General features: G+C 42.7%; 1 protein-coding gene across 7 annotated transcripts; it reads left to right on the top strand.

Moving 5' to 3' along the window:
* The first annotated feature begins 29294 nt into the window (after positions 1 to 29294).
* Positions 29295 to 68640, top strand: ADNP2 (ADNP homeobox 2). Of its 7 annotated transcripts, XR_010836677.1 has the most exons (7): positions 37408 to 37528; positions 51532 to 51621; positions 55261 to 58415; positions 58881 to 59059; positions 62957 to 63050; positions 65315 to 65522; positions 68521 to 68640. XR_010836677.1 is itself a non-coding variant. In XM_067014284.1 (5 exons), the coding sequence occupies exons 1-4, from the start codon at positions 37421 to 37423 to the stop codon at positions 58960 to 58962; spliced, it is 3435 nt and encodes a 1144-aa protein (XP_066870385.1). In that variant the 5' UTR covers positions 37408 to 37420; the 3' UTR covers positions 58963 to 58982; positions 68521 to 68640. The 7 variants fall into 7 exon arrangements, 3 of the variants coding, with proteins under 3 accessions (XP_058896436.1, XP_066870385.1, XP_066870386.1); XR_010836679.1 differs by lacking the exon at positions 65315 to 65522 and having other exon boundaries at positions 58881 to 58982; XR_010836678.1 differs by lacking the exon at positions 62957 to 63050.
* The last annotated feature ends 3449 nt before the right edge of the window (positions 68641 to 72089 follow it).

Here is a 72089-nt window from a genome sequence, read left to right as displayed (position 1 = left end):
CTCTCTTGCCTCAGCCTGAGGACGGTCCTGGGGAGGGTGTCCCTTATCCAGCGTCAGAGCCGAGCCTCGTTATTGCTTTCTCCTCGGGTAGCAGGAACTCTGGAGAAGGTGCTCATTTTAGGTGTGGTCACAAGGTGGTAAGGGAAAAATTAGACTGTTCTGTGATGCTGGAAGACTCCTCGTAAATCTAGGGAGTCGACACCACGATGATGGTGTGTGTATGTGTGTGCACGTGTGTGATCACGGGCAGGCACCACGACTCATCCATGGTTGTACATGCTGATCCTCTACATACAAGGCCTTTACCTTCCTGCTCTGTTGGTGTAAAACTCCATTTGTCTTTCAAGATTCAAGTCAGGCCTCACCTTCTCTAGGAAAAGTTTCCCTACACATCCCTTCTCCATCCTTCTTGCAGAAGATACAGTAGATCTGTATCTGTATCTCTTGCGTACCCTTCCCACTGACTGCCTTCTACAAATAACTCAGTTTCCTTTCTTTTTATGGCTGAGTAATATTCCATTGTATATATGTGCCACATCTTCTTTATCCATTTGTCTGTCGATGGACACTTAGGTTGCTTCCATGTCCTGGCTATTGTAAATAGAGTTGCAATGAACATTGTGGTACATGACTCTTTTTGGTTTTTTTATAATTTTTTTAAAACTTATTTGTTTGTTTGTTTATTTATTTGGCTGCATTGGGTCTTTGTTGCTACACGTGGGCTTTCTCTAATTGTGGTGAGTGTGGGCTACTCTTCGTTGTGGTGCGCAGGCTTCTCATTGCGGTGGCTTCTCTTGTTGCGGATCATGGGCTCTAGGTGCGTGGGCTTCAGTAGTTGTGGCACACAGGCTCAGGAGTTGTGGCTTGTGGGCTCTAGAGCACAGGCTCAGTAGTTGTGGCACACGGGCTTAGTTGCTCCACGGCATGTGGGATCTTCCCAGACAAGGGCTTGAACCTGTGTCCCCTGCATTGGCAGGCAGATTCTTAACCACTGTGCCACCAGGGAAGTCCCCATGACTCTTTTTGAGTTATGCTTTTCTCCAGGTATATGCCCAGTAGTGGGATTGCTGGGTTGTATGGTAGTTCTATTTTTAGTTTTCTAAGGAACCTCCATACTGTTCTCCATAGTGGCTGTATCAATTTACATTCCCACCAACAGCGCATGAGGGTTCCCTTTTCTCCACACCCTCTTCAGCATTTGTTGTTTGTTGATTTTTTGATGATGGCCATTCTGACCAGTGTGAGGTGATAACTCATTGTAGGGTTTTTTTTGTTTTTGTTTTTGTTTTTTTTTGCAGTACGCAGGCCTCTCACTGTTGTGGCCTCTCCCGTTGTGGGGCACAGGCTCCAGACACGCAGGCTCAGCAACCATGGCTCACGGGCACAGCTGCTCTGCAGCATGTGGGATCTTCCCAGACCGGGGCATGAACTCGTGTCCCCTGCATCGGCAGGCGGGCTCTCAACCACTGTGCCACGAGGGAAGCCCCTCATTGTAGTTTTGATTTGCATTTCTTTAATGATTAGTGATGTTGAGCATCCTTTCATGTGTTTGTTGGCAATCTGTATATCTTCTTTGGAGAAATGTCTATTTAGGTCTTCTGCCCGTTTTTGGATTGGGTTGTTTATTTTTTTGATATTGATGTGCATGAGCTGCTTGTGTATTTTGGAGATTAATCCTTTGTCAGTTGTTTCATTTGCAAATATTTTCTCCCATTCTGAGTGTTGTCTTTTCATCTTGTTTAAGTTTTCTTTTGCTGTGCAAAAGTTTTAAGTTTCATTAGGTCCCATTTGTTTATTTTTGTTTTTATTTCCCTTTCTCTAGGAAGTGGGTCAAAAAGGATCTTGCTGTGATTTATGTCATAGAGTGTTCTGCCTATGGTTTCCTCTAAGATTTTTATAGGGTCTGGCCTTACATTTAGGTCTTTAATCCATTTTGAGTTTATTTTTGTGTATTGTGTTAGGGAATATTCTAATTTCATTCTTTTACATGTAGCTGTCCAGTCTTTCCAGCACCACTTATTGAAGAGGCTGTCTTTTCTCCATTGTATATTCTTACCTCCTTTATCAAAGATAGGGTGACTGTATGTGTGTGGATTTATCTCTGTGCTTTCTATCCTATTCTGTTGATCTGTATTTCTGTTTTTGTGCCAGTACCATACTGTCTTGATTACTGTAGCTTTGTAATATAGTCTGAAGTCAGGGAGCCTGATTCCTCCAGCCCCATTTTTCTTTCTCAAGATTGATTTTGCTGTTTGGGTCTTTTGTGTTTCCATACAAATTGTGAAATTTTTTCTTCTAGTTCTGTGAAAAATGCCATTGGTAGTTTGATGGGGATTGCATTGAATCTGTAGATTGCTTTGGGTAGTATAGTCATTTTCACAATATTGATTCTTCCAATCCAAGAACATGATATATCTCTCCATCTGTTTGTATCATCTTTAATTTCTTTCATCAGTGTCTTATAGTTTTCTTCATACTGGTTTTTTGTCTCCTTAGGTAGGTTTATTGCTAGGTATTTTATTCTTTTCGTTGCAATGGTAAATGGGAGTGTTTCCTTAATTTCTCTTTCAGATTTTTCCTCATTAGTGTATAGGATTGCAAGAGATTGCTGTACATTAATTTTGTATCCTGCTACTTTACCCAATTCATTGATTAGCTCTAGTAGTTTTCTGGTAGCATCTTTAAGATTCTCTGCGTATACTATCATGTCATCTGCAAACAGTGACAGTTTTACTTCTTCTTTTCTGATTTGGATTCCCTTTATTTCTTTTGCTTCTCTGATTGCTGTGGCTAAAACTTTCATAACTATGTTGAATAATAGAGGTAAGAGTGGGCAACCTTGTCTTCTTCCTGATCTTAGTGGAAATGGTTTCAGTTTTTCACCATTGAGAACAATGTTGACTGTGGGTTTGTCATATATGGCCTTAATTATGTTGAGGTAAGTTCCCTCTATGCCTACGTTATGGAGGGGATTTTTCATAAATGGGTGTTGAATTTTGTCAGAAGCTTTTCCTGCATCTATTGAGATGATCATATGGTTTTTCTCCTTCAGTTTGTTAATATGGTTTATCACATTGATTGATTTGCATATATTGAAGAATCCTTGCTTTCCTGGGATAAACCCCACCAATCATGGTATATGATCCTTTTAATGTTCTTTTGGATTCTGTTTGCTAGTATTTTGCTGAGGATTTTTGCATCTATGTTCATGAGTGATATTGGCCTGTAGTTTTCTTTTTTTGTGATATCTTTGTCTGGTTTTGGTATCTGGGTGATGGTGGCCTTGAAGAATGAGTTTGGGAGTGTTCCTCCCCCTGCTATATTTTGGAAGAGTTTGAGAAGGATAGGTGTTAGCTCTTCTCTAAATGTTTGATAGAATTCACCTGTGAAGCCATCTGGTCCTGGGCTTTTGTTTGTTGGAAGATTTTTAATCACAGTTTCAATTTCAGTGCTTGTGATTGGTTTGTTTATATTTTCTATTTCTTCCTGGTTCAGTTTGGGAAGGCTGTGCTTTTCTAAGAATTTGTCCGTTTCTTCCAGGTTGTCTATTTTATTGGCATATTGTTGCTTGTAGTAATCTCTCATTATCCTTTGTATTTCTGCAGTGTCAGTTGTTACTTCTCCTTTTCTCATTTCTAATTCTATTGATTTGAGTCTTTTCCCTTTTTTCTTGATGAGTCTGGCTAATGGTTGATCAATATTGTTTATCTTCTCAAAGAGCCAGCTTTTAGTTTTATTCATCTTTGCTGTTGTTTCCTTAATTTCTTTTTCATTTATTTCTGATTTGATCTTTATGATTTCTTTCCTTCTGCTAACTTTGGTGGGTTTTTTGTTCTTCTTTCTCTACTTGCTTTCTTTCTCTAATTGGTTAGGGTTTTTTTTGTTTGTTTTTTGTTTTTTGTTTTTTTGCGGTTCACGGGCCTCTCACTGTTGTGGCCTCTCCCGTTTTGGAGCACAGGCTCCAGACGCGCAGGCTCAGCGGCCATGGCTTGCGGGCCCAGCCGCTTTGCGGCATGTGGATCTTCCCAGACCGGGGCATGAACCTGCGTCCCCTGCATCGGCAGGCGGACTCTCAACCACTGCGTCACCAGGGAAGCCCAGGTTAGGTTGTTTATTTGAGATTTTTCTTGTTTCTTGAGGTAGGATTGTATTGCTATAAACTTTCCTCTTAGAACTGCTTTTGCTGCATCCCATAGGTTTGGGTCATCGTGTTTTTATTGTCATTTCTTTCTAGGTATTTTTTGATTTCCTCTTTGATTTATTTAATGATCTCTTGGTTATTTAGTAGTGTATTGTTTAGCCTCCATGTGTTTGTATTTTTTATAGTTTTTTTCCTGTAATTGATATCTAGTCTTATAGCGTTGTGGTTGGAAAAGATACTTGGTATGATTTCAATTTTCTTAAATTTACCAAGGCTTGATTTGTGACCCAAAATATGATCTATCCTGGAGAATGTTCCATGAGTGCTTGAGAAGAAAGTATATTCTGTTGTTTTTGGATGTAATGTCCTATATATATCAATGAAGTCCATCTTGTTTAATGTGTCACTTAAAGCTTGTGTTTCTTTATTTCATTTTGGATGATCTGTCCATTGGTGAAAGTGGGGTGTTAAAGTCCCCTACTATGATTGTGTTACTGTCGATTTCCTCTTTTATGGCTGTTAGCATTTGCCTTATGTATTGAGGTGCTCCTCTGTTGGGTGCATAAATATTTACAATTGTTATATCTTCTTCTTGGATTGATCCCTTGATCATTATGTAGTGTCCTTCTTTGTCTCTTGTAATAGTCTTTATTTTAAAGTCCATTTTGTCTGATATGAGAATTGCTGCTCCAGCTTTCTTTTGATTTCCATTTGCACGGAATATCTTTTTCCATCCCCTCACTTTCAGTCTGTATGTGTCCCTAGGTCTGAAATGGGTGTCTTGTAGACAGCATATATATGGGTCTTGTTTTTGTATCCATTCAGCCAGTCTGTGTCTTTTGGTTGGAGCATTTAATCCATTTACATTTAAGGTAATTATCTATGTGTATGTTCCTATTACCATTTTAAAATTGTTTCGGGTTTGTTATTGTAGGTCTTTTCCTTCTCTTGTCTTTCCTGCCTAGAGAAGTTCCTTTATCGTTTGTTGTAAAGCTGGTTTGGTGGTGCTGAATTCTCTTAGCTTTTGCTTGTCTGTAAAGGTTTTAATTTCTCTGTCAAATCTGAATGAGATCCTTGATGGGTAGAGTAATCTTGGTTGTAGGTTTTTCCCTTTCATCACTTTAAATATGTCCTGCCACACCCTTCTGGCTTGCAGAGTTTCTGCTGAAAGATCAGCTGTTAACCTTATGGGGATTCCCTTGTATGTTATTTGTTGCTTTTCCCTTGCTGCTTTTAATATTTTTTCTTTGTATTTAATTTTTGATAGTTTGATTAGTATGTATCTTGGCATGTTTCTCCTTGGATTTATCCTGTATGGGACCCTCTGTACTTCCTGGACTTGATTGACTATTTCCTTTCCCATAGTAGGGAAGTTTTCAACTATAATCTCTTCAAATATTTTCTCAGTCCCTTTTTTTTCTCTTCTTCTTCTGGGACCCCTAAAATTCGAATGTTAGTGTGTTTAATGTTTTCCCAGAGGTCTCTGAGACTGTCCTCAATTCTTTTCATTCTTTTTTCTTTATTCTGCTCTGTGGTAGTTATTTCCACTATTTTGTCTTCCAGATCACTTATCTGTTCTTCTGCCTCAGTTATTCTGGTATTGATTCTTTCTAAAGAATTTGTAATTTCATTTATTGTGTTGTTTATCATTGTTTGTTTGCTCTTTAGTTCTTCTACGTCCCTGTTAAGTGTTTCTTGTTTTTTCTCCATTCTCTTTCCAAGATTTTGGATCATCTTTACTGTTATTACTCTGAATTCTTTTTCAGGTAGACTGCCTATTTCCTCTTCATTTGTTTGGTCTGGTGGGTTTTTACCTTGCTCCTTCATCTGCTGTGTGTTTCTCTGTCTTCTCATTTTGCTTAACTTACTGTGTTTGGGGTCTCCTTTTTGCTGGCTGCAGGTTCGTAGTTCCCATTGTTTTTGGTGTCTGCCCCCAGTGGGCAAGGTTGGTTCAGTGGGTTGTGTAGGCTTCCTGGTGGAGGGGACTGGTGCCTGTGTTCTGGTGGATGAGGCTGGATCTTGTCTTTCTGGTGAGCAGGACTGCGTCTCTTGATGTGTTTGGGGGTGTCTGTGAACTTATTATGATTTTTGGCACCCTCTGTGCTAATGAGTGGGGTTGTGTTCCTGTCTTGCTAGTTTTGGGCATGGGGTGTCCAACACTGTAGCTTGCTGGTCGTTGAGTGGAGCTGGGTCTTAGTGTTGAGATGGAGAGCTCTTGCTGATTGATATTATGAGCGAACAGGAGGTCTCTGGTGGATCAATGTCCTGAACTCGGCTCTCCCACCTCAGAGTCTCAGGCCTGACAACCGGCTGGAGCACCAAGACCCTGTAGGCCACATGGCTCTCGGCCCTGGTTCTTGCGCTTCCCATCACTCCTCCAGCTCCTGCCTCCGTGCTTCCCTCCCTTTTGGTTTGATCTTTACTTCCCACGCCAGGTTGGGGGCAGAAGGCAATGCAGAGAATGCCAGCAGGCAACTGCCCCACTGCGTCCTCTTCTGCACCACATGCCGGGCTTGCCGGGTCCCTCCCAGTCATGGGGCAGTGTCCGCAAAGACAGCCTAACCACCGACAGACCCAGTGGGGAGGGAGTGGGTGGAGCAGGCACAGCCTACATGTCACCCACCTGCAGCGGTGCCAACCTATTTCATTCTTTTTAATGGCTGAATACTATTCCGTTTTATATCTATATATATACCATATCTTCTATATCCATTCATCTGTCGATGGACATTTAGGTTGCTTCCATGTCTTGGCTATCATAAATATTACTCTTATATCTTCTTGATGAGTTGACTGGTTTATCAATATGTAATGCCCTTTCTCTCTTGTAATAATTTTTTTTTTTTTTTTTTTTTTTTGCGGTACGTGGGCCTTTCCCTGTTGTGGCCTCTCCGGTTGTGGAGCACAGGCTCCAGACACGCAGGCTCAGCAGCCATGGCTCACGGGCCTAGCTGCTCCATGGCATGTGGGATCTTCCCGCACCGAGGCATGAACGCATGTCCCCTGCATCGCCAGGCAGACTCTCAACCACTGCACCACCAGGGAAGCCCTCTTGTAATAATTTTTGACTTAAATCTACTGTCTCATATTAGTATAACCAGCCACCCTGCCTCTTTTGGTAACTATTTGCATGGAATATCTTCTCCCATCATTTCACTTTCAGCCTATTTTTGTCTTTGCATCTGAAATGAGTCTCCTGTAAGCAGCACATAGTTGGATCATGTTTTAAAATCCATTCTGCCAATATCTGCCTTTTAATTGATGAGTTTAATCTATTTACATTTAAAGTAATTACTTACAATGATGGATTTACTTCTGCCAATTTGCTATTTGTTTTCTATATCTATTATTATTTTTGTTCTTTAATTCCTCTGATACAGCCACCTTTTTTTTGGATTGATTTTGGTTCTCTTTTTTTTTCTGTATAATTTTTAGTTCTTTTCAGTGGTTACTATGGGGATTAGAGTGAAATTCTAAATTTACGTGACTCTAGACTGAATAAACACAGACTTATCTTCAACAGCATATGTTGACTCTGCTCCGATCCGGCATCATCTCCCCTTTGTGTTGCTGTCATCACTGATTGCATCTATATATGTTGTGTACCCATTAACGTAGATGTAGAATAATTGTTTTATGCATGTGTCTCCTAAATCATATAGGAAACAAGAAGAGGAGTTATAACCCAACAACACAATAATACTAACTTTTATATTTATGTATATATTTACCTTTCCCAGATATCTTTATTTCTTTGTGTGACTTTGTGTGACCATATAGGTTCCTTTCATTTCACCCTGAATTTCCTTTAGAATTTCTTGTAGGGCATGTCTACTCGTGATGAATTCTGTTTGCTTTTGTTTTTCTGAAAATTTCTTAATTTCTCCTCTTGAAGGATAATTTTGCTGGATGTAAAATTCTTAGTTGACAGTTTTTTTCCCCCAATAATTTAAATATATTATCCCATTACCTACTGGCTTCAATGATGGTTTCTGAAGAGAAATTGACTGTTAGTCTTATTGAAGAGCGCTTGTACAAGTTGCTTCTCTCTTGCTGCTTTCAGGATTTTCTCTTTGTCTTTTGATAGTTTGATTGTAACATGTTTCAGTGATATCTCTTAGAGTTTATCCTGCTTGGAGTTCATTGAACTTGAGTGTGTAGATTCAAATTTGGGAAATTTCTGGCCATTACTTCTTCCAATATTTTCTGCTTCCTTTCTATCCTACTTCTTCTTCTGGGACGCCATAATGTGGATATTGATACACTTGATGTCTTGTAGGTCTTTTTTTCTTTCTGCTCCTCAGACTGGGTAATTTCAGTTGCCCTATATTCAAGTTTGCTAATCCTTTCTTCTGCCTTCTCAAATCTGCTGCTAGATCTCTCTAGTGGATTTTTTTTTTTGATGTAGAACATTTTAAAAGTCTTTATTGAATTTGTTACAATATTGTTCCTATTTTATGATTTTTTTTTGGCCACGAGGCATGTGGGATCCCCAACCAGGGATCAAACCCACACCCCTGTGCATTGGAAGGCAAAGTCTTAACCACCGGACCACCAGGGAAGTCCCTCTAGTGAATTTTAAATTTCAGCTATTGTACTTTTCAGCTCCAGAATTTTCATTTGGTTCCTTTTTTATAATTTCTGTGTCTTTATTGTTATTTCCTACTGTTTATGCATTGTTCCCCTGATTGCCCTTAGTTCCTTGTGCATGGTTTCTTTCTGTTTCCTGAGCACATTTAAGACATCTAAAGTCTTTGTCTAGTAAATCCAGGGTCTTGGTTTCTTCAGAGATGTTTATGGTCAGTTGCTTTTTTCCCCCTGTGAATACACCATACTTTTCTGTTGCTTTGTATGCCATGTAAATTTTTTGTTGAGAACTGGATATTTTGAACATTGCTATGTGGTAATTCTGAAAGTCAGCTTCTTCCCCTTCCACAGGGATTGGTGATGTTGCTTGTTGAGGGGTTCAGTCATCTGTACAGTGACTTTTCCAAGGATAGATCATATGTAAGGCATATAAGAATTCTCAATAAATTTTAAAAGATTGAAATCATACAAAGTATCTCTTCTGACTACAGTAGAATGAAGCTAGATATCAATAACGCAGGAACACTGGAAAATTCACAAATATGTGGAAATTAAACAATATACTCCTAAATAACCAATGGACCAAAGAAGAAATAGCTAAGCAAATTAGAAAATAATGTGAGGTGAGTGAAAACAAAACCACAACATACCAAAACTCACGGCCTGCAGTGAAAATAGTGCTCACAGAGATATTTATGGCTACAAATGCCTACATTATTAAATAAAGAAAGATATCAACAGTTTAACTTATACACCTTAGGAATGAGGAAAAGGAGAGCAAGCCAAACCCAAAGCCAGCAGAAGGAAGAAAATAATGAAGATTAGAGCAGAGATAAATGAAATAGAGAATATAAACATGATAAAGTCAATGAAACCAAACGTTGGTTCTTTGAAAAAATCAACAAAACTGACAAACGTTTGCTAGATCAACAAAGGAAAAAACAGAGAAGATGCATATAACTAAAAGTACAAATGAATGGAGGTCATTATTACCTAACTTATAGAAATAAAAAGGATTAGAAGAGAATACTGTGAACAACTGAATGCCAACACATTAGATAATCTGGGGGAATCTGACAAATTCTTGGAAACAGACAAATTACCAATACTTACTCAAGAAGAAATAGAATATTTCAACAGACCTATAACAAGTAAAGATTGAATCAATAATCAAAAATCTCCCCCCAAAAGAAAAGCCCAGGGCTTCCCTGGTGGCACAGTGGTTATGAATTCGCCTGCCAACGCAGGGGACATGGGTTCAAGCCCTCGTCTGGGAAGATCCCACATGCCACAGAGCAACCAAGCCCATGCACTACAACTACTGATCCTGTGCTGTAGAGCCCATGAGCCACAACTACTGAGCCCACATGCAACAACTACTGAAGCCCGCATGCCTAGAGCCTGTGCTCCACAACAAGAGAAGCCACCGCAATGAGAAGCCCGCACACCGCAACGAAGAGTGGCCCCCGCTTACCACAACTAGAGAACACCCACGTGCAGCAATGAAGACCCAACACAGCCAAAACTAAATAAATAAATAAAGTAGTTACTTAGTTAAAAAAAAAAAAAGTCCAGAACCATATGGCTTCACTGATGAATTGTACCAAACATTTAAATAAGACTTAAACACCAATCATACTTAAACTTTTCCAAAAAACAGAAGAGGGAACACTTCTTAACACATTTCCTGAGACTACTATTACCTTGATTCCAAAGCCAGATGAATATATCACAAGAAATGAAAACTATAGACCAATATCTCTTATGAATATAGTGTATTTGTTTCCTAGGGCTTCCATAACAAAGTACCACAAACTAAGTAGCTTAATACAACACAAATCATTGTCTCAAAGTTTGGGAAACTAGAAATCCAAAGTCAGTGTCAGCAGGGCCATGCTCCCTCCAAAACCTGTAGAGGAATCCTTCCTTGCTCTTCCTAGCCTCTTATGGTTTGTCAGCAATCTTTGGTGTTCTTTGCTTTGTACTGCATAACTTCAGTCTCGGTCTTCATCTTTACATAGCGTTCTCCCTCTGTGTCTCTGTCTTCACATGGCTGTCTTCTTATAAGGACGTCAGGAACATTGAATTAGAGGTTCATTCAACTCTAGTATGACCTCATTTTAACTAATTTCATCTGCAGTGAGCTCATTTCCAAATAAGGTCACATTCATAGGTATCTGGGATTAGGACTTCAACATATCTTTTTTTGAGGGGAACAGAATTCAATTCATAACATAAAAATTGAGCACATTGAGTCCAAAAGCACATTAAAGAATTAAACTGGGCTTCCCTGGTGGCACAGTGGTTGAGAATCCGCCTGCCGATGCAGGGGACACGGGTTCGTGCCCCGGTCCGGGAAGATCCCACATGCCGCAGAGCGGCTGGGCCCGTGAGCCATGGCCGCTGAGCCTGCGCGTCCGGAGCCTGCGCTCCGCAATGGGAGAGGCCACAACAGTGAGAGGCCCGCGTACCACAAAAAAAAAAAAAAAAAAAAAAAGAATTAAACTGCAAGACCAAGTGGGATTTATTCTAGGCATGTGAGGGTGGCTCAACATAAGAAAATCAGTCAATGTAACCCACCATATTAATAGAATGAAGGAACCCCCCCCATATGATCACCTCAATAGATGCAGAGAAAACACTTGACAAAATTCAACACTCTTTCACGATAAAAACGCTCAGCAAACTAGAAATAGAAACCTCCTTAACATGATAGAGGACATTTATGAAAAATCCACAGCTACTAAAAACCAACATCCTACTCAATGGTAAAAGACTTTCCCCCAAAGATAAGAAACAAAACAAGGATACTCCCTTTCACTACTGCTATTCAACATTGTACTGTATGTCCTAGCCAGAGCAATTATGCAAGAAAAATAAATAAAAGGCATCCAAATTGGAAAGAAAGAAGTAAAGCTATCTCAAATTGCAGATGATTCTACATATAGAAAATCCCAAAGAACAATAAAAAAACAGTAGAGCTAATAAATAAATTTAGCAAAGTTGCTTGTAGATCAACATACAAAGAGCAGTTGTGTTTCTCTGCATCAAAAATGAACAGTCTAAAAGAAAATTAAGAAACAATTCTATTTACAATAGCATCCCTCCAAAATACCTAGGATCTGATTTACCCAAGGAGGTAAAAGACTTGTTTATTGAAAACTACAAAACATTAATGAAAGAAAGTAAAGAAGACCTAAATAAGTGGGAAAATATGCCATATTCTTGAACTGGAAGACAATATTGTTAAGATGACAATACTCCAGAAGCAAACTACATATTCAATGCAACGCCTATAAAGATTCCACTGGCCTTTTTTTTTGCAGAAATGGAAAAGCCACTACTCAAATTCATTAGAATTCAAAAGAATTTCAAGAGTTCCCAAGTAACCAACAACAAATAGAAAAAGAAAAACAAATTTGGAAGACTCATACTTCTGGTTTTAAACCTGATCACAAAGCTTCAGTAATCAAAACAGTATTGGTACTAGCATAAGGATAGACACATGTACTAATGGAATAGAAGAGTCCAGTAATAAACCTATATATTTATGGCCAATTGACAAGGGTGCTGAGACCCTTCAGTATGAGAAAGAAGAGTCTCTTCAACAAATAGTGCTGCAACAACTGGATATACACACAGGAAATAATAGAGTTGGATTCTTACCTCACTCCATATACAAAAATCAACTCAAAATCAACAGCCAAAGTATGAAAGCTAAAACTACAACTCTTTGTAAAAAATATAGTGGTAAATCTCTTTGTCCTTGGATTTGGCAAGGCATTATTAGGTTTGACACCAAAACATGAGCGACATAAGAAATAATAACTGGACTTCATCAAAATTAAAAACTCTTGTATATCAAAGGACATCATCAAACAAATTAAAATAAAAGAACAGAGTAGAGAAGATATTTGCAAATCATGTGTTGATAAGTTTAGTATACATAACGTATAAAGAATTCTAACAACTCAACAACAAAAGGCAAATGACCCAGTTTAAAAATGGGTAAAGACAGGCTTCCCTGGTGGTGCAGTGGTTAAGTATCCGCCTGCCAATGCAGGGGGCACGGGTTCGAGCCCTGGTCTGGGAAGATCCCACATGCCATGGGGCAACGAAGCCCATGCACCACAACTACTGAGCCTGCGCTCTAGAGCCCGTGAGCCACAACTACTGAGCCTGAGTGCTACAACTACTGAAGCCCGTGTGCCTAGAGCCCATGCTCCACAACGAGAGAAGCCACTGCAAGGGAAAGCCTGCACACCATGATGAAGAGTAGCCCCCGCCTTCCACAACTAGAGAAAGCTTGTGCACAGCAACGGAGTCCCAACACAGCCAAAAATAAATAAATAAAATTTTAAAAAATGGGTCAAGAATCTTAGTAGACGTTTCTCCAAAGAAGTATATAAATGGCCAACATGTACATGAAAAGATGTTCAGTATCACTGGTCATTAATGAAATGCAAATCAAAACCATAATGAGCTACAACTTCACATCAATGAGGATGGTGAGAAGAACAAAAACAACAACAGCAACAATAACAGCAATGAAAAATAGCAGACACTGGCAGCATGTGGATAAATTGGAGCTTTCCTAAATTGTTGTAAAATGGTGAAACCACTACAGAAAAAGGGTTTGGCAGTTCCTCAAAAAGTTAAACACAGAATTACCACATGATCCAGCAATTTCACTCCTGTGTATATAACCAAAAGATATAAAAACATATATCCTCACAGAAACGTGCACATGAATATTTATAACAGCATTATTCCTAATAGCCAAACACGGAAATACCTCTAATGTTCATCAGTGGATGAATGGATTAAAAAGTGTGCATATGGACAGTGGAATATTATTCAGCCATTAAAGGGAATGAATTATGATAGATGCTATAATTCAGATGAACCGCAAGAACATTATTCTAAATGTAAGTAGCCAGTTACAAAAGATCACATATTGTATGATTCCTTTTATATGAAGTGTCCAGAACAGCCAAATCCATAGACAGAAAAGACGAGTGGTCGTCAGGGGCTGGGGGTGGGGGAGGAGGAGTGATTACTTAATGGGTACGAATGTGATTCTGGGGGGATGAAAATGTTTTTAAATAAGGAAGAGGTAGTGGCTGCATGGCACTCTGAATGCACGAAATGCCCCTATTGCACACTTTAAAATGATTCGGCGTACATTATATAAATTTCACCACGGTAAAAGAAAACATTCGTGATCCATGGATCATCCTCTGCCTTCATCTAATCATTTTCACTCAAAAATTACAATTTCTCTTAGATTTTTGACCCTATGTAAACAGTGCCATGACATAGAGCTATGTGTTGAAGCCCGCAACCCCCCCCCATTCTCCCTTCTCCATCTACATAATCTTGTAAAATCAGGTAATAAAGTAAATTATTGGGGCTCTTTTGCCATCTTCCAATCAGTAATGGAGAATTACAGCTTATCTGTGATGCTACCATTCTCCAGAAATGCGGCTGACAGCACTCAGCTGACACAGGCTCACGTCTGCGGGCAGAGACAGGTCACCCGAGTGCGGGCTGGTCTCAGGCGCCGCGCCAGATACCTAGACACGACGTCTCACTCCGCCTTCACACAGAATCCTGAGATAAATCCGATCCTCAACTCATCAATGTGGCGGGGGCGGGGGCGTCCCGCCGCGGGCACCGCCCAGAGGGGCGTCCAAAGCGGAGGACTGGACGCCCAGGGCGAGGCTGCCCGGCCCCGGGCTGTCAGTGCGCGGCCGCAGCGGGGCCTGCACGGCCCTCGGGGGGCAGGAGGAACGGACGCTTTCTCGGGTGAGCAGCTCCCGAGAGCCACCAGTCCACCACGATGACTTCACTGCCTGCGTCTCAAGGACTCCCTGGGGTGGAGGCACCGACGCCGCAGGGGAGGCCAGGTTCCCCTGACGCACGCCCTCCTGTCTGCGCACAGGTCAGGTGCGCGCAAAGACCCCGAGCTTCAGCCTGGCTCCAGGCCCTGAGAGAGGAGGTGGGACGTGGTCGGCGATGCAGCCGCCTGGTCTCTCACCCTGCTTCCAGCTTAGAGAAGGCCAGGCCTGAGACACGGGGCGCCCTGCTTCAAGGAGCCGCCTGCAGCACCCCGGTCCCGGAGCCTCCTTGCAACGCACGGAGGCTTCCCTTTGACCCGCTCCGAGGCTCTCCCACGCCCCGCCAGCCTGTGACGGGGGCGGCTGACCCCTGGCCACAGCAGCTCTGATACCCAGCCTGTGATCGCCCTCATTTCCAGTCTGTCCTGCCTCTCACCGCAGACCCCTGCCTCCGAGCAAGCTGTGGTCCCCACAGAAACCCTTGCGGGAGGTCAGCAAGGGGGCCTGGGCTCCACTCTCTTGGAGTTCCTCAGCATTTACTCTGCTCGGTGCCCAGGTCTTGTTATTGGTTCCCATCTGTGTGGCATCCTTGCTGGAATCAGACCATTCCTTTCCAACCCTTTTTGCTGTCTTTGCGTTGCTGTTTTGCATTGTGCTGACTAAAAGTAGTTTGGTCATAATAACTGTAATCACAGAGTAGAACCTGGCGTAGGTCCCAGGAGCCTATGGCTGGAGCTGGCCTCCAGACCAGCGGTTTGTGGTTGCCGTGGACCAGCGTCCTCTCGGGCAAACTCGGCTTGGGGTCGGCAGCGACACTGGATGAGATTGCTCTTTCATCTCCAGCTTGTGTCCTGAGAGGCTGGCTTTGGTCCAGAGACAGCGGTTCTCTCTGGTTTCCACCTGCTGGGGCCAACGGTCAGAGGGGAGCTCAAGGCACCATGTTCAAGAGCTTCACGTTCCTTCTGACCACCAGCGGCTCTTGTGGCTCATCCAAATCTACACCCCCCGCCCCACCCCGCTTCCAGGAAAACCCCTGCTTCTTATATGTTCTCTCATTATAACCCCAGTTCTTACGCCTGTCATTCTCAATGACGTCACTTCACCAAGGACAACTTGGGCCTTCAGTGGCCCCTCTGGGGAACATCTGGCTTGAAAAAACAGGTCCATTTGAGGGGTATGTAGAAAAGAAAGGGAACAAGATATCTCAGGCTCAAATGGCACTGAGAAATCTCAGCACTCTTTGGTTAGTAGAGCCCTCCCAATTAAATTCTGAATAAAAATTATTGCGCTGGAAGCTTATTTGGCCAAAGCTAACGAACTTGACAGACTTCAGCACCCACCAATTACCTCCCTAGGAACCCCCGTCCCGAGGTGCCTCCTGCACCCAGGTCTCCCTCCCCAACTCCTATCACTTCCCTCCGCACCTCCATCCACTCTCCCTGCCTCTTCCCCCGTCCAGACCCCCTACCTTTCCCCAAAACTCTCCTAAAAGCCCAAATTGGCAGTTACCTTTCATAAGCCAAATATGCCGGCAGCTGTAGAATGTAAGCCATGGACTCAGGCCGAATTAAAAACTATAGTTAAGGGTTTCCCTGAGCCCAGATAAAACCAGCAACTATTCATAGGATTTACATTCTTTCAGATTCAGGGACTTCCCTGGTGGTCCGGTGGGCCTGCCCCCGGTGCAGGGGGTCCGGCGTCACCCCTGGTCAGGGCACTAGGTCCCACATGCTGCAGCTAAATAAATAAAGAAGTAAATATTTTAAAAATAAATAAATTCTTTTGGATTCATATGATCCAGGGTTGCCTGACCTATATCAACAGAACCTCAGATTCTAAATCCTGGATGGCAAAAGCTGATTGGACTGACTTGGAGAGGGATCTACAGAATAAACCGGAGGGTCCAAAGAAGGCCAGATAAGTGGGTCAGAGTTTCCTAAAAGCCATACGTGAAACATTTGCTGTAAAAATCTACTGGACGAAATTCATCATGCAAACAAAGAAAGACGAAACTATAGGAGATTTTGAGGACACTCCGGAGTTAAAGAAGGTGCGGATGTAACAGCAGCTCTTTTGTCTCACCCGGTCTATGGAGTTAAACCTGAGATTGGAGGCCGAATTCAAGAACAGAAATTAGAACGGGAAATAGCCCTTCACCTGAACGACAGCACCTGGCTTTAGAACAAAAATGAGGCAGGACCCAGAATAAACCTGGGACCCTGCAGATCAAAGAGCCAGCTGGCCCGTTCCCCCAGCCAACCATCTCCTGACAGAACATGCGTAGATACCGTACGCAGAGGCACACTAGAACAAAGATCATCCCTTCTTGCAAAAGAAAGACCAAGACCAAGACAAAGTCTCGACTCGGATCACCGAGGGTGCTCCAAGGAGGGAACAGTGCCCTTAAACGCTCAAGGTGAATTCACTCAGTTAACGTCACTGAGGTTATGGTCAACTTCACCAGTGCCTGGTCCGTACGGGCGCTACGCTTCCTACATTCAACTCTGCTACCTTTTAGTAAACACATCACGACAGGTGGGAGGTATTTCTGATGACCCCCAGATTCTCCAGATCTCTCAGCCCTTAATTGTAATGTTTGAGCCATTGGCTGAGAAGCATTCCTTGCTGCTCCGTGGTACCACTCCAGCAAATGCAGTAGGGAACGACTTCTGCTAATGGAATTGTGAGGTGAAATGCACACCGCAGGGACTATTTCTTGAGTCGCAGAAGACTCCTGTATTCGTCATCAAGTTGTGTCCGCCCTGGATATACCTTTGCCTCCCCCGTGATATTTATGCAGACGCTAGATAAAGGTCTTGATGCAGTACCTGACAGGATAAACATAATTGGACCAGGCCTGCAATAGCTCAGCTAGACCCTACCAAACCATCCTAAGCTTCCCCCATATTCCTGGAAGCAAGAAGCAAAGGGAGAGATCAAGCCTCCGCGGAAGGCCTTACATCCACAGGCTTCTCGTATCCTGCGCTAGCCCTCGCGACACTCCGGCCTGCAAGCAAAGGAGCCACACGAGTGAGGCTACTGCTTTTTTCAAGGCCTCAGGGCCATCCGCAAAATTGTGGTTTCTCATTTCCCAGTGCTGCCCAGATACCATCCTACATCCAATTCCTCTGGAAGCCACTTGGCCACTGTGGTGAACCTCTGCCCCTTTCAGGGTGCCCCCCGGATCCTGAACCAAGACTTAAAGGATCTAAAGTTCTCTCATGATTTAGGTCTGGCACAACGTGTACATGATTTCCTACTTTTCTCGGAGAACAAAGCCTGTGAAAAGGACTCCATTCACTTTCTCTCAGCTTTGGAAGAGAAGGGACTTAAGGTTTCGAAAGATAAGTTATCAAATTTAGCAAAACACAGTCCATTATTTAAGGTACGACCTATCTCAAGAGGAAGACTCCCTCCTGGTAGACTAAAGATGAGCCGCGCTTATCCCAGACCCCTCACCAGACGACACACACGGGGGGGAGGATTTCTAGGCTTAACTGGATATTGCAGACAACGGGGGCCAAATTTTTCTAAGATTGTATCATGTCTTTACGAAGGGTCCTTTTCCTCTCGGAGCCAAACACCATCGGGCATTCAGAACCTGAAGAAAGCTCCTCACCAGCCCCCTTCCCGGCACATCCTGGCTACAAACCCCGCATTGTCTGTTTGCGGAGAAGCAGTCTGGACAAGCCCTTGGGATTTTAACTCGGCACCCTTGGGAACCAGCAAGCCCATCACTCGCTGGAGACTTGGGCAGAAGTGCTCCAAGGTCATCAGCTCACTCTGAACGTCTTGTCTGAATGGGCTGCTTCTAAGGAATCCCTGAATTTTGAGGTCCTTTTTTTTTTAAATTTATTTTATCTATTTATTTTTGGCTGCGTTGGGTCTTCATTGCAGCGTGAGGGCTTAGTTGCTCCGCGGCATGTGGGATCTTCACAGACCAGGGCTCAAACCCATGTCCCCTGCATTGGCAGGCGGATTCTTAACCACTGAGCCACCAGGGAAGCCCTGAGGTCCCTTTTGAAATAGTCTTCCAGCTAGATGGAATTCTGGACTGCTTCTTTAGTTGTGAATCGTGAACCAAGTTGTGAAATGTGACTCTGGAGTTTAACTGCTGGGTTTTGTTGTTCACAGTAGCTGGTACGGGGCCTTTCGGTGAAGTTTAGGAGCACTTTGCTCAGATGTCTCTTCCAATAGACAAGACCCCTGAGCTGAAGATCATGAAGAGACTGTTTAGGATGATGTTGCAGGGAGGTGGCCTCAGTCGCTGATGATAGGACTGGATGCAGTAGATGAGTCCTCTGCAATGTTTCGCCATGATCTGTGTGCAGGAAGGCAGAGTCTAGTGTTGGAGGTGAAACCCCGAAATGCATCGGCCTTCCCTGTTATCAGATCATAGGGTAACTGATGTGCCCCTGGAGGAGTGTGCTGTGTGCCTGCAGGGCTATTGGGGCGCTCTTCGTCCAAGGGGCTCAGGGTTTCTGAAAACCGCTAGTTTTGATTTAAGAATGCCATTGGTTCTTTCAACCTTTCCAGAATATCTGGGGGGCCAAAGTAGTGTAGTTGCTGAGTGAGGAGTAACACCTTACAGAGTTCTCTCATAATGGTTCCTGTGGACAAAGAATGCTGCCCAGGATCCAGCCGCTGCAGCGGCCCCCATCGGAGGCCCTGAGGGGAGTTCAGGAGGGAGGGAAACAGGATGCTGACCCTAGATAGTTAAGATGCATATCAGTGGAATAATTTCAATGAGCCCAGCCGTTTGCATCCTCCCAGACATAGGAAAACACTAAAATCATGAACTTGAGATACGTTTTTTTGTGATTAGCAGTAATCTTTTGACGTTTCATTACATGTTTTTGTCCCTTTGTTTCAGCAAAACCTGGCCATGTGTCCTGGTTCCTCCGTTTCCTCTTTGGAGCAGCTCCTCAGAGCTCCTGAGAGGCTGTCTCCTGGGCTGTAGTCCTCAGTAAGGTCCCTGAATAAAACACAACTCACAACTTTTAGGTTGTGCTTTTTTTTTTTTTTTTTTTTTCCAGTCACCATCCCTATAAAATGTGTGCCTTGATTACTTGATGTGAAAGTTGGGGTACCCCATGTTGGAAACACAAAATCAAACAAGTTTTAGCAACTGTAAGGACTCAAGCTTTTGGGGAAGGAAATGCTTCAACCCATTCTGAAAATATGCATACAATAACTGAAACATATTTGAAACCCGTGGAAGCCATAGAAAATCCATCGGAAGGTATTCAGAGGGCTCTTGAGGCTTTGGTTCTTGGCTGTGTTCCACTGGGATGGTTGATTTTATGTGTGAACCTGACTGGCTACAGGGTGTCCAGATTAAGCATGATTTCTGGGTGTGTCTGTGAGCGTATTAGCATTTGAATGGTAGCCGCGATTTCCCTCTCCGGTGTGGGTGGGCAGGATCTAATCCAGGAGGGCCTGAATAGAACAAAAGGGGAAGGAAGGAGGAACTTGCCCCCTTTTCTGCCTGCTGAACGGGGACACCCCTGTTCTCCTGCCCCCGGGATTTGTACCAACGGGGCTCAGACAGAATTACACCACCGGCTTCCCTGGGTCTGTAGCTTGCAGACAGCAGATTGTGGAACTTCTCAGCCTCCACAATTTTGTGAACCAATTCCTCATAATAAATCTTCTTGTGACTTTTCCTATGTCCCCTTCTCCCAGATAAAGAACCAATTATGACAATCTATTGATCAGATTCTAGGTAATTATAAACTTGAATTTAACAACCTTCATAGAGCAATGGGCCGAACACTTGCCACCTGAAAGAGACCAAAGCATATAACCAGCTGAGGTAAGGCCTTGCGTCCCGGGCAAATTCTCTCTTACTGGATCTCCATGTGCCCCTACTGGGTACTAGTTTTGGGGGACCAGGACATTTGGTGCTGCTTGCCTCAGACCAACTCCTCGTGAACTTTAGGAAGAGTATTCTCAGACTTGCCTATGCACAGAGGCCCTAAATCTAGAAGTCACCAAGGCTGGAAATTCTAACTGAGACGTGAGCTCTGAAATGAGGCCACCCTGATTACTCAGGCACTTTTCCTGGAGGAATCAGACTCATCGTGATGCCGGCAACGAGAGCAGTGTTCCCAAATGTGGGACCATACAAAGCGAGAGTTCCCATTAACTCCGGGGAAGCTATGACCATCCCCCACCCCCACCCCGCCTCCCAGCCCCCCGGGAGCTGCAGACCGGCAGGGCAGAGAGAGGTGGCCGCGGTGCTCTAGATTTCGGGTTGGCCAGTCGTGTACCACTGCTGACACTTGCTGTGCTTGGATCAATGAAACAGGCCAAGCAGAACACACGATATGTCACCTTAAAGAAAAAGCTGTTTGTCTCTTTAGGGTTAATCCTCATGGTCTGCGGGACTTTTTTCTCTCGGCCTACCTTGGGCAGGTGGTGTTCCTAGTTCAAAGCAACCTACAGGGACTACTGGCGACTCTTGTTTCTGTTGTGGTCATGACATTCTCTCCAGCCTCACAGGCTTCTGTGCAGCTGCTCCCCCATCAGGTCAGACGATTGCCATGACGGTACAACAACTGAAAGAACAAATACATCTCACGATGCGATTGATGCTGGAGACAGCTAGAGACTCCCCAAGCTCTGAAGGTCTGGGTCCCTAACCTTCCCCCCCGAACTGATCAGCTTCCCACAGGCGAGGGAGAGACCCAAGTGGGAGGGGGACCGAGAGATGAGTCTCTCGGCGTATTTAGATACACAGATGGACAAGGCTCAGACCATTTATGACCGTCTCTGACTCACAGCCTCTGCCGCAGTCAGCCCGGACCGATCAGGACTCGGTTAGTGACTGCCGGCTTCCGCATTCTTATTTTTTGCTTCCACTTCCAAGTTAGGACCAGCCAGAGAAAGCCAGATGTGCTCCGTAGCCCCCGGTCTGCTCCACGGACATAAGGGGCCCCAATTCTAGTTAGCCACCTGCAGCACCCCAGGGCAGCTGCCCGAAGCCTTCCCTTCCCACTCCAAAGGTTTCTCACCCATCTTGCCTGCCTCTGAGTCTCTACCAAACACAGGTGAGGGTGGCTGACACGCTTGCTACAGCAAGACCCAGATAAACAGCCTCTGTTTGTTCTCATTTGGGGGGATCTTCATTTCTTTCCACGTGACACACTGGACTTATGTAGATTGTGAAACTGTCTGAAAAAGAAGGATGCTATCAATTGAAACTGCAGTGACCTTTCCAAAGCCTGCACTTATTTAGATCGCCGCCCGCGCCCTGCTTTAGGGCCTGTATTGGCTCCCCTGCCCCTGCTCTTTTTAACTATCTTGATTGGCTTCCAGCCTCTCTCCCTTACACTGGTAACCAGATGGACCTTTTATTTTCTGGAATGTGCCTTGCTATCTTTTCCTTCCTGGCTTTGGGACAGGCGGTTTCTTCTACCTGGATTTCTCCCCTATTTCTCTCTTCAACTGGAGACATCCTCACTACCCCTCAGGTCTCTGCACGGACATCGCTTTCTCTGGCCAGCTCTCCTCCATGCCTGCCTGTGTTAATTGCTCCTCCTATTGTTACCATAATACACCATTTTCCCACTGATTGTTTGGTTGTGTTCACCATTAAACTGTAAGCTAAATTATAGTGGTCATCTACCAGTCCAAGCCTACTCCCGTCAACCCTCACGGTAGTTTTGCAATTCCGTATCTAGATAATCTGAACGAACATATCTAAAACTATTCCTCTGAAGAAATTATTTCTAGAATTATTTTCTATCAGTATGGGATCTAATACTTTGCTGATTACATAGTACCACCGACTGACTGTACAGTTTAACTTTGTCATTATCTTATTTGTCATAACTAATCTAGGAAGGCAGTTGTCTACAAAGTGTTTTGTATTTTAACTTTATTATTATATTAAAATCATAGAGTCTCAGGGTAGAAGTGACTTCAAGAACAAGTTCCATCTAGTACATTCCTTCGTGTTGGTTCACTCTTTACTCTCTCTCACCCATGCTCATGGCTTTGTAACTGAGCAGGACCCTATGGGGTCTTCCCGGGACAGACTCCTCCCCCATATCCTCTGCTGCAGCTCCTCTCTGAAGTACCTGGATAATAGTATCTGATGCACGCTTCCTGAGTTGTTTTACAGATGCTAAAACCACCACCAAGTGGAAGAAATTAACTACCCGAGGACCATGAGCATATAGCCCCCAGACCTCCTGGAGCCTAAGGATTGAGCCTAAGGTGAACCCCTGTGACACCACCTTGGTACCTCACCATCAACCAGTCAGAGAATTGTGCACGAGCTGATCACGTACCCTGCGACCCCCACTCCTTCTCTCACCCGGCCTTTAAAAGTGCTTTGCTGGAACCCTTCAGGGAGTGTGGGTGTTTTGAGCACTAGCTGCCCTGGACTCCTTGTTTGGTGCCTGCAATACATGCTGTACTTTCCTTCACCACAACCCAGTGTCTGGAGATTGGCTTTGCTGTGCGTAGGCCAGCTGACCCACGTTTGGTTCAGTAACAGCTTCAATTATTATCTGTATTATGGTGACTTTATATTTCTAACCCAGACCTGCATCCTTAGATCCAGACCTGTATTTCCAGCTATTTGATTTTAGCATCTAGAGGTCTCAACAGCCATCTTCAACATTGTCAAGACCAACCTTGTGATCCCTTCATTCTCTTTCCAGTGTTTCCACTGTCTGTCCTCGCTGCCCTCATTCTTGACACTTCACTCACAGCCCTGTCCAAACTGTCACGTCTGGTTCACGTCACTTCCTAAATGCCTCTTGGAGCTATCTGCTCTTCTGCATCTCCAGGACTACCCACCAAACCCCGCTTCCAAATGGCCATCCTCTCCCCCTGCAGATCCCCTGCACTCTCCTCTGATTCCCATACCCGCTCTCCTCTACACTAGAGCCGGCTGTGCTCTCCAAAAGCAAATTTGATCCTGTCACCCCACGCACTGAAAACACTTCATTGGCTTCTTCTCATTGGTCTTAAAAAAGACCAAAATGGTTTACTGATCTGGCTCCTAGCTTCCCCTCATAATGTTTTTTCTTGCTGTGACCTGACCTGTAATTCAGTCATTCTGGTTTCCTTGGTCAGCCTGTGCCACACCCGCGCCAGGCACTGGGCTTTGCAGGGCTGTTCCCACGGCCTGGAGTCATGTCCCCTCACCACCTCTCTCTGCCTTGATCCACTCAAGCCTCCTTGTCCTTCTGATCTCAGGTTGCCACTGCATCAAGATTGCTCAGCTGGATCAGGTCTCTGGGCTGTAGATACCTGGAGAGCCTACCTTCTTCAGGAGCATTTACTCAGTTGGTAATTAAACTTTCACCGTGTACTGATTTCACTAATGACAATCTCCCTCACTGTTCTTTAAGCCCTGTGAAAGCAGGGATTGAGCTGCTTTTGTTTTCTGCTCATCACTGTCTCCTTGGCGTCTAGTAGACACACAAATAAATGTAGAACCAAGGTGAGAAAGGCGAGATCACATGTCAGGGGTTCACAAAGAATATCATCTCTCCTTTCTATAGACATTTCAGTGGTTTTGGATTAACCATAGCAATTAATTTTATGGTAGGTGAGCACGTGGACAGTTGTCTCTGTGTGTTGCCAGATGCGGTTGCAGAGGGTGGACAGTTGTCTCTGTGTGTTGCCAGATGCAGTTGCAGAGGGTGCCTATGCGGCCTGGAAATCCAGCCCACTCTGCTAGCCGAGCTCTGCCCAGAGGAAGGGACACTCTTTTCTCTTTCTTTCTTTCTTTGTCTGGAAGCTGGGTGGGGCCCTCAGGGCAGCACACGCCTAAGGGCTCCCTCTGTGGGCCAACGTGTCAGGCTCTGGGGCCAGTTTAAGATTTTTCTCTGTTCTGTGGTCACCCAGATTGCTCTTTTTATGGTGGGCAATTATTTTTGCAAAAGCTGATGCTGATTATAGAAGGAACCAGATGAGAGAGTAGGAAGAGTCCAGCACATCTTTAGACCCAACTGAAGCTAAAATCAAAGCATCTGTACTTGTACTGACACCTCGTAGGTGGGGAAGAAGCAGAACGGGCTTGTCTGTGCTATCACGTGCCCGGCATATGGGTCCTCAGGTCTAACTTCTGATTTTGAATGATTTGATGACTGAGTCCCTCTGGGTTATATTGCGCATTCTCTGTCATGGGGAGGGACAGTCCTTTCAACATCAAAGCCGTTGATCGTAGTTTTAAATGTCATTTGTTACATATCCGTGCGTGCTGAAGTGTTTAGCGACATTAGCGACACAGCAGACCAATGTCTGCAGTTTCCTTTGAATGCATCCAAAAAACAAACGAAAAAGATGGAACGAGAGATGAATAGTTGATTCACATTAGCCAAAACATGGAAACAACCTAAATGTCCATCAACAGATGAATGGATAAAGAAGATGTGGTATATATACATATATACAGTGGAATATTACTCAGCTATTAAAAAGGGTGAAACAATGCCATTTGCAGCAACATGGATGGACCTAGAGATTATCATACTAAGTGAAGTAAGTCAGAAAGAGAACGACAAATACCATATGATATCACTTATATGTGGAATCTGAAAAATACCACAAATGAACCTATCTACGAAACAGAAACAGACTCACAGATGTAGAGAACAGACTTGGGGTTGCCAAGGGGGAGGGAGGTGAGGGAGGGAAGGACTGGGTGTTTGGGATTAGCAGATGCAAACTGTTTTATATAGGATGGATAAACCACAAGGTCCTCCTGTAGAGCACAGGAAACTATATTCAATACCCTGTGATAAACCATCATGGAAAAGTATATTAAAAAAGAGTCTGTATGTGTAGACTGAGTCACTTTGCTGTACAGCAGAGATTGGCACAGCATTGTGAATCAACTATACTTCAATAAAAAAATAAAATTGAAAGAGATGAATAGTTAGATAGCTGGGTGATAAAGCAAATAGAGTAAAATTGTTAATTGTAAGATCCAGGTGATGATGGGCTTCCCTGGTGGCGCAGCGGTTAAGAATCCGCCTGCCAATGCAGGGGACACGGGTTCGAGCCCTGGTCCGGGAAGATCCCACATGCCACGGGGCAACTCAGCCTGTGCACCACAGCTACTGAGCCCAAGCTCTGGAGCCCATTGAGCCACAACTAATGAGCCTGTGTGCCACAACTACTGGAGCCCGCGCACCTAGAACCCGTGCTCCTCAACAAGAGAAGCCACCGCAGTGAGAAGCCCACGCACTGCAACGAAGAGTAACCCCTGCTCGCCGCAGCTAGAGAAAGCCCGCGCGCAGCAACGAAGACCCAACGCAGCCAAAAAATAAATTAATTAATTTTAAAAAAGAAAAGAATACTGGATACTCTTTAAAAAATTGTAAAAGAAAGGGATCTAGGTGATGGTGTTCACTGTGCATTTATTTCAACTTTTCAGTAAGTTCAAAATTTTGCATAAGGTGTTGGGAGAAAATTCATTCAACATTTATTAAAACCTTATGATATTTATTAAAATATTTATTAACATAAATTTTATTAAAGTAACCTAGGCATCAGGGATACAGTGGTGATCAGAAGATGTGGCCCCTGTGGGTACAGCACTCCCTGAGAGAGACAGACACATTAGCAGACGATGATCAAACAGCATGGTGAGTGAAGTGATAGATACACACAGACTGCTCTGGGTGTGTCAAGAAGAACCCACCACATTTTGCCATGTGTATGTGTGCGGGGGTGGTGGTCAGGGAGATCTTCCTGGAAGAGAAGCCACCAGAACTCAGCCTCGAATGACAATGGGATAGAGAGCAGGTCAGGTAGTAAGGAAGGAAGGAATTCCATGAACAAACCCTGCATAGTGTTTGCGGCAGCGGGAGATGGGCTGAACTGGTCAGCTCCGGGGAGCCTGTGTTCCAAGCTAGCCAGCTGGGCTTGCTCCTTGGTGGTGGGGGGAGGTGGAATGGCTGAAGGTGAGCAGGGCAACGGCAGGGTCAGATTTGCTTTTTGCTGCGTCTCTACCTAGCTGACTGCAGAGCACCCCTGAGACGCCAAAGCTGGAGGTCAGGTCGGTGCCTGACTGTGCAGGTGTTCCTGTCAGGAGATACGCACGTGGTAAGAGGGCTGTAGGTGGGGGAGCAGATTTGAGGCGCATTCGGATGTAAAATTAGAAAACTGGAGATGGGAAAGATGAAGGGTGGTAAGCATGCTGCTTACGGTTACAGGGGCTGTTGAGGAGGGATGATGGGCTCCGCCTTGAACAGCTGGGGCACCCAAGTGGAGCTGCCAAGTTGGCAGCCAGAAAACAGAGCTGAAACTTAGGGAAGAGGTGGATACACGTCATTACTGGAATCGAAATAATGAAGTTTGAATCTGCAGTTGAGGCTGACAAGGGAGAGTATGGAGGGTGATAAATGAAAGGGATGGGGTTGCCAATACCTGGAACAGTGCCTGGCACGTAGGACGTGGTGATGAATATGAACAAAAATGGGAAGAATTCTGGGACAAACATTCAAGGATGGGCTGAGAAAGGGAAGCTGGTAAAGGTGTGAGGACCGATCAGAGAGGGTGGAGAAGGTTAAAGGTCATGCCTGGGAAGGAAGGGTTTCAGGACAGGGAGGAGGTTACAAGTAAAAGGTGAGGACTAAAGTCTGTTCTTGGGTGTAACAGTTGGGAGGTCACTGGTAGCCAAGGGATATCTGCAGAGTGCAGAGGCTGGGGACAAGAGAGCACAGGGTGAGAAGTGGAAGCAGCTGAGGCATCGGGAGAAATGTGACACAGTTGCTCCATCCTGGAGCGCCGTAGTCTAGATCAAGGGTGACTGGAAGGCTTTAACGTTTCATCACACCCACAATTACTTGAAGAAAGATATCTAGGGGTGTCATAATACCCATTTACTGCTGTGATTTATTATCAAATTAAATCATGCTTCATAAATAACTATAAAGAGCAAATTCTCCTTCAATTATGGCTTGTATTCCTGTAGGTAAAAAGCAAATTGTGGCTAAGTAACATCAGCCCAGCATTCAACACAATTTTTTTAAAAATAAATTTAGGTATATATTTATTTTTGGCTGCGTTAGGTCTTCGTTGCTGCACGCGGGCTTTCTCTAGCTGTGGCGAGCGGGGGCTACTCTTCTCTGCAGTGCGCGGGTTTCTCATTGCGGTGGCTTCTCTTGTTGTGGAGCACGGGCTCTAGGTGCGTGGGCTTCGGCAGTTGTGGCTCGCGGGCTCTAGAGCGCAGGCTTAGTAGTTGTGGCACACGGGCTCAGTTGCATGTGGGATGCGGGATCCCACGACACGTGGGATCTTCCCAGACCTGGGCTCAAACCCGTGTCCCCTGCATTGGCAGGCAGGTTCTTAACCACTGCGCCGCCAGGGAAGCCCTCAACACAGTTTTTCAATTAACTCAGACATTTATTTATTGCCTGTTATGTTTTTAGTCACTGGGCTAAACTGAAGTTACCAGTAGAAAGAGAGAAGCCGAAATTATGGGAGAGGGATGGCTGGACAATGAGGTGCTGGGTAGGGCAAACAAGGCCCAAGGATGAAGGCACTGGCCATGAGCGTTGAGCAGACACATCCTCTGATCAGGATGGTTGCTGAGGAAAAAGGCATGTACATGGGGCCAGGAGGGGATTCCAGGGAGACCAGGTCCGATGGTCTTGGTGTTCTGGAAGAAAGAGGAGACATGGTCTGCTGAAAAGGAAGTTGAGGATTAACCCGGCAGCTTCAATGAAGTGAGAAAGGTCTGGAATAGTTACTGAGGAGCGATAAATTAAAGTAGCTGTTTGCACACACACCAGGCCTCTCGTTAAACTGCAAGTTCTCTGAGGGCAATGTGGCCCTTTTCTTCCCCTTTGGGCCCTTGACTCCACAGAGGAAGACCCAAAGGCATTTTGAAAGCTCCTACTCCGTGATTTCATTCATTTTGAAAAATAATGATTGCTTCACAATTTTTTAAAGAGTTGGGCAGAAGTGAACTTCTAGGCCGTTTAAGAGACTTAACAAATGTATGCAATTAACTTTTTTCCTATACAACATGTAGTAGCTCTAACTTAAAAATCAGAATTCTCAAGAAAAGGTGTGACATTAATTTTCTTAGAAAATAATTACTAAGTCAGGAGACCCTATCCAGTCAGTTCACCAAGATGTGTCAATCAAGGGCATACTTGTCAAAGTTCTGATAGTCCAAGTTCTATCCTCCAATGGCAGGGCAGGCTTCTCCTCACAGCTGGTTTCCCATTGGCTCTGAGATGTGGGCGGGGCCACCCATTCCTGCTGCTGCCACTAGCTCCACCCCACCCCATGCAAATGAAATCAAAGCTGTGGTGAACCCACGTGATTGGTCACGTGGTACGACACACTCGCCCCACCCCCAAATGACGTCATCACCTTCTCAAACTCTCACGAGAGTTTGCACAGATGCTGGTGAGAGGCTGGCAGGCCAGTCCACTGTGGCAGGAGAGGGGTCAGGGGAGGAGGGAGCTTCAATACAGACCCCCATTCCCACTGCTGAGTCTCCAGTCCAGCTTAAGGCAGGGGCCCCTAGGGGCCTGTGGGGCAGTGCCCAGGGGTCCCATGCACACTCTAACCCCATTGGCTGGCTGCACCGGCATGCAAATGAGGGCGCGCGTCACTTCCGGAGGCCAATCGAGCGCCATTTTCTCTTTCTGGCCGAGCTGGGAGGAGGGGACGGGGTCGCGCGGGGTGGGCGCGCGCCGAGCCGGGGTCCCGCCGCGCGGGGCTGAGGCGGGCGGGCGCGGGGCCCCAGCGGGCGCGGCGAGAGCGGCGGGGGACGCGGCGGCGCTGCGGTCGCCCAGCGGTAGGTAACCCCGGCCCGCGCCGACGCCCCTGGCCCGTCCCGGCCCGCGAAGTCCCGGCGGCGGCCCCGCCCCATCCCGCCCACACCCCGCGGCCCGGGGCCGCCTCACGAATCCCGCGACGTTCTCCCGGCGCGGGGCTCGTCGCCAGAAGGGGGCCCGTCGTTTCTACGCGTCACGTGGGGGCCGGGGGTGGGGAGGGGGCGGGGATGGGGGTTCGGGGGGCGGGGCGGGGGGACGGGACCGGGGTGAGAGGGGGACGCGGGGACTGGTCGGCGGCGGCAGGGGAGGGCCGGGCGTGCGGAGGGCGGCGGGACGGCGACCCGGGGAGCCTCCCGGAGCGAGTGCGGACGCGGGCCGAGCGGATGCGAGCTCACCCGGCCTGCCCTGTGGCGGCTGTCTCTCAGGAGGAGAGAACAGCCGGTAGCGAAGCCCAGTTCCTTCACCCCTGAGCGTTTGGTGTGAATATTGACTACATGCAGTTGTTGACAGGAACGTTTTAACTTTTCATGTCGTCGCTTACTGCGTTGACGTACAGTCTGTGTGCAGAATTTGTCCTCTCACTTGGCTTTGGAATGTCCAAACCTGTAGCCACCAGTTCACCCTGTACACAGTTGCAAAATGATAAGTAGTTAAATATTCAAAGTATTTTCTTTGAATTTGAATGGGAGGCTTTCCTGAATGCTCTTAAAACTCGTTTTAATTGAATGGAATGGGTAATGGCAGCCTCTGGAGACCTGAAGGACTCTTCTTTGTGGTGATTTACAATGCAGATGGGCAAGTGCCGGCCGACACCGGCGGGTACCCAGGTCTCGCCAGATAGGTGGGGCGGGGAGTCAAGCTTGTGGGGAGCGTCTTGGGGAGAGGACCGCGTGAAAAGTGCGGCTTGTGGGAAGTGCGTGTTCATCTTTGGAAGTCAAGTAATGCGTGCGTGACTTATTTAGAGCTGAACGAACTTTGATATTCCGGTTGGAGATGCAGCTGTGTTGAGCCAGTGGTCTTTAGGCGTGGAAGTGACAGACCTGTGTGCAGGAAGGGAACTGGTGCTGGCCTGGAGGATGGACCGGAGTGGGGCAGAGATGCTCACTCGTCCGTCTGAGCAGTGGTGAGGACGTGAGAGCTGGATTTAGGGTTAGGAATTGAAGGTCGATGACGAGAGGTGAAGGTGGAGTTGTTACAAGATTTTTAGCTGCAGAGATCTGGGACATCTTTTTAACTTGAACCCAGGCTTGCGATATGCTTTTGGTGAATTTGTGGTTGAAGTCCCTTTGAGGGGCCACGCCCCAGCTTTCTGCCGTGGCTGCCACTCTGGATGTCACACACCTGTTAGGGCAGTGTGTTACAAGTGGGGAGACTGACTGAAAGGTCATGACTTGCTGAAGGCCACAAGTCTGAGAAGGGGTCTTCCTGTGTTTGAACCCAGACCTTTGAGTCTTGCTTTCATGCATTGTACAAATACTATTTTTTTAAAATTAATTAATTAATTAATTTATGGCTGCGTTGGGTCCTCCTCGTTGCGGCGAGCGGGGGCTTCTCTTCCTTGCGGTGCGTGGGCTTCTTGCAGTGGCTTCTCTTGTTGCGGAGCACGGGCTCTAGGCGTGCGGGCTTCAGTAGTTGTGGCTCCCGGACTTCAGTAGTTGTGGCGCACAGGCGTAGTTGCGCCATGGCATGTGGGATCTTCCTGGACCAGGGCTCGAACCCATGTCCCCTGCATTGGCAGGCGGATTCTTATCCACTGCGCCCCTAGGGAAATCCCTGAATATTATGTGCTTTTAAAGTTACTTAAAAACAAAAAACCAACAAACCTGTATTCCAATAGTTGGGACATTTCATTTAGATTTTTTGGATTTAGATAATGGCAAACTCACAGTCTTATGTTCTAAGTGCTTTTCTTGTATTAAACTGTTCTTTCTCAGAAGTACTTCTCAGAGTAGGTTGTGCAGTCCCTGTTTCACAGAAGGAACTGAGGCCCCAGGATTAAGTGACTTGTCAAAGATCACACAGCTAGTCAATTGTGGAGCTGATTTGAACTCAGGCAGTGCAGCTCCAGAATCCTTTGCTCGTGAGATGATTGTGTGGGGTTGCTTCTGAAGTGAAATCTTTTTAGAACTTAGATTTCACAGGAACTCAAAAGAAAGTTCTGTGGCTTTAAAAAGTATTATTTATTACCTGAATGATCTTCTTTTCTGTAGTGTATGTTTTCAATAGTGGAATATTCTTAAATAATCATGATACTAAAAAGCAACAAAAGAAACCCTTTAAGTGCCTCTTTGGGAAGTAATATTTTCTTGTGCACATCAGCACAATTTTTGGTAGTTCCAGTGTCTACCACACACTGTGAAATTAAAGGTAATTTACTGTGAACAGAGGTTGATAGATTAGTGCAGCTGCATTAGCCTGCTGTTTCCTAATGGTGAAGATACAGGTTTAACTGAGTACTAAGAATATATAGAGAACAGCATCAATAAAGGATCTGTAGATATGGAAGCATTGAACAGCTTCTTTCCTAGTTAATTAATCCACTAAGTCCTCTGTATGGAATCTTGCATCTCTTAGAATGGAGAAATAATGGTAAAAGTCAGCTTCTGTTCCCCAAAGTGATTGGCAACAGTAGACCAAGGATTTTGAAAGAATTGTTTTAAGGTTATGAAACTTCTGTGATTTACCTTTGTTTTATTTTTTATTATCTTTACTTGGTTTCCCTAAAACAGCAAACTGCTGAAAAGGAGAAACTTTTTTTTTTTTTTAATTAAGAGTGGATCTATGTACTTGTTTTGGGAGGGGGCGGGCAACCGCAATAGCAATGAGGAGGGAATGGGGGCCCTTACAGTTGAGAATAAAAAGCTCCTATTCTCCAAATTCAAGAAGACAGACTTCCTTGGCCCTCCTCCCAAGCCTTGAACAAGTAACTGCAGAGCACTTTAAAACTTGCCCAGTCACTGGAAGCCTCTTTTCAGTGCCTTCCTCCTGAGGGTCGGCCTGTCAGTAGCAGCCTTGGGAACCATCCTGTGAAAATTGGCCAATCCCGAAACTGCTTCTGAGAGTGTACCAATCCCTGTACTCCTTGCTTCTCAAAACTGTGATCAGATCAGCACTTGCTACGTAAGGCCAGATTTCTTTGCAAGCAGTAAATTTAGCTTTTTTGTTTCGGATATATGTGGATGGTGGTCTTAACCTTGGACATTCCTGTTTACCATCTTTGGGGAAAGAAGAACCCCAGAGGGTATAGAGGATAGTGGGACTTTAAGGAGGAAATAACGGCAAGTCTGATAGAGTGAGTGGAAAGCATGAAGGAGAATTTTTGTTGAGGCTTGCTCTGGCCAAGGAAGCCAGTCTGGGCTTGAAAGTGACTTGTGCTTAATATTTAGGAATGCCACCACGAGGTTCATGACAGCTCCTCTGTTAAATTATGCTTTTGAAGGCTAGAACCCAATTCAGTGAATTTTATTGTTAATAATTTTATTATTTTTAACTTTACTTCCTATGATTTTTATATCTCCCAGTTCCAAAATGCTAAATGATCCTTCAAGCTCACTTTCTACTGAGCCTGAGATACACTTTTCACATAGATAACTTGTCTGAAAAACGTGTCCATTCCAAATCAGCTTCTCAAATACTTCGTTTCTTTATTACCCACGAAAAGGTCCTCCCGCTGTTAACCCTCCCTGCCCCGCTCAACTCTCGTTTTATTCCAGTCCACCTTTTTGGTTTTACTTACCTTTTGCCCAGTATATTCAGACTTTTACTACCTTACCTCAGTCATTTTCTGATGCTGATCTATTATTCACTTGGAATGTCTTGGACTCCAACTCACCAACCCTCCATAGCCTTTCCATTTTGAACCTCAGTGATAGGCCCAGATGTGCAAAGAAAACATGATTCCTGCCCTGAAGAAGTTCAGTCCAATAGGGAAAATAGGTATAGAAGTAGATAATTACAACGTAGTGAGGTGAGTGCAATGAAATAAGTATAAACTGGCCACTCCGGGAATTCTTCGGAGGGGCACCAAGCTTATCCTTGAAGGAGGAGGGGTTATAAGAGAGTATAGAAGTGGAATTGCGGACTTACAGAAATTGTTATTTAAAATCTTGGGAGATACTGCCAGTTGTCCTCTAAACAACGTAGAAATTACAGTTTTTATACTTATCCTCAGTAGCAGTGGATATTATCAATCTTTTTTTTTTTGCGGTACGCGGGCCTCTCACTGCTGTGGCCTCTCCCGTTGCGGAGCACAGGCTCCGGACGCGCAGGCCCAGCGGCCATGGCTCACGGGCCCAGCCGCTCCGCGGCACGTGGGATCTTCCCGGACCGGGGCACGAACCCGCGTCCCCTGCATCGGCAGGCAGACTCTCAACTGCTGCGCCACCAGGGAAGCCCAGATCTTTAAGTTACTGTTTTGATAATAAAAAAATTGGCATCCATTTTTTTTACCTGGCATTTCTTTAACTCAAGTTTAACTGATTTTGTTTTATAGCTTGCACATTGAAACCTTTTTTGAAATAGTTTCAGATTTATAGAAAGTTGCAAGTACAGTACAAAGAACTTCTTCTCCTGAATCATTTGAAACTAAGTTGACAAAAATGATGCCACATTACCCACAATATTGCCTGTTTCCTACAATAAGAACATTCTCATATATATCCAGAACACAACCATCAAAACCAGGAGATCAATTTATTACCATCTACTCCTCAGACTCCATTGAAGTTTTGCCAGTTGTTCCAGTAACATCAATTATAGTAAAGAATAGTTAGAATTGCACATGGTATTTAGTTACCTTTAGTCTCTCTCAATCTGGAACAGTTCTTAGTTTTTCCTTCCCTTATCTTTTTCTAAGTGTATAATTAGTTGATTTTTAGTAAATTTATAGAGTTGTGCAATCAACAACACAATCTAATATTAGAACATTTCCAGCACTTCCCAGAAACCTACCCATGTGCAGTTACTACCCGTTCCCACCCGCAGCTGACTGCTAATCTACCGTCTATCTCTGTAGATTTGTCTTTTCTGAACATTTCATGTAAATGGAATCAGACAGTATGAGGACTTTTGCGTCTGGCTTCTTTCACTTAGCATCATGTTTTTGAGATTCATTCATGTTGTAGCATGCATCAGTACCTAGTTACTTTTATTGCTAGATAGTATTTTGTGGTACGGGTATGCCATATTTTGTTCATCCATTCACCATTTGGTGGACACTTGGGTTGTTTCCACATTTTGGCTGTTATGAATAGTGCTCCCTTGTATCATCTGGACACTTTTGAAGATTGCAGGTTAGGTATTTTGTACAGTATCTCTTAACTGAATGTCTGCTAGACTTCTGTGAATTACACTTTCCCCTTTGGTTATAAATGAGTATTTTGTGGGGAGATGCTTGGAAACCATGTAAAATATCCCATTCCTCACTAAACTTTCAATTTATTAAATTGTTTATGTTACCATGGACTTAAGTTTATATTCTAGTGGGTTATATTTTGGTTACTATTTCTGAATACCAAACCACCCCAAAACTTTGTAGAATGAAACATTTTATTAAAAAAACTCAGTAATTCTTTGGGTCAGGAGTTCAGGTGGGAGCAGGGAAGGTGGCTTGTTTATATTCCACAATGTTTGGGGCCTCATCTGGAAAGACTCAGGCTCAGGGTGACTGGACAGCTGCAGGCTCTAGAGCATCTTCACTCTTGTGTCTGCTGGTTGATGTGGAACCTCTCCATGTGGGCTAGTTGAACTTCTTACAATAAGGAGTCTAGATTCCAAGAGTAATGGTACCCAGAGGGCAGGCAAAAGCATGTGGCATTTTTATGGTCTACCTTTGGAATTCACATGGCATTCCTTCTGCCATACTTTATTGGTTGAGGTTGCCACAAAGTTCTGCCCAGGTTCAAAGGGTGGGAGCATAGATGCCCCTACTTTTTGGGAGGAGTGTCAAGGACATATTTTAAGGAAAGCATGTGGGATGGGAGATACTGTTACACTATCTTCGGAAAATTCAGTGCCACAGGTTAATTGTCATTACTTATTTGGTACCCACATTGTCCCATATTTGGCTTGTGGGAACTTCTTCAAGCTGAATTCTTTTGAGTCCTTTTGCATGTCTCACCATTCTTTGAGCAACTTCATTATTTTCTGGCATAAGACATTCTAGGCTCCTTTTGTCTTTTATGTGCTCCAGCCCTAGAATCAGCCGTTTTTTCCCAAGGAGCCCTGTTTTCTTTTAATGGAGGGTGGTATTTAGAAAGTAAGATTTGAGGGAATTCCCAGGTGGCACGGTGGTTAAGAATCTGCCTGCCAATGCAGGCAACACAGGTTCGAGCCCTGGTCTGGGAAGATCTCACATGCTGTGGAGCAAGTAAGCCCATGAGCCACAACTACTGAGCCTGTGCTCTAGAGCCCATGAGCCACAGCAACTGAGCCCGTGTGCCACAACTACTGAGCCCATGCCCTGCAACAAGAGAAGCTGCCGCAATGAGAAGCCCGCGTACCGCAATGAAGACTAGCCCCCTCTGTCCACAACTAGAGAAAGCCTGTGCACAGCAACAAAGACCCCACGCAGCCAAAAACAAGTAAATAAATAAATAAAATTTTTTTTAAAAAGAAAAGATTTGGGCCCAAGGAGTGCTCACTGCTACTGGGGTGTGTAACTTTTTCCAGGCTCTCAAAATGGACAGAGCTATACAATATACACAGACACATTAACAAATGTATTTATTTTTTAATCTATGTATGTGTTAAAAATAATGAGGTCACAGCTATAGCTCTTATCATGGTCAAGTACCACAGGATTTATTTTAATTTTATCCTTTTTCAGGTATTTTAAAAACAGCTTTATGGAAACGTAATTTATATACCATACACTTCACCTTTTTTTAAAAAAAAAAAATTTTATTTATTTATTTATTTGGCTCTGCCAGGTCTTAGTTGTGGCACGTGGGATCTTCATTGAGGCACGTGGGATCTTTAGTTGCGGCATGCAGGATCTAGTTCCCTGACCAGGGATCGAACCCGGGCTCCCAGCATTGGGAGTGCGAAGTCTTAACCGCTGGACCGCCAGGGAAGTCCCCAGTTCACCTATTTAAAGTGTACTTACTAAGTGGCTTTTAGTAGGTTCACAGAGTTGTGCATACATCACCACAGTTGATTTTAGAATATTGTCATTATTCCAAAAGGAAACCCTGTTCCCCTTAGCCATCAGCTTCCAGTCTACCTCAGCCTTAAACAACCAGTATTCTCCTTTCTGTCTCTATAGATTTGTCTGTTCTGGATACTTCCTATACATTGAATCATATAATATGTGGTCCTTGGTGTCTGGCTCCTTTCACTTAGCATAATGTTCCCTCACACAGGATCTTCGTTGAGGCATGTGGGATCTTTCGTTGAGACACAAGGGCTTCTCTCTAGTTGTGGCTCATTGGCTCAGTAGTTGTGGCCCACGGGCTTAGTTGCTCTGCTGCTGGTGGGTTCTTCCCAGACCAGGGCTCGAACCTGTGTCCCCTGCATTGGCAGGCAGATTGTTGATCACTGCGCCACCAGGGAAGTCCCCTTTGCCCATTTTTAAGTTGAGTTATTTATTTGCCTTTTAATTATTGTTATAAGAGTTCTTTATGTATTCTGGATATAAGTTTCTTATCAGAAATAAGATTTACAAATATTTTCTCCCATTTTGTGGAGTCTCTTCGCTTTTTTGATGGTTTCCTTCAAAGCAGGTAGATCTTTAATTTTGATGAAGTCCATCTTATCTATTTTTTTCTTTTGTTGCTAGTGCTTTTTGGTGTCATATCTAAGAATCCATTGCCAAATCCAAGGTCACAAAGACTTATGCCTATGTTTTCTTCTGAGAGTTTTAAAATTTCACCTTGTGCATGGATGTGTATGATCCATTTTGAGTTAATTTTTGTGTATGGGATAAGGAAAGAGTCCAACTTCATTCTTTTGTACGTGGAAATCTAATTGTCCCAGAATAAAAATTACTCTGCTTTACCAGCCCTGTTTTAAAAAATTTTATGTGTGTGTGTGTATGTGTATATGCACTTATTACAGTTTTGTTTTCTTCCCTTTTAAGGAAAATTTCAAAAATGTTTCAAATTCCCGTGGAGAATCTTGACAACATCAGGAAGGTACGGAAAAAGGTGAAAAGCATTCTTGTGGATATTGGGCTTGACAGCTGCAAGGAGTTGCTGAAGGTAAGAAGACATAAGTAACAGATTAAGAGAAGACAGTAATATTGGAGATACTGGGGGTGGTGAGATTTGAACTGGGAGGTTTTGGAGAATGGGTAAGATGCCTCAAGATGGAAATTGCTGACTCTTGAAATGAGGCATGGGAATAGCATTCGTTTTTATTCATGTCTTTGACTTAAAGTGGGCTACTTTAGGTTCTTCCAGTTTTTAACCTTACTTTTAGGAGGGACTGTTTATTGTCATTAGTTGCAACATATTTTTGTTTTTGATCTTTGAGGGGCATGTCTTGAATTATTTAAATTATCTTAGCAGAAGAAAACTAACTCAATTTTCCAATATTGTTAGAGTGATTGTCAAATGGGGATGCATACTTGTATGATAGGGTTGTTTGTTTTCTTTTGTTTTTTTCTGATTTGTGAATTTAATACATGCAGTCTTACAAAAGTTTAAAAGTTAAGGTCACAGTCACGCACTTTATTGATAAATTATGTTCTCATATAATTTTATTTTTTCTTACAACTTGAGAATGTATGGCCGGCATAAAGAAATAAAAATTGTTAAATAAAGCTTGCTTTATAGCTTTATAGCCACTTATAATTCTATGCATGTTTAATTCATAGCTATTGGAATGGGGACTGTGTCTGCTTTGAATTTTTCAGACTTGTGAAGAATTCAATTCAAGGTGTTATTGGCCTGGGAAGAGTTCATTTTCTTAATTTTCAAATCTCAGACTTTGAACCAGATTGACTTTTATTTATAAAAAGGTGTTCAGGTGTTCTGATGCTGAAAGACAAATACTTACCAGGATTCTCATTAATGGTCATAATTGATGTTTGCTCTAAAGTAAAATTTCTGAAAGAAAGACCTCAAATAGTTATCTTCAAACATTACCACCCCAGAGAGATCTTTCCCCTAAAATGCTGCCCTTTTCACTTTATCTTACCTGCTCTGTTTTTCTTCAGAGCTCCTACAATACCTGATATTATTTGTTTATCTGTATCCCTCACTTGAATGTAAGAAGGCATGGACCACATTGTTTTGTTATCCACTCTATTACCTGTACATGCTTAACATATATATATATTTTTTAACAAATATTTTTCAGATGAATGAATGAAAGTAAAACCCAAGTAGAGAAGTATTTTTAATAACAGACTGCCTGAAAGTTTATTTGGAAATAAAAGGTTGGGGGAGATACTGAATTAGAAGCTCTTAGACACTGTTGTTCAAGAACAGTCTTAAAGTGAGCGCGCTGTCAGTGTTCTTGCAGCTCTGTCTGTAAGTCATATTTTATGCATGAGGAAGAAAGCAGGATAATTTTTTGGAGACAGATTTGAGAAGGTAGATAGTGGATACATAGTCCATTAATAATAGATAAGTATGTGAGTTTAAGTAATATTTGCAGAGAATATAAAAATAACAAGCTAAGAGCACAATATGTATAGACTGAGGAAATTTCAAATGATAATGTATGAGAAAATTTTTGGAATGGTGCCTGGCACGTGGTAGATGCTCAAAAAATGTACCCTGAAGGTATAGCAGTGCCTTCAGTAACAGACTGAAACTCTTTTTGGAACATTTGGGGGATAAAGGCATGGCTTTCATTTTAGTCCTGGCTAGTAACTAATGATGTGACCTTGGGCAAATCTGTTACTCTTTGGGCCTCAGTGTCCTCATTCTAAGAAATGAAGAGAATTAGTCAGGATACTTACCCTTGAAGGGTGTTGACAATCTAGCAGGAGCTGAGACAAACTTGAAACAATCATAGTGAGAAACAGATCACTTCTAGCTGAGGAGGCTAGAACAGCCTTTATGGAGGAGATGAGATTTGAACTGTTTTTTGTTTGTTTTTCTTTGTGTATTTATTTATTTATTTTTGGCCGTGCCACACGGCATGAGGGATATCAGTTCCCCAGCCAGGGATAGAACCCGTGCCCCCTGCAATAGAAGCACTGAGTCTTAACCACTGGACCGCCAGGGAGGTCCCTGTGTTTTTAGAGGTAGGGTAGGATTCTCCTGTGGAATTAGAAGGAGTATTTCAGGAACATGGAATTTAGAATCACAACCCAGTTGATTAACCTCCATCAAACTAGGCTAAGTGAATTCAATTTTTTAAAAAACTGTTCTATTTGGAAATAATAATTCAAACTTACAGAATAGTTACAAGAATAAAAGTAGTACAGGGGACACTCATTACCCTTTACCCAGACTTACCAGTTGTTAACATTTTCTCCCATTTGCTTTAATATTTGCACACTCTTGCTTATGCTGTGTGTGTGTAGTATTTTTCCCTGAGCCAATTAAGTAGGTTGCTTATCTCATGACCCTTATTACCTAAATACTTAAAGTGTGTGTTTTCTAAGAATAAGATTAGTCTCTTATATTGCCACAGGATGGTTATGAACTTAGGTAAATTTAACATTGATATGACATTTTTGTCTAATAATTTATAGCATTTTTCCCCCTGTCAGTGGTGGACCCAGTCTAGGGTCATGTATTGCCTTCGGTTGTCATCTCTCTTTAGTCTCCTTTAATGTGAATTTACTTTTTAAATGGAATTTTGTTACAGAATTAGTTTTATTTTTAGGTAAAATGCCAGTAACAACTAAAATTTTTCATCCTGGAGTCCTTTGTTTTTGACATGGCGTAAAACTGGACATTCCTCACTAACTTGCTTCCTCTGTTAGCCTAAGAATTTTTACTCATCTGAATTTGTTCAGGACTGTTTACTTTTTCTTTCCAAGACTACAGTGACACAGAAACGTACATACTTCACAAGAGAAAAGTAAGAGATTTGAATGGCATACCAGAATTGTTAGTTAATTAACTATTGGTGTAAATTTTACTAATTCTTTTGGGGGAAGATTTTTGTTTTAGTAATTTGTAGTTGGTCCTATATTTTGCAAAATTTTTGAAAATTCAAGCAATGTAGAAGTTCATTATAGAAAAGTTAGAAAATATATACAGAAACTTAGAAGAAAAAAATGACTCACTTGTAAACCGTTACCCCAGAATCTCCATGGTAAACACTGTTATATCTTTCCAGATTTTTAGAAACAGGACATGATCTAACTATATGAAATACTGTACTAGTAGCTTTGTTTTTACTTTTCACTGAATCTCGTATGAAGAACTTCTTTCCATGTCAAATGCATTTATTCTTAATCCATTGGATTATTTAGAGTCTCTTGGTCTCAAGCAATGAAAACCAATATGACCAAGTTAAGCAAGAGGGAATTTATCTGAAGTGTGTGGGCGCTTACAGAGAGTCAGCCCTGGGAACACCTGTCCATGTGGTCCTTTCCGTTTCCTTAGCCAGCGTTTCAGATTTCATAGTGAGAAATCACTCTGCCTTCTCTGATTTCCAAGGTGTATACGACTCCACTTATCCTAAGAGTTAGGCCCTCAAATCGTAGGCTGTACAGTTCTTGTCAAAAGCCTGGCTGAGAAAAGTGAATCTTAGGGGAAATAGGCTCTTCCAAGAACCTTATCTCCATTTCTAAAAATAGATCTAAACCCTGCTACTCCTTAGAGTATCTTGAGGAGTTTCTTTAACATTTGGGGGCTTCCCTGGTGGCCCAGTGGTTAAGAATCCACCTGCCAAGTCAGGGGACATGGGTTCGAGCCCTGGTCCAGGAAGATCCCACATTGCCGCGGAGCAACTAAGCCCGTGCGCCACAACTACTGACCCTGTGCTCTTGAGCCCACGAGCCACAACTACTGAGCCCTCGTGCCACAACTACTGAAGCCCGCGTGCCTAGACCCCATGCTCCACAACAAGAGAAGCCACCTCAACGAGAAGCCTGCCCACCACAACAAAGAGTAGCTCCTGCTCACTGCAACTAGAGAAAGCCCACGTGTAGCAATAAAGACCCAATGCAGTCAAAAATAAATAAATTAAATTAAAATTAAATAAAATAAATTAGATCAAGATATTTTTTAAAAAGTTAACATTTTATCAGTTAAATTAAAGGCTAGCTACATAATTTTGAGGACATTGTGCAAAATGAAAATGCGGGGGCCATGGATAGGCCCCACAGGCGCACTGTCCCAACCCACAGCAGATGGGTGACTCCCAAGAGATTGCACCTTCTGTGGCAGGATGCTTCTGTTACCTGGATCCAGGGTGGGCTCAAGGCCCCAAGTTATCTGCCAAACACCTTGGTGCTGCCAGTCCAGGGCTGGGCTGGTTACCCTCCTTTCCCCGAGTCTGTGCCTGGCTCCCATCAGGACGACTGGGGAATATGGACCTCTTGACAACTTGGTTATTGCCCCAGGTGGTGGACAAGAGTCTAGGAGTGGTTGCAGGGTGAGGGGAGTTTGGAGGGGTGTGGAGACTGAGAGCAGGGACAGAATCTGTCCCAGGACAGTGGAGGTAGGACCACGTGTGAGCTGACGCTTCAGGGCCCTGACACATGCTCCGTGGTCCTGTCAGACTTCACTTTATAAAACAAATTCAAAGGTGAAATTATTAACGCTTTCAAAATGCTGACAACAGGGATTATACCCCAGCATTGGCCTGTCAGAGCACAGGGCTCTGTGCAACTGCATTGGTGGTTTTGAAAACTCCCTGTTCTTTATTTTTTTAATTAGTTTAAAAAAAATTTAGTTATTTAACCTCATGTTGAAAATACTATTTCAGTATGTAATCAGTATAAAATAAGTAATGAAATATTTTAACCTCTTTTTTCTCTTAAATCTTCCAAGTGTATTTATAGAATTTTTTTATTATGGTAAGATATATATAATATAAAATTTGCCATTTTAGCCTTTTTTTGGGGCTGCACTGCACGGCTTGTGGGATGTTAGTTCCCTGACCAGGGATTGAACCTGGGCCCCAGCAGTGAAAGCTCCTAGTCCTAACCACTGGACCATCAAGGAATTCCACATTTTAGCTATTTTTAAGTGTACAGTTCAGTAGCATTAATTATATTCACACTGTTTTGCAACTAGATTTTCATCATCTCAAAGAGAAACTCAGTGACCTTTAAGTAGTAACTCCCCATGCCCCACCCCAGCCTCTGATAACCTCTAATCTACTTTATGTCTCTATAGATTTGCCTATTAAAAATATTTCATGTGAGTGGAATCATGCAGTATTGGTCCTTTTGTGACTGGCTTATTTCACTAGCTTAATGTTTTCAAAGTTCATCTCTGTGTGGCATGTGTCAAAATCTTAACTCCTTTTTGTGGCTAAGTAATATTCCATTATGTAAACATATACCACATTTTATCAGTTCATCTGTTGATAGACACTTAGGTTGATTCCATCTTCTGGCAGTTGTGAATAGTGCTGTGGTCAACTTTGGCTCACAGGTATCTGTTTGAGTCCCTGTTTTCAGTTTTAGGGTATATACCTCAGAGAATTGCTGGGTTATGTAATAATTGTTTAGCTTTTTGAGGAACCACCAAACTGTTTCCACAGTGGCTGCACCTTTTTCAGTTCCCACCAGCCATGCATGAGGGGTCCAGTTTACCCACAGCCTTGCTAACACTTGTTCTCTCTCTCAGTCTCTCCCTCTTTCTCTCCCTCCCTCGCCATTGTGGCCACTACTGATGTTGAGCATCTTTTCACGTGCTTATTGTACTTTTGTGTATCTTTGGAGATTTGTATTCAACTCCTTTGCCCATTTTTAAATTGGATTGTTTGTCTTTTTGTTGTTGAGTTGTAGTTTTTTTATGTATTCTGGATATTAAACCGTTATTAGATATGTTTTGTAGATACTTTCTCCCATTCTTTTCACTTTCTTGATAATATCTTGATGCACAAAGTTTTAAATTTTGATGAGGTCCAATTTATTTTTGTGTTTGCAATACCTTCTATGTAGTATCTAAGAATCCATTGCCAAATTCAAGTCAAGAAGATTTTCTCCTTTGTTTTTTTCTAAGAATTTTATGGTTGTAGTTCTTTTTGTTTAGGTGGTGATCTGTTTTGAATTAATTTTGTATATGGTGTGATTTAGGGGTCTAACTTTATTCTTTTTCATGTGGAAATCCAGTTGTCCCAGTGCCATTTGTTTGACTAATTTTTCCCACATTGAATGGACTTGGCAGCCTTGTAGAAAATGATTTGGCCATAGATGCATGGATTTATTTCTGAACTCTCAATTCTAGTCCATTAATTTATATGTCTCTCCTTATGTTAGTATTACACTGTTTTGATTACCGTAGTTTTGTGATAAGTTGTTTTTTTAAAAAATATTTTCCTAACTTTTTTTTTTAAGGGAAATTTTATTTATTTATTTATTTTTGGCTGTGTTGGGTCTTCGTTTCTGTGCGAGGGCTTTCTCTAGTTGCGGCAAGTGGGGGCCACTCTTCATCGCGGTAGGCTCAGCAGTTGTGGCTCACGGGCACGGTTGCTTCACGGCACATGGGATCTTCCCAGGCCAGGGCTCGAACCCGTGCATTAGCAGGCAGATTCTCAACCACTGTGCCACCAGGGAAGCCCTGTGATAAGTTTTGAAATTGGGAAGTGTGAGCTCTCCACTTTGTTCTTTTTTTTAACATCTTTATTGGAGTATAATTGCTTTACAATGGTGTATTAGTTTCTGCTGTATAACAAAGTGAATCAGCTATACATACACGGATATCCCCATTTCTCCTCTCTTTTGCCTCTCCCTCCCACCCTCCCTATCCCACCCCTCTAGGTTGCCACAAAGCACTGAGCTGATCTCCCTGTGCTATGTGGCTGCTTCCCACTAGCTGTCTGTTTTACGTTTGGTAGTGTATATATGTCCATGCCGCTCTCTCCCTTTGTCCCAGCTTACCCTTCTCCCTGCCGTGTCCTCAAGTCCATTCTCTACATCTGCATCTTTATTCCCGTCCTGCCACAAGGTTCTTCAGAATCTTTTTTTTTTTTTTTTAAGATTCCATATATATGTGTTAGTGTACGGTATTTGTTTTTCTCTTTCTGACTTACTTCACTCTGTATGACAGACTCTAGGTCCATCCACTTCACTACAAATAACTCAATTTAGTTTCTTTTTATGGCAGAGTAATATTCCATTATATATATGTGCCACATCTTCTTTATCCATTCATCTGTCGATGGACATTTAGGTTGCTTCCATGTCCTGCCTATTGTAAATAGTACTGCAGTGAACAGTGTGGTACATGACTCTTTGAATTATGGTTTTCTCAGGGTATATGCCCAGTAGTGGGATTGCTGGGTCATATGGTAGTTCTATTTTTAGTTTTTTAAGGAACCTCCATACTGTTTTCCATAGTGGCTATATCAATTTACATTCCCACCAACAGTGCAGGAGGATTCCCTTTTCTCCACACCCTCTCCAGCATTTATTGTTTGTAGACTTTTTGATGATGGCTATTCTGACCCATGTGAGGTGATACCTCATTGTAGTTTTGATTTGCATTTCTCTAATGATTAAGTGATGTTGAGCATCCTTTCATGTGTTTGTTGGCAATCTGTATATCTTCTTTGGGGAAATGTCTGTTTAGGTCTTCTGCCCATTTTGGGATTGGGTTGTTTGGGGTTTTTTTTTGATATTGATGTGCATGCGTTGCTCGTATATTTTGGAGATTAATCCTTTGTCAGTTGCTTCATTTGCAAATATTTTCTCCCATTCTGAGGGTTGTCTTTTTGTCTTGTTTAAGGTTTCCTTTAAGTTTCATTAGGTCCCATTTGTTTATTTTTGTTTTTGTTTTCCTTTCTCTAGGAGGTGGGTCAAAAAGGATCTTGCTGTGATTTATGTCATAGAGTGTTCTATGTTTTCCTCTAAGAGTTTTATAGTGTCTGGCCTTATATTTAGGTCTTTAATCCATTTTGAGTTTATTTTTGTGTATGGTGTTAGGGAGTGTTTTAATTTCCTTCTTTTACATGTAGCTGTCCAGTTTTTCCAGCACCACTTATTGAAGAGGCTGTCTTTTCTCCATTGTGTATTCTTGCCTCCTTTATCAAAGATAAGGTGACCATATGTGTGTGGGTTTATCGCTGGGCTTTCTCTCCTGTTCCATTGATCTATATTTCTGTTTTTGTGCCAGTACCATACTGTCTTGATTACTGTAGCTTTGTAATATAGTCTGAAGCCAGGGAGCCTGATTCTTCCAGCCCTGTTTTTCTTTCTCAAGATTGATTGGGCTATTTGGGGTCTTTTGTGTTTCCATACCAGTTGTGAAATTTTTTGTTCTAGTTCTGTGAAAAATGCCATTGGTAGTTTGATAGGGATTGCATTGAATCTGTAGATTGCTTTGGGTAGTATAGTCATTTTCACAATGTTGATTCTTCCAATGCAAGAACATGGTATATCTCTCCATCTGTTTGTATCATCTTTAATTTCTTTCATCAGTGCCTTATAGTTTTCTGCATACTGGTCTTTTTTCTCCTTAGGTAGGTTTATTGCTAGGTATTTTATTCTTTTTGTTGCAATGGTAAATGGGAGTGTTTCCTTAATTTCTCTTTCAGATTTTTCATCATTAGTGTATAGAAATGCAAGAGATTTCTGTGCATTAATTTTGTATCCTGCTACTTTACCAAATTCATTGGTTAGCTCTAGTAGTTTTCTGATAGCATCTTTAGGATTCTCTATGTATACTATCATGTCATCTGCCAACAGTGATAGTTTTACTTCTTATTTTCTGATTTGGATTCCTTTTATTTCTTTTTCTTCTCTGATTGCTGTGGCTAAAACTTCCCAAACTATGCTGTTGTTTTTTCTCTTTCCCCCAATATTTTTTAGGCCGTTAGGGGCCCTTTTCAATTCCATATGAATTTAAGGATTGACGTTTCCATTTCTGCAAGAGACTGTTGGAATTTTGATTGGGATTATATTGTAGATCATGTTGGAGAGTATTGACATCTTAGCAATATTCCTACCCATCAGCAAAGGGTGTCTTTCTATTAATTTAGGTCTTTAATGTCTTTCAATAATGTTTTGTAGATTTCAGCATACAAGACTTAAACCTCCTTGGTTAAATTTATACATACGCATTTTATTATTTTAGATGGTATTGTAAATGAAATTGTTATCTTAATTTCCTTTTCAGATTTTTTGTTATAGGTGTGTAGAAACACAACTAACTTCTGTATGTTGATTTTGTACCCTGCAGTTTTACTGAATTTATCATTACCTCTGGTAGCTTACTGTGGATTCTTAGGTCTTTTCTATATATATAGAATCATATCATCTGTGAATAGAAATAGTTTTACTGCTTCCCTTTAAATGTGGATACCTTTTATTTATTTTTCTTGCCTAATAGCTCTGGCTGGGACTCCAGTAGAATATTGAATAGTAGTGATGAAAACAGGTACCCTTGTCTTGTTCCCATTCTTAGGGGGAAAGCTTTCAGTGTTTCACCATTGAATATTATGGCTTTCATCAATGCCCTTTATCCTGTTGAGAAAGTTCTATTCTAGTTTTCTGGGTGTTTTTTTTTAATCATGAAAGGGTGTTGGATTTTGTCAGATGCTTTCTCTGTCAATTGAGGTGATTGTGTGGGTTTTTTTCCTTCCTTCTATTAACTTTGGTATATTACACTGATAGATTTCCTTATGCTGCACCCCCCTTGCATTCCTGGTATAAATCCCACTTGGTCATAGTGTATAATCTTTAATATACTATAGGGTCTTGTTTGCTAGTATTCTGTTAAGAGTTTTTACTTTCATTCATAAGGAATATTTGTCTGTAATTTTCTTTTCTTGTGATATCTTTATTTGGCTCTAGCATTAGGGTAATGCTGGCCACATAAAATGAGTTAGGAAATGTTACCTCCTCTTCTGGTTTGGGGAGAAGAGTTTGACAGGAACTGGTGTTAATTCTTCTTTAAATGTATGATAGAATTCATCAGTGAAACCATCTGGTCCTGGACTTTGCTTTGTTTTGGTGTTTTTCATTAGTGTTTCAATCTCTACTGTAGTTACAGGTCTGTTGAAATTTTCTATTTCTTCAGTCAGTTTGGGTAATTATTGTGTTTCTAGGAGTTTGTTTTATTTAGTTTATCTATTTTGTTTGTATATAGTTGTTGCTAGTATTCTCCTAATCCTTTTATATCCGTAAGGTCAGTGTAAGTCCCCATTTTCATTTCTGATTTACTTATTTTTATTTTCTCTCTCTTTTCTGTCAGTCTAGCTAAACATGTATTATTTATTTACTTGCTTACTTTTAGCTGCATTGGGTCTTCATTGCTGCACGTGGGCTTTCTCTAGTTGCAGTGAGCGGGGGCTACTCTTCGTTGCGGTGCAGTGGCTTCTTGTTGCAGAGCATGGGCTCTAAGTGCAGGCTCAGTAGTTGTGGCGCATGGGCTTAGTTGCTCTGTGGCATGTGGGATCTTCTTGGACCAGGGCTCGAACCCGTGTCTCCTGCATTGGCAGGCGGATTCTTAACCACTGGGCCACCAGGGAAGTTCCAACATTTGTAAATTTTGTTGATCTTTTCAAAGAAACAACTTTTGGTTTCTTTGATTCTCTCTTTTATTTATCTTGCTGAGTTCCCAGGTCATTTTACTTTTGATATGCAGCCAGGAAGCTGTTCAGTTGTGAACACCAGCAAGCTGAGAATTAAATCACATGAGTTTTCCCTGAATTACATTTTAATGCTGTAAAATAGTCATGTGAAACTTTCTTCTGCACTTGCCCTTAGTGTTTTTTCGATTACCTTCATTATTTTACTCAGGTTTCCCCATGTAAAACCTTAAAAGAAGGTGTTTTTCAGAACTCGTGCTAGGAGAGTATGTGGCATATCTTGAGTGTGCTGGACCCACATCAGGGATCGGTCCTGACCATCCTTTTCGTTGCTTGGTCAGCCTCATTAGGCAGGCCCCTCCCTTGAATCACATTAAAATGTAGAGGAAACTAGTACTGGGTTGCTTGATTAAAAAAACAAAAAACACAGATGTTAGCAGTGGGAAAGTGGAAGAGACATTGGATGTTCTTTCTGTGTATAATGTGTGTGTTGCTTAGAGGAGAGATTTCTAATGTATGATGTGGACCCTTAAGGAATTATGAAGTTATTAGGGAGTTACTTAAATTTCTCTGGTGGCTGCAACTTCAAATGTAGCATTGTCTGAGAATTGAAAGTAATCTCTCCCATTAAATTACTGTTATATATCAAATGTTCATAGATACTGAGGTGATTAATATTATCCAAATTTATTTAAAATATTACTCTTCCTATCAGCTTTTGTCATCCTCTGTTTTCTCAGTTAACAGCTATCAGAGATACAAATACTGTCTCACGGAGGCCAGAAACCTTTGAAGGAAGCGGTAGGGGAAAAGGGGATTAAAAAAAGAAGGTCCCTAGGTTAGAGTTTCAAAATATCTATCAGATTTATTGAGGGAGGATGAGATAGAAGGAATTAATGTTGACTGTCTAGTAGAAATTTGGATCCATGGTCATTTTCGCCTTTTTGTCACCTTGTGGGTTATTACCTTGTAAGGCTTTTTTTCCCTACCAGTCTTCTGTTGCATCCTGTCTACTCTGAGGCTCTTCCTAGAGGTACCATTCTACCCCCGTAGAAGCCCCAAGGGTCTGCCTTTGGTGCAAAAGCTTGACTACTCTTGCTCTTGCTTCTCACTGCACTGCACCACGTTCCTTTCTGTGCGGTTCTGCTCAGAGCTACCATTTCTGAGGCAACTCGTGCACTTAACTTATGGGCGTCAAGTTACAGATTAGATGAGAACATTTCGACCAATGTTTACAAATTTGGGGTTGCTGCATCTAAATTAGGGAAGCGTAAACAAAAAGGGTGCACTGAACCCACCCCATGTCAATCTTCTGAGACCTATATATGTATAAACAGATTTTTTTAAATGTGTTAACCTATGTTTCTTTATCTTATGTACAAAAATATATTGAAATATTCTTAATCCATTTATTTCCTAATAATTGTGTTTTTTTCTTACTAGCTCTTTTTTTCCTGCATCTGACAATGGGAAGCACTCTTTCCTTTAAACCTTTCTCATCGCCTGTGATAGAACATTACTTCTTCCCTCTTCCTTTTCCAGTATTTTCTTATGAAAAATTTAAGCATACAGAAATACTGAAAGGGTTGTACTGTGAAAACCCATGTACCTACCATGTAAAGTCTACAAAATTAACATGAATATATATCTACACTCATTGTTTTATCTTATTTTTTGATGCATTTCAAAGAAAGTTGCAGGCATTGATAAATTTGCTGTTTTTGTATTTGAAGTGAGACTTTCGTAGACAGCATATAATTGGATCATGGTTTTTAACCCAATCGGACAGTATTCTCTACCTCTTATTTGAGTGTTTAGACCAGAGGTAGGCAAACTATGGCCCATGGGCCAACTCTGGCTTGCTGCCCATTTTGTAAATAAACTTTCTTGGAATACAGCCATGCTTATTAGTGTTTACATATTGTCTGTGGCTGCTTTTGTGCACGATGGTGGGATAGAGTAGTTATATCAAACAGAGACTGCATGGCTGTCAAAGCCTGAAATATTTATCATCTGACTCTTTACAGAAGCAGTTTACCAACCCCTGTTATTTAATGTGATTGTTGAAATGATTGGGTTTAAATCTCCCATCTCGCTGTTTGTTTTTACCTATCTCATCTGTTCTTTGTTCTTTTTATTCTTTTTCTGCTTTCGTTTGGATGAATATTTTTACGATTCCATATTATCTCCATTTCTGGCTTATTAGCTATATTTTGTGGGTACCTTCCTCATATAATACTGCTTCACATATAGTATAGAAGCTTACAGCAGCATGCTTTCATTTCCCCTTCCAGCCTTTGTGCTATTGCTGTCATATATTTTACCTCTATATATGTTACAAACCTCACAATAAAAGCAGTGTTTTATCCAATTTAAATCCTTGTAATAATTTGCACTTTTCTCTAGTTCTGAATTGACTTGGTAGCAATGTATTAGCCTAGGTATAGTCAAAGGCAGATGTGATATTAATTGTCATTCTCTGGCTTAACTAATTCTTTATATATTATAATAATTCTTTATATATTAATCTTTAATTATTAAAAAAAAACCCAGTAATATATACTGTGGAAGTTAGAAAGTACTTTCTAAAGGTTATGATTTCTTTAGAAAATAAAAATATTAAATGCCACGTACCTACCATTCAGAGATTTAGCTTTTTCTTTCTGTATGTGTGTAAACATATAAATATAAATGTGTGTAGTATTTACCACAGTGAGCTCATATTGGTCACTCTTTTTTATTGCATGCTTTTTTCAGTTACCTTCATCTTCCTGTGTCATTAAATGTTCATCCTATCTAATACCCAGTCCATATTCAGATTTCTCCAGTTCCCCCCACATATTTTTCACACTCTGTCTCTTTGAAGCGGAATTCAGTCTGGACCCTGCCGCATCAGACTTTAGGGTCTCAGAGTCACGTCCCTTTCCATCTTGCCATGCCTGTGGTGTTGTTAGCCACACACTTGAGCCCCTACGTCTTTCCCTGAAACTCTTCTCCGCGGTGCTCACACTGATGGAAGACAGTGTCTGCTCATGCAGTTTCTGTCTTTCAAAACTTACTTGTGGAAATCTCATCTGTTTATTTCTTATAAAACTGTAACTTTAAAAAATATATATATTTATTTATATATATTTTTGAATTTACGGAAGACTAAAGACATGGAAAAAAATCCAGCACCGTAACAAGTACGGCCAGGAAGGAAATCAACTCTGTAATAGGACGGTTTAATGCACTACAAACAAGAAAGGATGGGAAAGGAAGGAAAAAATGTGCATTGAATTTAAGACACTGTAAATACTCGGAAGACATTCATTTACTATTCAAGTGTAAACTCAGTAAGTACTTGGCATAAATTAAAAGGCCGCTGCTGAGGTACAAAAACTGTAATATTAACTTGGATTATTTCAGCATTTTCCCCAGGCCTCCAACTTGATGGGAACTCTGTCACAGCTTGCCATGGGCTGCATTTTCATTTCACTCTTCCCAAGTAGATTTCTTAGGTGCCAAGTAATCCCATCAGGTTCTAATTAAATATTTCTTTATCTTCTGAAATTATGTAATAATCTCTCCTTTTCTCCCTTTTTAAAAGGACCTTAAAGGCTTTGATCCAGGAGAGAAGTACTTTTATAACACATCATGGGGAGATATTTCTCTCTGGGAACCTTCTGGAAAGAAAGTGGTATGTATTTTTGATTTTCATGTTTCCTAAGAACTTGGGGGTAAGTGTCAATTTAGTTCTGAGGAACATCATATGTTTTGGGGTTGCAGATGAATGAATGGGAGGAGGAGGAGGTGTAGTGTAAATATTTAGGGAAGTAGAAAGAAAAACAAAGTTAAACGTTTTGTAATATAGGATTATTGATGCTTTGAGAGTTTTCTGCCTATCAAGTTGGTAAAGTGATGTAGTGAAACTATTATTTGTCCTTGATTATTATTTGTCTCTGAAGTAAGAAGGGCTTCTGATTTATATAACTATTCTCAGTAAAAAGAAATGTCATGACTTTATATGTAATGAAGGTACATCCCTGTTTCAAAAATTAAAATAAGAATATGGAGTTTGAATCGAGGAATACAGTTTATAATAATTTGAAGCCTCACACTTAAGCAGATTCGAGCCAAAATATGTGACATACTGCTGAATTCTCCTTCTTAAAGTGTTTTCTTCTGGAAAACCCTTCCTACCCCCCAGCCACTGGACTAGCACCTTCATCAGCGTCAAACCAGCGTGTCCCAATTACGACCTCACTGTCTCCCCTCACCGCTTCCCCCACCCCATTTGGCCAGATCGTGTTGGCCTTGGGAATTCTGGCTTTAAAAACAAATTCCTGTAGCCAGTGAGTCATTTTTCTGTTAGAATTTTATTTAAAAACATTTCTGTCGTCACCTTGTCCTCCTGAGTCCTGACTTCTGCCTCTCTTTTGTGTCTCTTATCCTCCTTAACCCGAAACTCCCCTCTCTACCCACAGATGCAGGACTCCTTGAAACTGCTTTGCTTTGGTTATTCTGCTCAGAACAGCTCATGACTATGCAAATATGCCTTGTTTTGAAGACCTTGGCTTTGTGAATATTTTCTTGGGCCTCTCTGATTTTTCTCATCCGAATTCTTAAAAGATTCTGTAACATAACATGCAGTATAATGTATAATTATGTGCTTTTCGTCAAGAAACATTTTTTGAATTCCTGTTACAAAGTAGGTAAAACTTTGAGTGCTTGATACAAAGAGGTGAAAGTTAGGGTTCTTTTCCTCAGAGAGTTTATGTTTTTGTTCAGGTGCATAGGGCCTGGCATAAAAAGTTAAATAACAATATGAAAGAGTGGAGATTGAATTTGTTAAGTAGATACCATATTGAGAAAAAAACCCAATAAACCACTGTTGCCTGGCATGGTGGAGGCTGTGTCGTCTGCTCATTTTAGTACCTTACCCCTCTGTGCCGTAGGTAGCTTCTTGCTTTAATTTCTCTCTAGGTAATAGGATATGTGAACAGAGACAGTTTCGGGCACCGTAGCAGAAAAGTGTGACCCTGCTGGATTATGTGGCTCATGCTTCACAGAAGTGAGATGTGTTGGACTTTTGGGTTTGGGACGGAGATGCTCAGGTTATATCAGGTGATGGAGCCCAGCTGTTGTGGGACCTGAGGACGAGGCCTTAGGCTGACGGGGAGACGGGGACTATCACGGGGGACAGGATTTCCACCAGCACCCAGAACACCTGGCTCCACTTCTTTTTTGCTTCTCTCCTTGGTTATTTTTTCTAACTCTATTACAGTGAACCAAGGTATCACGCTCAAATTGTTTCTGATTGGTCACTGTCCTAGAACTTTCACATACAAGTTTTTCTCTGAACATTTTGTCAGGGATTTTGTGCTTATGGACTTACTGTTTATTTTCCATTTTAATCGATTTGTAGTGGTATCTTCTCTGGTGTTAATTTGCATTTCCCTAGTGACTAATGATGAGCATCTTTTCGTGTGTTTGGCATCTGGATACCCTCTTTACTTTAAAGTATTTGATGCTTAAAATGCTTTGCCAGTTTTCTAAAAATTGGGTTATATGTTTTCTTACTGAGACTTGAACATGACCACAAAAATGATTCTGGACACAAGTCCTTTATTAGATATGTGGTTTGCAAATATTGTCTCCTAGCCTGTGGCTTGTCTTTTTATCTTTTAAACAGTGTCTTTCAAAGAGCTGATTTCTTACTTTGATGAAGTCCTGTTTATCATTGTTTTCTATTATGGATCATACTTATGGTGACATATTTAAGAAATCTTTTCTTAACCCAAAGATCTGTTCAGTACTAACAGATAGTAACAGGTTGTTAGTAAGTGCTATTGACTCCTTAATTGGGTGTAATTTTCATTAAGTATCTGGTTTTTCAGTACAGCATTTTGTGGAGTATAAGATGCACCATTTTAAAACGAACCGCTAATGAAACTAAAATAATACTTCACACTTAAGCTGTGTTGCAACATTGAACTGTCAGTTGTAAGGTGTTTTCAGATTTCAGAGATATTAAAATATGGGGGGAAGAGTGTGTCAGAATCAGTGAAAAATGTTTTTTTTACCTTGTGATCTGTGGTTGGCTGTTGCCCTAGGTTTATTGTAGATCCTCCTGGAAGTGCCAGAACCTGGGATTTCTAATTGTTGGGAAGGCAGTAGTAACATGTTGTTGAATGAGTTTGGGTGATTTCTCTGACCAGTGACCCAAGAGGAAAACTGCATGACTAGGAGAGAAGGTGACAAAACCCACAGGAGGGGAGTATGTGTATGTGTGTATGAGAGAGAGCGGTCACGAGAGCACAGATCTGGGAAGGAGCCGGGTGGCCTGTGGCCAGTGCAGTAGCTGGAAAAAGGGTTGCAGAACGGGAAGGCCTCTGCCCCGGCATTTAACCTGTCCACACCTTAACCTTCCTCCTTTGTGAAACTAGGGCCCATGTTTCCTGGGGCACCAGCTCTGGGGTCCGGAGCTGTCATACTGCTCCAAGCTGTCAGACCAGCAAGGCTTCCTGGATGCTAGAACAGACTGTGCTCCTCGGTTGGCCAGCTGCTGTGCAAATATCCTTGCCTGTGCCCCAGGCTTGTTGAATTTCCCGTATTTGGCAGAGAAATACCATACTGTCAGAGTTATAGTCTGTGGCCTGAACTTACCTCAGGATTATTCACAGTGAGTTAGGCACAGTCCCTCTTTCTTCAGTGCTTGTCGCATGGCTTATTGGCTTCTTGCTTGTGCCATGCGCTGTCTGTGTGTCTCCTGCCTTCTCCAGGAATCTGCGAAATGGAAGACAGTGATGAGGGGTTAACAGTTTGCAAGTTTGGTTATATTAGATAAATTCCAGAAGTTTTAGAATTTGGAGTGAAAACAACATTGGAACTAAGAGAAGTGGGATGAGAAGGGGAGAAAATAACTTTTGTGCAGAAAATTGAGTTTATTTTAATTCATGCAGTTAGGACTGCATCAATTCAAAGTATAGGACTAAGTAATGAGATTTGTGGTTTAGTGGTTGGCTTGGAAACAGGGTTCAGCTAGCTGTGATTTGGGGGCCAAACTGTTTGTATGGCCTACATGCTGAGAATAGTTGTTACATTTTTAAATGTTTGAGAAGGAAAGAAAATGAAAAGAAAACTGTTTTGTGACATGTGAAAATTTGAATTAGGGTCTCCAGTGTTATTTACACGTTATCTGTGGGTACTTTTCCCTTAAAACACAGCACTAGATCTAGCCAGTTAGAAGAAAAAGAATCATATACTTGTCAGCTGTAGAAGGTGTAGCATCTGATAGTTTTATTAAACTATGCTTGACTTTCTTTTCTTTTAACAGAAATATCGAACAAAACCATACTGTTGTAGCCTCTGTAAATACTCCACAAAAGTGCTTACTTCATTCAAAAATCATTTACATCGTTACCATGAAGATGAAATTGACCAAGAGCTGGTGATCCCTTGTCCAAACTGTGTGTTTTCCTCTCAACCCAGAGTTGTGGGAAGGCACTTCAGAATGTTTCATGCACCTGCTCGGAAAGTCCAGAACTACACAGTGAATATTTTAGGTGAAACTAAATCCTCTAGGAGCGATGTGATAAGTTTTACGTGTTTAAAATGTAACTTTTCAAACACTCTGTACTACAGCATGAAGAAGCATGTGCTGGTAGCCCATTTTCACTACTTAATTAATTCCTACTTTGGCCTGAGAACTGAAGAGATGGGTGAGCAACCGAGAGCTGCCGATCCCCGTTCCACCGAGAAGATGCCCCCATCCGACAGGTATTACTGTAAAAAGTGCAGCGCCAACGCCAGCAGCCAGGATGCTTTAATGTACCACATCTTGACGTCGGATATACACAGGGATTTGGAGAATAAGCTTAGGTCTGTGATCTCAGAACATATTAAGAAGACTGGACTTATGAAGCAAATGCATATTGCTCCAAAACCAGCTGTACGTGTGGCTGTGCCGCCCAACAGCAGCGCCCCGGGCATGCCAGCCACGCCTCCTTGCTTCCACCTTGCCTTGCCGCAGAGCAGCCAGAGCCAGACAGTGGAACAGCCAGTTCAGGGCGCGCCCCCTCCCGTGGCTGCGGCCTCGGGCGCTTCTGGAAGCCTCACCCACTCCCCGCCTGCCATCGCCCAGTCTCACGTGACTCTGGTCTCCAGTCCTCTGCCGGTGGGCCAGGGCAACCTCACTCTGCCTCCCTCAGCACCTCAGCCTGTCTTTCTCTCTCATGGAGTTCCACTCAGTCAGGCAGCAAACGCTCCTGTGTTGCCCTTGAGTCAGCCAGTGGGACCTGGAAATAAGTCTCTCGGAACCGGTGTCCTCCCCATAAACCAGACCATCCGCCCGGGGGTTTTGCCCCGCAACCAGCCTGTTGGGCCCATAAGCACACCAGTTGGGCCTGGAGTTCTTTCGGTAAATAGACCTGTTGGGTCCGGTGTCCTTCCTGTCAACCCCTCTGTCACCCCTGGAGTTCTTCAGGCGGTCTCCCCAGGGGTGATTTCTGTGAGTCGGACAGTCCCGTCAGGGGTCCTTCCTGCGGGACAGATGACCCCTGCCGGGGTTATCCCTTCAGGACAGACAGCAACTTCTGGGGTTCTCCCTGCTGGCCAGGTGGTTCAGTCAGGGGTGCTCCCCATTGGCCAGACAGCCCCGTCGGGGGCGCTCCCCACTGGCCTGGCCGTCCCGCCGCGGGTTCTCCCTCCCGGCCCCGCGGTCCCGCTGAGGGTTCTCCCTGCAGGCCGCGTAGTCCCACCTGCGCTCCTTCCTCCCACCCAGACGGTCTCGTCAGGGGTTCTCCCTGTGAACCAGGCTATCAACTCTGGTGTCCTTCAGCTCAGCCAGCCTGTCGTGTCAGGGGTCCTTCCCGTGGGCCAGCCAGGGAGGCCGGGGGTCCTGCAGCTCAGTCAGTCTGTGAGTACCAACATCCTGCCTGCACATCAGCCCATTAGACCCGGGGCTTCGCCAAACACCGCTTTCCTCACGTCAGGCTCTATTCTCAGACAGCTGATACCCACAGGGAAGCAAGTGAACGGGATTCCCACATACACACTTGCCCCAGTGTCTGTCACTTTGCCTGTGCCCCCTGGAGGCGTCGCCACTGTTGCCCCTCCCCAGATGCCCATCCAGCTCCTGCAGTCGGGCACGGCTGCACAGATGGCCGGCTCCGTGGCCAGCCTGCCCTCCCCACCAGTGGTGGTAAATGCCACTCAGAATATGTTCCTTCAGCCCTCTTCGTCTGTGGCGGAGGCAAATCAGGTGCTCAAACAGGCAAAGCAGTGGAAAACCTGTCCAGTTTGCAACGAGCTCTTCCCTTCCAATGTCTACCAGGTCCACATGGAAGTGGCACATAAGCACAGCGAATCCAAATCCGCTGAAACACTGGAGCCGGAAAAGCTGGCGGCATGTGCGCCGTTTCTAAAGTGGATGAGAGAGAAAACAGTTCGGTGTTTGTCCTGTAAGTGCTTAGTCTCAGAGGAGGAGCTTATCCGCCACTTACTAGTGCATGGCCTGGGGTGCTTGTTCTGCCCGTGTACTTTCCACGATATTAAAGGCCTCTCAGAGCATAGTAGGGCTATGCACCTAGGGAAGAGGAGACTGCCCGCGGACTATAGTGACAAAGGATTTCAGCTGGATGTCGATGCCAATGGCAGCCTGCTGTTTCCCCACCTTGACTTCATCACCATCCTGCCCAGGGAGGAGCTGGGTGAGCGGGAGGTCTACTTGGCCGTCCTGGCTGGGATACACTCCAAGTCGCTGGTGCCCGTGTACATCAAAGTGAGGCCGCAGACCGAGGGGGCGCCCGGGAGGCCTGGCAACCAGGCGCTGACCTGCCCCTTTTGCTTCGGCACCTTTGTGACGGCTGAGGCATACGAGCTGCATCTGAAGGAGCGGCACCACATCATGCCAACGGTCCACACGATTTTGAAATCCCCGGCTTTCAAGTGCATCCACTGCTGTGGGGTTTACACGGGCAACATGACCCTGGCAGCCATTGCCATACATCTGCTGCGCTGCCGGAGTGCTCCAAAGGACAGCAGCTCAGGCCTGCAGGTCCAGCCTAATTTTATCGAGAACAGTGAACTGCTTTTAGTCAATGGCGAGGTGATACATGACTCCGGTTTTTCTGTGAAGAGAAAGATGCCTGATGGCCAGTTTGGGGCTGAAGACCAGAGGGACGGCGAGGAGCAGCCTCTCCTCGTGAACTCTGACGCAGAGCCGTCCCCAGAGCAGGTGACGAGTGCTGTGCCTTTCAAAAGACAGAGGAATGAAAGCAGGACGGAGGGACCCCTTGTTAATGATGATGCTCTCCAGATTTTAGCACTGAATCCTAAAAAATATGAAGACCGTTCTTACGAAGAAAAAAAGCAGTTTCTTAGAGATTATTTCCACAAGAGACCATATCCCAGTAAAAAGGAAATAGAACTGTTATCCTCACTCTTATGGGTGTGGAAAATTGACGTGGCTTCATTTTTTGGAAAAAGAAGGTATATTTGCATGAAAGCAATAAAAAATCACAAGCCTTCTGTACTTTTAGGCTTTGATATGTCTGAACTTAAAAATGTTAAACACAGATTGAACTTTGACTATGAACCACAAAACTTGTAAAAAAATTAGGAAATCTAAAGTACTAGATAATTAGTAGTCTTTTTCAATTGAGATTTTTTTAAATGTTATTTTCTTCACTGTATGTTGAACTAATCAATTTCAGTGGTCTTTATGCTGCTCTTTAGATTTATTTCAGGTGCTCAGAAAGACTTCTATATAAAGAAGTGAATAGTTCTTTCAAGTTTATTGTTTCCTGCAGCTTGATTTTGTAACAGTTGTTTTTCATTTTTTCCTCTGTCATGTAAATTAAATCTTTTGATATTTCATGCATGCCTTGTTTTCCCAGTAGTGTCAGTATCGTATGATAAAAACTGAAATCTATATATGTTTGTTTTTCATTTAAGGAAATTTCAGCTTGTTTCAGAATACTTGATTAACTGCGAATTAAAACTGCTCTCCCTCAGCTTCACAAGTAGCAGCAGATGATACAGTAAATGTTTAGAGAAGTGAGTAGAAGCCCCTGTGACATGTCTGGTTCCTTAAGGATGCACTGCATTAACTTTTGCTGATTTCTTCTTGTAAGGTATTTGCTTATTAGATTATACTTTTGATTTACGTTTTTTCAGGTTTGTCCTAACAGCTGTTTTTGATTGTAACTCAGAAAACCAAATGTTTTCATTTGTTAAAAATATACTGAACCTGAAGTCTGGTATTAAAGCTCATAAGTCAAGAATTATTTTACAAATAAAGTAATTCTGTAGGTACAAAAATACTTCTCAGTGTAGACTTTTCCCCTCTTTTTGATACACTGATAAGTCTTTTCTCCATTCAAAGATATGACAATAAATCTTTAGTGCCTTTAGAACAAACACTGAAAACACCCACACAAGCTCTCCTCCTAACCTAACGGTTCATAAACCAGTGAAAGGGAAGGACTGTGTTACTCAGGAATAAAATGTTGACCCCTGGGTGTGGCTACTAACTGAAATTTAAACGCAGGTTTTCAGGGGACAAGGTGAAATGAGTAGACTGGAGCTAGTCCCCTGGTTGGTGTATTAAATCTCTGACAGTTTCCTAGAGGTAAATGTATTCATGTTGGGGAAATGGGCTTTCCCATAGCCTAGTTGTCCAGGTTAATGGGATGGGGTATTGCTAAGGAGCTCAAGTGTACTACTCTCCTTTGGACAACTAAGCCTCGGTTTTTTCACACAATGTAAAGTAAAGCACCGGAAGCAGTAATGGAGACCATCCAGTTTAGACCTTAAGTCGTAGTGCTGGTGATACACAGCAGAGGCACCTGTGCAACATACTCAAGCTAAGACAGTCTCTGGGAAATAAGATGATGTTACCGTACGGATTTTTTAAATATAATAGCTGCATGTCGTTGCTGTAACGTGCGTTTTTGAGGCAGTCGTGAAACTGGTGGTGATTGTTGGTGTGCTCTGTTGTAAACTCAAAGAGCTTGTTCAAATTTATTATTATTTTTTTTTACCTATTGTTTTCAGAATGTCTATTTTGAATTAAAACTTGTTACACCACTGCAAGTAGAACTGTTTAATTCTTTTAACTGTTAAAACATCACGGTGACTCAGGAACAATCTAAACGTGGAAGTAGATACCATATTTATTTTCTAAAAAACATTACTTGTCATTGTGAAAATAAGCACAACCCAGAAGGGCTAACTAATTACAGGGTCACAAAACAGACGTGGCTGGAGATCCTGGCCGTTGGCTGGCCGAGGCTGGGAGTCGGCCTTTCTCCAGGTCGTGCTCTGTGCCGGACGGCGCGGCTTGCCGTCTGCGTGCTTTGAGCCTCCCTTCTTCAGTTGTGCACGTTAGGGGTTCTGTTGGCATTGGGGCCTGATCATTCTTTGTTCGGGTGACTGTCCTGTCCACTGCAGGATTGGGGCAGCATCCCTGTTCTCTACCCTCCAAGTCAGTAGCACCTCCACCCACCCCTCGGGCTGGCAGATGTGTCCCTGCCAGGTGTCCCTGTGGGGCAGCAGCAGCCCCTGAGGAGAACCACTGTGATGAAGGAGTTCTGATTTCTAACTGTATTTCAGCTTTTTACTGATGTGGAGTCTTTTGATACCATGCTAGTTACTGGTTACTAAATAATTTTTTAGGCTTATGGGTCAAAATTTGACATAAGTTGAGCTTCAAAAAGCACATGGGAGTTCTTGCAAATGTAAAAAAATGAGTAAATTTATTACTGTTTTTGGCTCTGCCGTGCGGCATGCGGGATCTTAGTTCCCTGACCGGGGATCGAACCCGTGCCCCCTGCAGTGGAAGCTTGGCGTCTTAACCTCTGGACTGCCAGGGAAGTCCCTAAATGTATAATTTGAAAATGAAAAACTAAACTATAGATTAATAGTGGTAGAGGTTTTTTAAACTATCCATTAAAAGATTAGAAATTGAGAAGGAAAGGAGATAATCCTTTTTATTACCACGGTTACGAATAATTGTATACTTAAGAAATTTTTTTAATCTACGTAGCATGAACTCTAAAAATATTTCACATTTGGAGGCACTGCTTGGGAAAGGGCCTCCGTGTTCTCCTTGCTGCAACCAATAAACCCTCCCTTCTCCTGCCCTCTTCCCCCCAAATTACATATTTGAAGTCTCTTCAGTGAAAGACGAATTAGAATGTAGGATACTATTTCAGCTTCTGAGTTCTGTTAACACATCCTTGTTTTGGATGTGTTATTTTTTAATAACTAGGAACCACATTACTTCATTTGTTACAGTGACTGATACATGAGAGACAGTAATTCAGGAGTGCTCCAGAAAGCTTTTCATCCACCAAGTAACAGGATGAGCGCCTTCACCACCCACACCTTTGCTTAATTCTTCTTTTGGTCACTGCTCTCCCTCGCATCCCTCAGCGTGCTGCTTCCAGAGTGAAACTGCCGGCAAATCTCAGTCTGTTGGATTGCCTTAGCAACTCGGCTGAGGAACAAGTCGGCTTTGATTTCACCTTGTCCTAAGGCCCATGAATGTTTTCTCTAGAAAGCTGCAGGCGAATGAAGGGCCGAGTGTGGACCCTACAGCTCTCGAGGACAGGCCTCGGAGTCTGACCGTGCAAGAAGCTGTGGGACTCCGACACAGCTGCAGGAGTACCTGCCTTCAGTTTCTGTGATGTGGGCCACAGGGCTGGCGTGAGGGCAGGCAGACAGCAGAGATGGCCGTGTCGAGGACAGTGCTGGGTACAAGGGCAGTGTTGGTACCACAGTAGCTTGAAGACTACATGGTGTAGGTGGTGTCCGCCCACTCTTGCCCCTTCACCCTCATCAGTGAGATCAAACAAAACATAGCCAATCAGTGAAGAAGCCAGGCCGGTCCTGAAAAGCCAACAGGGGCCAGAAGACCCTCATCCACATACCACCAGATAACCACAAAAACTAGGCTTCTGTATCACCGCACTGGACTGGTAGTTCCCAGGCCAAGGAGCTCTTCCAGGAATTCCTGGTCCAGGTGGTTATCAGGAAAGGGCTGTTGCTCATATGAGACTTGTCAGTTGGCCTCCCTGGTGTTGTGGACACATCATCCTCTCCCTCAAGCTCAGGCCAGTTCAGTCTCCCTTGCAGAAGCCATGTGGTTCTGGTTCTTCATTCAGTTTTGAAATAAGCCCTCTGGAAATGCTATGCCGTGCTGTAGTTGGGCAGCAGCTGGGCCAGGCCTGCAGTAGACGGTTGCTCTTCTGCCCCCGAGTTCCCAGGGGTGTGTGGCCAGGGAGGGCAGTCGCCCACCTCCTGTTACCCTTTTTCAACAGCTCTTCACATATGATGATTATGTGCAGCTCTCTAAGAGTTCACTAAAGGAATCAACAACCCTGACCAATTAAGAAAAGAAAAATAGCCCCAAAACACTAACCTAGCTTTTACATTGTTTTTAAACAGACCTTCCTAGTAGATAATAAACATTTATCAACAGTTTACTATTGCTAGGAAATGGTCTGAGTATTTTAAGGACAATGATAATGATCTACTTAGTGCTTACTCAGCTGCGCACAGCTGACATGCCTTCTAACTCTCAACAATCCTACAAGGTAAATGGTAGTATCTCGTTTTGCCTAAAAGGAAACTGAGGCATGGAGAGGTTAAGTTGCCCAAGGCAGGGAGCTAGTTAGGTGAAAAGAGCTAGGGTGATACCTGGGGGCCGAGCGTCATGCTCTTAGCTGGTATGATACATTCCTCTGTTCACGTATTTCCCCATTTAAGCCTCATAATACTCTTATGATGTAGGTTTTATTTTACCTGCATTTTAAAGATGAAGAAATGGGATCCAAGGTAGCGTGACCAGCTGTACCAGTTTACTCAGGACTGGGATTTCTCTGAACTTTCAGTACCAAAACTGGGAGCATCCAGGCAGGTGGGGATAAGTTGGTCACCCTACTCAGAGGTCAGTTCACCCCCCACGGTGACATGTCCCTTAACTGATGCAGTACTGTCTGTAATAAATCTCTGTCTGCTCTCTCTAGATGCACACGTAGCCCTTTAGGTGTCGAGATATGCAGGGCATCCTGATCCTAGATGGTTACAGCACCAACAGTAACAGTGCCCTCTGTGTGCCAGGTATTGTTCTAAATGCTTGCGTAATGAACTCAATGACATGATGTGTTGTGAATGAAAAGTGAAAGGAGGGAAGTCCTGGTTAGAACAGCGAAAGAAGTACACACAGATTTGCTATTTAGATGTCTTAAAATGTCTCCCCATGTTACTAAATAGAGTCCCTGCTGAACTATCAACTAAGGAATAAAAATTTCAACTATGAGGTACTGTCAGAAAACTTTTCTTTAGTTTTTATTTATTTATTTATCTCCCTGGGCCGGATCTTAATTGTGGCATGCGGGATCTTTGTAGTGGCATTCGGGATCTTCAGTTGCGGCATGCGAACTCAGTTGCAGCATGTGGGATCTAGTTCCCTTACCAGGGATTGAACTCGGCCCCCCTGCATTGGGAGCTCGGAGTCTTAGCCACTGGACTACTAGGGAAGTCCCACTTTTCTTTAGTCTTAAAAGCTTAAACTTAATTTCATTCTCTTACTGATAGTTATAATTTTAATGTTCTCAAACCAATTCCTTTTTCATAGGTGCTGAGAGTAAATATCTAAACATGCATTCCTTAACATAAAGCTTCACCTTGTAGTACACCTGCTGATTTATACTTCTGGAATCTATTTTTTTCTGTTATGTAGTTATTAAATCTCAGCTTTGGAATTTTTCTAGTTTTTGATAGCCTGTCCTAATTACAACTTAGTTTTTAAAATTTAAACATCATTTTAGCAATAAAGACGTTCTAGAGGGAAACTCTTCGTAGTAAGTGAATGTGCCCTAAGAACGTACTACTTGTAACAGTGCCGAGTAGTTAGTTTCTTTCAGATTCTAAACCCAGAATTTTCTTAATTTGTGATCCATGAACCATCTGAGTAAAAAGTGTAAACATTGATGAAAGTTAAAGTCTAGATTATATTATCAGATTTTTCATAATATACAGATAAGATTACAATTTACTGGCACTATCAACTTCAAAGGCCTATGTTAATGACACATGAAAACAGCCTAAATTTTATGCTTATTTGGGATCAGATATCTAGGAGGGTTACCTTGTAAAGTAGATTAAAATCAAAATCAAAATCTGTCGTATCTGACAGGGATCTCTTAAGGCCACCATATTGGCAGGTGGAAAACTAACACCATTTACTCAGATGACCTAGCTCACTTTTTTTTTAAGTCTTTATTGAATTTGTTACAACATTGCTTCTGTATTATGTTTTGGTTCTTTGGTCAGGAGGCATGTGGGATCTTAGCTCCCTGACCAGGGTTCAAACCCGCACCCCCTGCATTGGAAGGCAAAGTCTTAACTACTGGACTGCCAGGGAAGTCCCCTAGCTCACGTTTTGAGAGGGAAAATGTATATAACGCTGCTAAATAGTAGCTAACATTTGTTTTTCACAGCCCGTTAAAGAAGGTGCTTCCCAAACCACTTTTCTTTATCCCACTCATAAAATCATGAGCAGTGTTTGTTTACTTTTAAACAAACAAAAAATTACATAAATTCCTTTTCAGAAGGAAAACTTTAACAATTAAAATTTAGAATTTTATCAATATTAAAAGTATAAATCAGACTTCAGCCATATAGGTATGTTTGCTATGAACAAACTAAGATCATGTGGTCATACTATCAAATGCAAATTCAGAATTAGTTGTCATAAATGAATATATTTTTTCAGAAATTAGTTGCTTACAGTTTACAATCCACGATATGGCAAGTTTAATATATTAATTTACCATTTGCCTAAACTTAATCTGGAGAATATTGAATAATAGCAATGAATAATGGTTCGGTAGTTTTTCTTAAAACATGTTTCTATACAGATCTATCTTGAGCGTTAGTTGAGTTGTAAAATCAGTAAAAACAACAGTTTTGCTAGAGTTTATAGATAAGTTGACTCATTTTGCCTCCCCAATCCTCTGTGGAGCAGCTTTCAGAATTGTTAGACTGAAGACCTGGAAAATCCTACATTGTCTATGAAATAGTGATACTGACACACATACACACACAGAAATGCACACACAAGTTAATATGATATCGAACTTAAGACTACATCTCACAGATTCTAGAAGGAGTTTCCATGCAGACTTAGATTTAAGGTCTTCTCATTACAAGGAAAGCACCTTTGGTCCTAAAAAGGACAGGAGATTTATCCTCAGTTTGCTGTTGTCTTGTGGAAGATGACTTCAGAAAACACTGGGAAAGTCATGAGATCATTTTAAAGAAATTATGCATTTTGCAGGGAAGGTAATTTTTGGTTATTTTTAAAATTTAATTTTGTCTAGATTTTATATGTGCTTTCAAATAACTAACTGGAGTGGCTACGTACTTCAGTAAGACAACTTACACAAAAGAAGGAGGGCAGCTGGTGCAGGACTTTCTGAAGCTCACTGGGGAAGCCTAAGTTTAGCCCTGCCCGTGGCTTGCTTCCCACTCCAGTCACATGACTCCAGGCCTGTTAGCAGAGGCCTTTTCACTACGTTCAGCTCGAAGGTGAGTGCCCTTCTAGTAACTTACCAGAAGGTCAGTAACCTCGCACCAGAACTCCCATTGTTATCACAGTGGTTCTTGGCGCCCTGTTTCCTTGTTGCCGTGTATTTCACTGCTGACCTCGTTTTCATTCACAGGTGGTGGTAGTGACCATCTTGGTCCAATAAGTCACTAATTTAGAAGTAAGCAGGATACACATATATCAACAGCCAGTACATAGAATTTTCTAACCATATCCTAGCTATTGGCATTGCCAGTTTTTTGGCCTCTACGTAACATTCTGTGTTAGATGATTTGATGACTAAAGGTGAAGCTGGGATACTAAAAATAGATGTATTGTTACTGACAACATGGGATCAACTCAGAATTTTAAAAACGAATGGAAAATCTTGGTAAATTCATTATGAGTTCTATTCAGTAATCAAAGTAGATCGACATTACTGTGATTACAGGTTCTTATCTATCTGAGTCCCACTTAGAAATGAATCTTTAAATATATGTTTAGAACTGCACACTTTTTTTTTTTTTTTTTTTGGCTGTGCCGCGCAGCTTGCGGGATCTTAGTTCCCCGACCAGGGGTTGAACCTGCACCCTCCACAGTGAAAGCGTGGAGCCCTAACCACTGTACCGCCAGGGAATTCCCAGAACTGCACACTGTCGTCCAAATGAAACATCTTATTTCCAGGATCAAAATACCCATAATGTCTGAGGGTTGCAGTGTAATTAAATGATATCCTCAATCTAATTTCTCAACACTTAAGAAGTTCCGCGTGTGAACTACTTAACCTTACTCTGCCATCTGAGAAGCTACGCCGGTTCTGGCTGTACTATGCCTGTTTTTCCATTCATAAAATGGCAGGTGGGGAGAGGTGATTCCTTCTGTGTTTCGTAAGAAGTGGCCTCAGTATAATCATGTTTTATTTTTAATGCACTAGAAATAGAGAATGGGTCTTTGCCGATTCCTGGACAGTTAATTAGTAAGCTGCTTCCTTGCAATGACTTGTGTAAGAATAGATTAGTTGGCGTCAATGCATTCCTGTCCTACAGGGTTGCCAAAGTGGCTACAAAAAAACCACTAGACACCCAATATCTTGTAATAACCTATAATGGAATATAATCTGCCAAAAAGCCTAGTCACTGTGCTGTGTGCCTAAAACTAACAAAATGTTGTAAATCAACTATACTTCAGTTAAAAAAAGACTAGACAGATTCAAAGAGTTCAGAACACAGTATATTCTTGAGGGCAACCGTAAGAGTCTTTTGCCTTCTAATATAAAGTCCACCTCAATCTAGATCGTTTGGTTGTAACTCAAACTCAAAATGTAGACTAGCATAAAAGTCTAAGAGATTGTCTTTCATTACATTTCTCCACGCACCCCGCATGGTCAGGACCTTTTGCCCATGAGGATAAGCGATGTGAAGGAAGACAGTGGCAGAATGATTAATTTTCTTTGGTTTAAAATTTAATATTCATTTATTTTAAAAATTAAGCTGCTACCTACATTTGGTAATGTTATATTCTTCCAGTAGTGGTTTCTCACTGCTAAGACACTATTTGTGTGCATAGTCTAAGATTATCAGCAACATTACTTTATAAGTATTTCACTATCGGGATAATATTGCAGACTTTTCTTCCTAAAGCAGTAAAGTACCTTTGGACCAGGTATTCCTGGGTTTGTGCCATATATATCTGTCTGCCTATCATAGTGTATATCGATTGAGACATGTCCAGTAGTAGAAAGATGCTAATAAAAATGCAAAGGGCAACTTGAGTCCCAGTAGAACAAGGTGAAGTGCTTGGACTGTTGAGTTCATCTGAAGCTGTCAGAATATGTTACACACATCAAGTGTGTCTGCCTCACTTCAGGGGCTTTAGGGAAGTGGGAGGTTCACTTTCACGTACAAGACATGCAGAGTCCTTACAAACCTAAAATCTGAAAGAAAAGGGTGAGGCTAGAACAAGTTACTCTGATGACATAATTTTGGATAAATGTGGTCTTCATTACTGTATAACGCATTATACATATATATATATATATATATTCTAAAATTTGTCAAAATCAGCCTTTCATGTTGGACATTTTGAGTTCAGTGGTTCAGCCCCTCGTCACTGGAGGCTCCAGGAGTTTGTACAAGCATGTGTGACTTGGGTCTGTGTTTAACATTGCTTCAGCCCCTTCCCCCTGATTCGTTCTCATATTTTCACCTGAGCCCACCTGTGAGTTGGCGTTGTATTGCCATAGACTGAAGCGTAAACTGCCCTAGAGATTTAAATCCTAACATTGATTCCTTGCCAGGTGCTAGTTACAAAATCATAACCTGAAATGAAAAGTTGGTAAATAGATCAAAGAGCTTTTTTTTTTCTGTTGCAAATTCGGTTGGCATCTGAATATTTGGATAGATTAGTTAAAAATCCAAATATCTTGGTAATTTAAATATATGACTATATCTTAGTGTTTAAATCACAGCAATGTTTGAGATATAATCCAACATACCCGCAAACTCATCAACTCTCCTTAGAAGTCTTCAAGACTCCTGTCTGAATCTTTGTTCTGTAATAAAGAAACATTAGTTTAGGATTAACTGAATTTGTGCATTTAATTTAAGAATAAATTTTTTTTTAAGATTTTAACGACTGTGCAAAGAATAGTGTTGGTTATTAACTTGGTAATTTGAATTGCAAAACTATTTTTACATGGAATGCTTATGTTTTTAAGTTGATAGCGTTGCTTAATAGAAGTAACTATTAATTCAATTTGATTAACTTCTTGTTTCCATTATCGCCATTTGTAAAACCTGACAGGAATTTTACAAATGAGCAGGGGCTGAGGTGCTTTCTGACTTGTATTAATTTTAAGGGATACATATTCAAAACCTCTTGATCACGTGCAGTGGTGCCATGCTAAGCATGTGATGCAGCCGCTGAAGATGGCGGCCAGCGTGGCTGTAGATGGGCAGCTGTGGCCACGAGGTACCTCACTCATCCATTCGTTATTCCCAGCTTCTGCAGTGGTGAGGCCAGAGGGAGCAGACTTGCCTCAGGTGGGACCTGAGCCCGCATCCAGCCCCTGTGCCCTGTCGACGAAGAAACGCGCCTTCCTGAGCTGCTTCCTTAACAAAGGTTCATACTCCTTGTGCCTTGTAAGTTGCTTGATGGTAAATGAGGCTTTCTTTAAAGGCAGGTTTTGAGAGTGCCAGTGAGAAGTAGGTGTGATTTTTTTTTTTTTAATGTTTCAATAGAAAATGGTTCTGAGAGTATGTATTTTGCATTTGCTTGGTACCTGCAGTCTGCTCACCTGAGTCTCTCGACAATCTTGTGGAAGAGAGAAGTTAGGCTTTGCTTCTTGTCAATGAGCAAACCAGCCCAGAGAAGGTAAATGACTTTTCTTAGGCCGTATGATACAGTGGTTGGCAGAGCCAGGTCTAAATTGGAGTTACTGACTTATTTTCTAGCACACACTACCTCCCCATGAGGATAAGTCTTAAAAAACAATGTTTTAACGTGTGGTAACAGATGAGCTCAGTGAGAGAGAAATGGGGAAGCTGCTCGGTCAACCCGAGTGCAGCTGAGCTTGCTCACTGGTGGAGGGGAGGGAGAGGAGGCCCGCAACACCTGGAAGCACTTGAAGCAGCGCCTGAAAGTGGTCCTTGGAACAGGAATCCAGCAGGCCTGCTGCTTTAAACTGATGTGATTCCCACAAATTGAAGGAAACGGCACACTGACGCAACTTGTATTTGACTTTCAGATTCTCCAACAGTGTTTTTCAACCTGGGAAGGGCGGAACACCCTACAAAGATTAAGGAGGGTGAGAAAGAAACGCTGTCAAAGCTGGATGGCCCGAAAGCCCAAGCGAATCGCAAGCTGCCGACAGCAGTGCACGTGACCGCGGGATCTCCACCCACGGCCTGACGTCAGCAAACCTTCCCGTGGTCTTCAGCAAGGACGGATTCTGCTCTGTGGACAGCCCAGAACTTACTTGAAGAAAGGGTTCTGCTGTCTGAAGAGGTCAGGATAAGTGTTGTCTGAGAGGCTGTGGGTGATTCCGCGGCCCCGGAGCCTGCCTGCCCTGACACCTCGGCCTCACCTCGTTTCAGGTTCAGAGAAAATTCAAGTCTCCGGCTCCACCAAAGCCCTACGACACTAGCTCCACCCCTTCAGCAGAGGCACAGCCCCGTGGCGAGGAGGAGCACCTCCAGGGTGGCTGGAGCACCTTCTCCGGACGCTGCCGCCCTTCCAAGGTGGGTGATGGTATCTCACTAATTGCTGTGCCAGCTGGGCTTGTGCAAGGACAGTGTAAAAGGCTTTGTTCTTTAAAACCTGTAGAATATAAGTGGCACATGAGTCCTGTCTTTGCTGCAAGGGTCTGGGGTTCTGTCCGTGCTTTTCCTTTGGGTACTGAATTCTGCATTGTTGGGAAGCATCACATTCAAGTTATTCCTTGTCCCCAGACCTCACTGCCCTCACCTTTCTGCCTGGAACGCTCCAAACCATGCTTAAAGCAGCTACTCCTTTTGTTCCTCAAACTAAGACCAGCGTGATCCTTGGACTCATTGTCGAGAAATTAATGTAATCTGGGAACAGGTCACGTGACCTTTAAGGCCTGTTCATGCACGGACCCCAAAATGATTCACTGCTCCTCCCATTCTTGGTTATCAGGCCACAGTCACCAGGGCAGTGTGTGTGCAGAAGGATCTTTGTACACAGGCACCTGAAAAGAGGGAAGGAGCCTGGATGAACAAATCAGCCAAGAATCCAAAGCGTTATTGCTAGACTGCTTATGACCAGAAATTTGTACTCATTTCCTTTTTTCCCCCCAATTAAAAAAAATTGTTAGAACACACGTAATATAAAATTTACCATCTTAACCATTCTTAAGTGTACAGTTTGGTGGCATTTAAATACATTCACATTGTGCAACTGTCACCACCATCCATCCAGGGAACATTTTTATCTTCCCAAATTGAAACGCTGTCTCCATTCAACACTAACGCCCATATTTCCCCTCCCCCAGCCCCTGGAACCCAGCATTCTACTTTCTGTCTCTGTGTATGATTTTGCCAACTCTAGTGATCTCCTTTAAATGGAATCATTCGGGATTTGTCCTTTTGTGACTGGCTCATCTCACTCAGCACAGGTCTCCCAGTTTCATCCATGCTGTAGGGTGTGTCAGTGTCCTTCCTCTTAAAGGCTGAATCATATTGGTCATATGTATTTCCAGTTTTTCTTATCTGTTCATCCTTTGATGGACACTGGGGTTACTTCCACGGTTTACCTACTGTGAACAAAGCTGCTGTGAACGTGGGTGCCAAGATGCCATGTTCACTTGCTTTCAGTTAACGCTCAGCATGTCTGGGCTCCCGTGAGGCTCAGCCGTGACCTCTACGTGTCTGGGGAGATGGGCTGTGAAGCCCTTGCTGCACCTGGTGTGAGATGAGATGTGACTGCCTTCTTTGTGTTTTTCTGTATTTTACAATTTTGTAAAATTAAAGTGCGTTTATTTAGTTCTTTAAAAATACAAGGAGTGTATCATCTAACAGTGCTGCTACCAGTTACTGGGAAAGGTGGTTAAATCCAGTTGACCCACACATAAGTGAGATCACTGTATTTGTCTTTCTCTGACTTACTTCACTTAGCGCGATGCCTTCAAGGTCCATCCATGTTGTCGCAAATGGCGAGAGTTTATTCTTTTTTATGGCTGAGTAGTATTCCATTGTATGTATATGTGTGTGTATTTATGTAAATATACATTAATGAAAATTATATGTATATAATTACACTAGGCCTGTCAATATTTTCTTTTTACAATTAGGAGCTCCTATGTTGGGTGCATAAATATTCATTTATTGATTGATTGATTTATTTATTTGTGGTACGCGGGCCTCTCACTGCTGTGGCCTCTCCTGCTGCGGAGCACAGGCTCTGGACGTGCAGGCTCAGCAGCCATGGCTCACGGGCCCAGCCGCTCCGCGGCATGTGGGATCTTCCCGGACCGGGGCACGAACCCGTGTCCCCTGCATCGGCAGGTGGATTCTCAACCACTGCGCCACCAGGGAAGCCCGGGTGCATAAATATTTACAAATGTCATATCCTCTTGTGGATTGACCCCTTTATCACTATGTAATGCCCTTTTTGTCTCTTATTACAAACTTTGTTTTAAAGTCTCTTTTGTCCTATATAAGTATAGCAGCCACAGCTTTCTTGTGGTTTCCATTTGCATGGAACATCTTTTTCCATCCCTTCACTTTCAGTCTGTAATGGAGACAGCATATAGATGGGTCTGTTTTTTTTAATCCATCACCCACTCTGTCTTTTGGTTGGAAAATTTAATCCATTTAAATTTAAAGTTATTATTGATAGGTATGTACTTATTCCCATTTTGTTAACTGGTTTCTGGCTGTTCTCTAGTTCCTCTGTTTCTTTCTTCTTCCCTTGCTCTCTCCCTTGTGGTTTGATTACTTTCTTTAGTGCTGTTCTTAGAGTCCTTTCTCATGATCTGTTGTGTGTCTGCTATAGGTTTTTGTTTTGTGGTCGCCATGAGGCTCACATCTAACAATCTATATTTATGACAG

Source organism: Kogia breviceps, chromosome 15 (assembly GCF_026419965.1).
Source record: "Kogia breviceps isolate mKogBre1 chromosome 15, mKogBre1 haplotype 1, whole genome shotgun sequence".
In the NCBI taxonomy this organism is placed as follows: domain Eukaryota; kingdom Metazoa; phylum Chordata; class Mammalia; order Artiodactyla; family Physeteridae; genus Kogia; species Kogia breviceps.
This window is presented reverse-complemented; position numbering and strand designations above follow the sequence as displayed.

Coding starts and splice junctions, on each gene's coding strand:
- ADNP2 (XM_059040453.2), top strand. CDS start 37,421: ATGTTTCAAATTCCCGTGGAGAATCTTGACAACATCAGGAAGGTACGG. Junction 37,529..51,531: donor GCTGCAAGGAGTTGCTGAAG/GTAAGAAGACAT, acceptor CCTTTTTAAAAG/GACCTTAAAGGCTTTGATCC. Junction 51,622..55,260: donor AACCTTCTGGAAAGAAAGTG/GTATGTATTTTT, acceptor TTCTTTTAACAG/AAATATCGAACAAAACCATA.